Source organism: Adiantum capillus-veneris, chromosome 29, assembly GCF_014529385.1.
Source record: "Adiantum capillus-veneris isolate H3 chromosome 29, ASM1452938v2, whole genome shotgun sequence".
NCBI classification, from domain to species: domain Eukaryota; kingdom Viridiplantae; phylum Streptophyta; class Polypodiopsida; order Polypodiales; family Pteridaceae; genus Adiantum; species Adiantum capillus-veneris.
The window spans coordinates 33,907,502-33,979,590 of NC_140959.1; the positions used below are offsets into that span (position 1 = coordinate 33,907,502).

Here is a 72,089-nt window from a genome sequence, read left to right on the forward strand (position 1 = left end):
GCACCCTCCATTCTGATCGAGGGGGGGAGTATATGTCTCATGAAATTAATGCATTTCTGGCTAGTCGTGGGATAAAACACCAATGTACAGTGCCTTATACACCTCAGCAAAATGGTGTTGCTGAGAGGAAAAACAGGTCACTGACGGAAATGGCACGATGTATGGTCAAAAGTCAAGCTTTGCCGCATTCTTTTTGGCTTGAGGCCATTATGTGTGCCACTTATGTACTTAACAGGTGTCCTACGAAAGCTTTGCAGTCTATTACTCCATATGAATCATGGCATGATAGAAAGCCTTTTATTGAGCACATGCGTGTTTTTGGCTGTTTGGCATATGCTTTGGTGCCACAAAGTGCAGCGCAGAAAATTGTGTGATAAGGCTGTCAAATGTATTTTTGTTGGTTATAGTGCTGAAAGCAAAGGTTACAGGTTGTATCATCCGCAAACAAAACGTATTCTGGTTTCACGGGATGTAGTGTTTGTGGAAGATTCTGTTCAGCCCTTGTTGTCATGTACCAAAGACAGTAATGTAAGCTCACAGGACATTTATGACACTTTGTTGCCTCTTTTCAGTGGTGGAAATACGAATGTAAGTTCCAATGACGCAAATGTACAGCCTATGGGGGTTTCTGAAAATGTTCTAGATCAGCCTATTACTGATGCAGATGTACATGATGTACTTGATGAGGAAAGGGCTGAAAATGAGCAAGCTAGAGGTATGCCAAAATGGCTGGTGCACACTTTGCGTGACAGTAAATTGGATGCACCTTTGTCTTGTCGTACTTGTTCAGGCTCTCGCCATGCATCTTATGCATCAGATTGTTATGCTTTGGCTGTGTCTAGCTTACATGATGTTGAGGAGCCTCTGACTTTTGATGAAGCACAAAATTCAGAAAATTGGATGGCTGCCATGCAATCATAATATGATGCACTTATAGAAAATGACACATGGACTTTATGTGATTTGCCTCCTGGCAAAAAGGCCATTGGTACGAAGTGGGTTTACAAGTTGAAACGCAAGCCGGATGGTGAGATCGATCGCCATAAGGCTCGACTTGTTGCAAAGGGTTATGCACAGCAAAAAGGCATAGATTATGAAGAGACTTTTGCTCCCACTTGTCGTATGACTACTGTGCATTTTCTATGTGCATTGGCAGCTCATTTTGGTTGGGATGTACATCAATCAGACATTGTTACTGCTTTCTTGAATGGTGACATATTTGAGGAAGTTTATGTAACGCAGCCTCGCGGTTTTGTCATAAAAGGACAAGAGGACAAAGTGTGCAAATGTAACAAGGCTTTGTATGGGTTGAAGCAATCTCCTAGTGCTTGGTATGAGAAAGCTGACACTCATTTGGTCAAACAAGGCTTTCGTAACAGTCCAACAGAAATCACATTGTATGTAAAGCGTGAGGGTGATGTATTTGTCATCGTGGTTCTTTATGTTGATGATTTGCTAATCACTGGACCAAATGAGAGACATATTGCTGAATTCAAGGCTGATTTGAATGCTACTTTCAAGATGAAAGATTTGGGGCTGTTGCATCATTATTTGGGTATACAGTTTAAGCAGTGTGATGGTGGTATTGCCTTGTGTCAGAAAAGTTACATAGAGACATTGCTATGTAAGTTTGGACTTGCGGATTGCAAACCTATTTCCACTCCCATGGAAACAGGTTTGAAGTTGAGTCTACATGATGCTGGTGATCCTGCTGATGTCACTCTTTACCAAACTGCTGTTGGCTGTGTCAGTTATGTATGCAACACGAGGCCGGATATTCAGTTTGCAGTCTCACAGATCAGCAGATTTATGCATAGCCCAGGGTCTAAGCATTGGCAGGCTGTCAAGAGGATTTTCCGCTACCTTAGTGGCACTTTACATCTTGGCTTGTTTTATCCCAAGGGGGGATCATTGCCGCCAAACTTACATGCTTTTTCGGACTCAGATTGGGCTGGTTGTTTTGACACGTGAGTGTCCACAAGTGGTTTTTGTTTCATGCTTGGCAGTTCATGTATATCAAGGTTGAGCAAGAAGCAACCTACTGTGGCCACTTCGAGTTGTGAGGTTGAGTACAGGGCAGTCTTCACAGCTACGGTTGAGTGTGTGTGGCTCAGACGCCTTATGGCTGATTTGGATGTTGGACAGGACACTGCCAACACTATCTACACTGACAGTCAGAGCGCATTAGCAGTTGCGAGGAACCCAGTTTTTCATGCTCGCACAAAGCACATTGAGGTGCATTACCACTATGTCAGGGAGAGGCTCTCAGTAGGAGAGATCAGCTTGGCTTATGTGCCAACACAGGACAACCTTGCAAATATTTTCACAAAGGCATTGTCTCGTGAGAAGCTTGAAGCTTTGGGCTTACTCCCCTTTGTGGACTGATCCTGTCCTCAGGGCATGGCACTTCCCTTTACTCATGTGCCAGCTCTCGTTCACCGCATCACTCCAGGGGGGATTTGTTACCATATACATGTGGTAGTGATGTGTGTGAACACACTAGGACCGCCGGGGCATTTTTTCCCTCTTTAGGAGGTGTTTTCCCCCGTGCATTGTATATACGCCCATCACTCTAGGGCTATCTATCTTTCCATTGCACACGAAGTAACACACTCTCTATTGTGTGCCTTGAGCTTCCTTCGTCTTCTCCAAGCTGTGTATGTTTCTCTGCGACCCTAATTCCAACAGGAACATCCACACTTTGCATATACTTTATGATGCCTACTATACAGATATTCAACTATTGAGCTTTATTGGAATATATGATTCATATAGTATGTTTTGGTTAATGGAGTAAAAATTATAATTTGTAGATGGTGGTTGAGCACCCTCAAGAAAGTTTTACATAGTCCATACCTCGAGCATCCCAACAATACGTGGGTGGAGTCAAAGAAAGTGGAGAGTGGAATCTATCCCGACGAGTGGATAGACAATATTCATGGTAAGGATACATGGAAAGACTATCCATGGTTCTTGGACTATGTTGATGCCGAGTTCTCCAAAAACGAAGTGAAAGCATACAACGGTAAGATATCTCCTCCTCATGCAACCAATGTGGTATTCAATTTTATATAGTGTCCTCACTATTTTTTTGACTTGCAGCATTACAGAAGAAGGTTAAGGGGAAGGGCAAAGGCGAAAGTATCACCATCAATCACGCTCCCGATGCCCTTTCTCCTAGCACGTCCAAGGGACGTCCAAGCCCAAAAATAGTAGTTGCAGGACCATCAAGTGGAAAGAAGAGAGGACGAGTAGTCATTGAAGAATTGGAGGAGGTTTTAGAAGAGCAGCAGATTGAAAGGAGCGAACAACAATTCTGAGCAAGGTGATGCAACCCTCGGAATCATGTAGATCGAGTCTATCTCATGGTTTGAGATCCAGGGACTTGATGCATACCGCATCCATCACTATTGGGCAAAGCAAGGACAACCACCCACTTTCAACGAGGCCTTCCGAACCACTTGCTTACTTTCCACTATGTAAATAACACAACTAGAAGTCAATGCTTGATGTTTAAATGAAAGTGGTTCCCAACAATCGATCACCTTTTTCCGGCACACTCGGACACGGACATGGCAAAAATTGGGACTATTGAAGTGGTTCTCATATATCTTGCAGTCCTCATCGATGTGGATCATGTAATGAAAGTTGCTTATGGATCCAAAAAGCAGCCTTCAGTGAGTTTATGAAGCTTTAGTATCTAATTTCTATTTTGAAGTCATTGGATACTTCAATTTTCTTATGCATGGTCTTATGCATCACCACAAGACCCTCCAAGTGATCCGTCATTTGGTGGAGTCCCTCTCTCACATCGGAAAATGGATCCTTATCAGTGCCTTGGGAGGGTGCGACTTGTGTGGGAAGACCTACCAACACATTGCAAACTTAGCGTTGGCATTGGTGACATCCCCTGTTGAAATGTATTCTCTATCGAGGTCATCGCCAGTGTCTTCATCCTAGTTGCAAACTTCTTATTGTTGGATGGTGCAGTTGTGGTGGCGTGTCAAGCAAACCACTTGGCACTCGCTACAGAGGAGGCTTGCGTGTGCAATTTTTGCAATCTTCATATCCTCTTCCTTCGGATGTTTTTATACGCTGTTATCAATGACTTCACGGATTCAATAAGTTCTTAACCACCTCTCTACGAGTTTTATGATATATATTGTTGTGTTTTTGTTTTAAAGGTTAACCATGTTACAAGCTGAGACCTTGGTGCTAGCCATGCTTACACATAGATTTGACGGACTTCCACTTTCTCCATTGTACGATCGCCAGGCCGCAGATGTGGCAACCGACAATGATGGTTTTGATGTTGATAGTGATATGATCTGGTCACCATTTCGAGAGGTACCATCGATGCTAGACCACATTGAAGCACCCTTTTGGCATGGTGTGGAGAAGAACGGGTTAATTGCTTGGTAATTTGAGGAATGGTTGCAGTCCATGTCTATCGTTGTCATTGCATTGTCCAATAGTGTATGTGTTATTCTACAGGTGGCTATTGGGTACATTCACAAAGGTTGGCAACGCAATTTTGGATTGTCTTGCTGGATGTGATGGCTTGGCAACAAAGTGTGAGCATCTACAATGACATTACATAAGCATCGATCGAGACCACAATTTGTTTATGGCATGCATCAGTGACTTTTGAGTGGGCTAGGGTCAACTCTTCATTTAGGCAACGTTTCATGTTCAGCACTGTCATAGCCACCCACGTCGCCTTTACCACGTCCTTAGAAGTCCATGATGCCACCCTTGGGCAGACGACCATCTGTAGTACCAGGTTGGCCATACCACAGTCAATTGCTCTACATGCCACTATTTCTCTCACTACCCACTTGCACGACTGCCACCAGCACAACCGGCACCAAAACTGCAGCGACCAAGAACCTGAAACCCATGCCAAGAACCTGAAACCCATGTTGTATTGTTTATTTCATATGTACTCATTGTCTATGTAATGCCACCTTTCAGACTTGGTATTTGTTCTTCTCACTATATTTAAATTTTGCAAGGGATTGCTCTCTATTTTTTGATCAGTGAGATAAGTGCATTTGTGATGCTAAATAATCCTTGGTTTGAATGTAATTTAACCAAACATATTTAATCTTGAAGTGATATTTTATTCAATGTTTTATTTTATTCAAAAAACAGACGGAGGACATGGTGCAAATGGTCTTGAAAGTAAGGTCACCTAGGGTTTCTTATAAAAAGCCAAACATTCACAAGTATCATTTATTCGCAAGTTTCTCTGTGTTCTTTTTCACAAACTTCTCTTTCAATCTTCTCGCGTTCACACATTCACCATGCCAAGGGAAAACTGTAGACAATGCGACCAACATGGGCAACCCACTTAATGCAAGCATGGCTCCCAACGTCGTGGTCCACCACTCCCCCGTGTCGACCCCATCAACAATGTGCATGTTAATCACATTTTGAACAATATGTATGTAATGAATAATATACATGCAACACAAAGTGCACGCAACAACACACAGAGTTTCCATGCAGCAGTCGATGACACCACAAATTTCCTATTCAAACCATGTATGAGCTTGATGAAAATGCATAGCCGAACGAAGAGGATGTTGAGCAAGCTTCTGTGTTTACCCACAATGCAATAATACTTTTGAGGGAATATGGATATTGCACCACAAGAGTGTGGAGCCTTTGAGAGACATATAGAGGCTTGTGTAGAAGTGTGGATGATATACATTTCTTTCTGAGGACAAGCCAATGGAGCCAACAATATGGATAATGACAATCACACTGGCAATGACAAAAATGATGGCACTAGCGATGACGACAATTAGATTTTTCCATTGTAAGATATTTATAGAGCAATAATCCTGTGAACTCATTTGACAATATTGTAATGTTTTGTTTAACTCCATAGCTATGTTTTTGCAATTGTTGTTTTAATAAGTTTACTTACAAGTCTTTCAATATTAGTTTATATGGAATGTTTCACTAGTCTTTAAATGTTGTTCATCCATTGGTTTATCATGGCAAAGTTGGATTGGATTATTTTGGCTTGAAAACCCTTAAAATTTGCTTGTTGTGAATGATTTGGGTGTACCATTATCCTCTTGATGGGTAAAATTGTTGGTCAACATAATTTATGATATTTGAAAGAGTGTGTGTGTGTGTGTGTGTGTGTGTCATGATTTGGGTGTATTTTTGTGCTTGTGTATGAATGTGCATGAGAGAGATGGAGAAAGCGAGGCTTGTAAATAATGAATGTTTGATCAAGGTGTATTTGCCAAGGGAAAATGTGTGTGTGTGTGTGTGTGTGTGTGTGTGTGTGAGAGAGAGAGAGAGAGAGAGAGAGGACAAGGAGAGAGAAAAAAGAGCGGAGCCTCAAGTATCAAGGGTTAAAAGAGAAAAAGAATCTTTTTGGAATTTTCTCGCCAGATTCCAAAAAAGCACTCGCTAAGAAATGATCACCAAAAAAATACGTCCTATCTTAATAGATGAAATGAATTTCCTAGAAACTTAGCTATTGACCCAATTATAAAAAGACTAGGATTAAATAAACTTGTTGTAAACCACGAAGAGTGAAATTTAATCAACCTGGGAAGAGGCTATAGCATCCATCATATCCATTTTGCAATGAGAGTCAACAAAACCACCAAGTTCACTCTCTCTCTCACTTAAGTACAAGTGTAGGTGCAAACAAAAAACTAGTGAGAAAAGATGGGCCATACACAAGGCTAAGTGAGGATAAGAAACCCTCGCTTTAAGTATATTTAATAAGATCTAGAGGGACCGTGGACAGCAACATGCCTATAGAAGCATTGGTAAATCGGTGGGAGAGGAAAATGACCATTCCTCAAAGACCTAGAGTCGGGGGAGGATATTACCTATGCTAATGAGGTAGTAGCCATTGGATGAGCAGGGAGAAGTACCTAGAGCATGTCGCCATAGAGCAACAAGTATTGCTAATATCATCACATGCAGAGGTCATACAAGAGATGGTCCTAGAAAGGATGACCACAAAGAAATGTAGAGAGGAAGATAGAGGCGAAGTGGGTGTAGTTAACGCCATTCCAAAACCCAAAGCCCACAAAGTGGCATCAACCACAAGGAAGATAAGGGATAGGTTCCCACCACATTGGTTGCTTCCCCCACTATATTTTTGATAAACCATACACATAAAAGGGATTTCCCATAAGTAGGAACATGTTCCCACACAAAACAGATGGTTTGAATGCCTAGGTTCTAAAGTTATGCTCAGGTTCCCACACAAACCAAGGTGGGATTCAAAATCTAATCTAATCTGGCTAGAGTTGATAAAGAGAGGATGTGTTCCCTCATAGGGTACCTTAAGGGTCAAGTTTTCCCAAAATGGAATGTTTTCAATTAAATCCATTGTTCCCACCAATTATGAGAGAAATTTAGATGACGGATCCATTGCTTGACCCGTCAAAAGGTTATCAAAAAACAATATGGTTCGAGTCCTTTGAAAAGGTCAGGTATGGACTTTGGAAGGTAAGTATTGGCTCAAGTCAAGGAATTACTGTCACAAGCATAAGTGTGTGTGTGTGTGTGTGTGTGTGTGTGTGTGTGTGTGAGAGAGAGAGAGAGAGAGAGAGAGAGAGAGAGAGAGAAATAGATTTGTTGATGCACAACATGCATCCTTTTGATATAGGACTTCAAAGACGAGTTCCCCTTGGTCATGAGAGGCTTTCATTTTGGCTTTGTCAAGTTTACTTTCACACACGTGTTACACAAAATGGAAACACAAACAATAAATCTAGATGCAAAGCAACTCCTAGAACACACACAAGGAATCCAAACTGAAAAACCAAGTGTAACATAGGGTAGAGGGCTTCAGGATATCATGTGAGGTGGGTTTAGTGTCAGTTTAGCCAGGCCCAAAAACCTTGGATGCTCAAACCACAATTTGAACACCTCAACCGAATGATAGCACTTGAGGAAAAAACAAAGACCAATGCAAAGATAAGGACCCTATAATGCTTGAGGAACACATGTTCACTTTAAAAACTCATTATCAATGCACACTAGGCTGGAAAATTGACAACAAATTGGGTCACCCTTGCAACAATGTGTCTATAAGTGGGTCATAGATTGCATCACCCATAGAGCATCAACATCATGCCCAAAAACAAGTTCAAAAATCCACCTTAGGGCTTGCTTATTATGGAAAAATGAAAAAAATTATGAAATTTGAGAAAAGCCTATCTTGGAAGCAAACCATAGATCCAAACTTTTACCAAAATCCTAAAAGACTCTATAGATAGTGGCATACAGATTAGTACCTTTCTCATGTCAAAGTCTTAGAACAACACAAATTGCAACTTAAGCAATGCACAAATCACGGTTTGGAACCTTTCAATGAAATTGGACAAAACTTGTTAGGCATCATCTTCTACATGTACACAAAGCATGCTCATCTTTGCTACATTGTATAATCATCATCATGAGCATTAGAAACCATCACTTGTGGTAGAAAGAACATCTTCACTAGAAATTTGCAAATGGGTCATCAATCACCTTCTAAATCACATGAAATTGCACCTAGGAAATTACTGCAGATGCCTAACCAACCACAACTTTGTAGACTTCCAACGTAGCATTTGCTAAGTTATATTAGCACAATGGTGCAAGTTTCACCTCAAAAAGATCACTTGACAAAACTTTCTGGCGATTACACATCATCAAGGTCCTGACCATAAACTTTTTGGCCCGGATATCAACTTCTAGTGACACGCAATTTCTAGAAATGCCTATATTACACGAATGGTGATTTGGGTGGTGTAGGGACATATGCACTATAAGTGAACCTATCAAGCTTATAGCTCTTCATACATAAGGCTTATCATATCAAAGCACCAAATTTTTTTGCGTTCCCCGCACAATGATAGATGCTAGATTATTGCATCGAGATGATATGCCATCATGTATAGAGAGCCACCATATATACCATTGAGAGACATCCTAGAGAATAACCTAGGGGGAAAATGTGCATTCAAGACCACACACACACTTCACCGTGAATGAAAACTTAAAAGACCCCTTTTCTTTCATAAACATGTAACTTTTATACAAAAATCATTTTTTAACCCCTCTTGTATGAAATTATGTGACTCTTTGAAATATAAAAACCCCTTTGGGTGAACTTGCGTGATACACTTGTTAAGGTGAACCCCCTTGGTAGCTTAACCTCCACCAGAGAGATCCAGAACATTTAAACAACTAGTAGAGCAGCCATTACAAGAGTGAGTGTATCCTAGAGCAATTGATCATAAAAGGGGGAATTGATGGGGTCTAGGAGGGCAACTTTATTTGCTAAGGGATTAAATCATGATGTCTTCCTTCTATTGTCAGACTATGGTAGTCCCCTCGCTCCCTAATTACTAGGGGTCCGTTAAAAAATGTGCCGCCCTTTTCGTCCACTCTTTCCTCTTCTACTTTAGAGCTGTGTAACCTCCATCTATTTCCTGATCCTCAATGTTTCCTCCAAAGTTTCTTCTTGCAATTGAGCTCTAGTCTCTTATATCTCTCTATTTCTTTCATCAAATTATTCTTTACCTCAAAATTCTTTGATGAGTCTAAATCTCAAGCTTGGGCTCCTTCCTGTAGGTCATGAGGGCAACAACTTCCCGGGAGGTCACCCATCCCAGTACTGTTCCCGCGCATACGCGCTTAACTGTGAAGTTCCACAAATTGGTCTAGCCATCCAGACCCCAAAACCTTAAGGTGTTAGGGACCTCCGGTCTAACCAATTTATGCAAGCCTCATAGATAGACACCACTTTGTCACCACAAGTTGGGCTTACCCCAACAATCGCCCCCTTAAGCCAAACTTGGGACTTTCCTGTCCCCTTGAGTACCAACGTGTTCCGCCTTTTTCTAGGCTCAGAGGTTGAGAGCTTCAACGTGGCCGGGAGCTAGCTCAGAGGTTGAAGTCAACATCAACATGTCCCTTTCCATGGACTCAGAGGTTGGACTTTGAACCATGGCTCTGATACCAGTTGTAGGTCATGAGGGCAACAACTTCCCGGGAGGTCACCCATCCCAGTACTGCTCCCGCGCATACGCGCTTAACTGTGAAGTTCCACAAATTGGTCTAGCCATCCAGACCCCAAAACCTTAAGGTGTTAGGGACCTCCGGTCTAACCAATTTATGCAAGCCTCATAGATAGACACCACTTTGTCACCACAAGTTGGGCTTACCCCAACAATCGCCCCCTTAAGCCAAACTTGGGACTTTCCTGTCCCCTTGAGTACCAACGTGTTCCGCCTTTTTCTAGGCTCAGAGGTTGAGAGCTTCAACGTGGCCGGGAGCTAGCTCAGAGGTTGAAGTCAACATCAACATGTCCCTTTCCATGGACTCAGAGGTTGGACTTTGAACCATGGCTCTGATACCAGTTGTAGGTCATGAGGGCAACAACTTCCCGGGAGGTCACCCATCCCAGTATTGTTCCCGCGCATACGCGCTTAACTGTGACGTTCCACAAATTGGTCTAGCCATCCAGACCCCAAAACCTTAAGGTGTTAGGGACCTCCGGTCTAACCAATTTATGCAAGCCTCATAGATAGACACCACTTTGTCACCACAAGTTGGGCTTACCCCAACACTTCCATGGCTTTTCTTTCATTGAAAATAACGTCCTTGACAGCCTTCCATGCCCCTTCCTCTCTATTCATGTTTATGTCTTCCACCCTCACAACATGACACACGTTTGGACCTGATATATTTCTGCACATTGTTAAAAAACATTCCACCTCAATGAAAACAATTATCTTTGTCCCATTGCTTAGCAAGACCTTTCAAATTCATTCATGTGCTAACATTCTCATGTAGTTTGAAAATCGCCTAAGATGAATGCTACTTGCAAATGGATTCCAAAAACCTAGAAGATTGGGTTCTACAAGAACGACCTAATCCTTGGCGATAGGGAGATGAAAAGCCAAATGCTGCTAATTTGTACACAAATTTTCAGATTCTGCTATTTTTTAAGCAAATTTGGAAGGCCGGGAATGATCGGGTCTTTGAGAACGATCTCTCTTTTGCCTGCTTCTTGGAGATTATGCAAGAAAGTAAAGAACTGGTCACTTCATTTGGTAAAATCAAGGAACCCACTGAATGGAATTGGGTAGTCAATGCGATGTCGGTAAGCAAGGGATAGCTTAGGTCATTTCTGTGCATTTTGAAACCCCCCCTTCTATCCTCTTGATCCTATGGATGCCCTGGCTCAGATTATGAGCATGGCCAGTCTTGTAATTGTTTGATTTGCTTAATATAACATCACTCACTCTTGTGAGTTTTGAAAAAAAAAAAGTTGTATGTTACTTGTGTCCACCATGTTGGTGGAGAGCATGGGTAGGATGGGTTTTAATATTGGGAAAGAGGAAGGGGGGGGGGGGGGGGGGGGGACAAGGGAGGAGAGAGACTGAACATTTTGGAAAGGGAGAATAAAATTCTCTATGAAATATATTAGCAACATATGTCTTATAGTTATTGTAAATATAAGCCTTTGATGAATACCTAAGACACTAATTAGGTCTCCCCACTCTCAGAAAAATAAAAAATCTCTCAAAACATATTAAGTGCATAAGTGAAGAATGAGTTTAGGAAAGGAAAAGACATATGAAAGTGGAAAGTCAACAGACATATGAAGGTGAAAAGTCAAAAGACACGTGAAGGTGGAAAGTCAAAAGACCTCTTGTGTCTATATAAAGAGGTGTTTCTCTTCTCTTTTATATGCCCTTTAGCGTTTTCTTCTCTTCAAAGTGTCCTCTCTCTCTCTCTCTCTCTCTCTCTCTCTCTCTCACACACACACACACACACACACACACACACACACACACTGTTGCATCCTTCTTTTATAGCTAACATTGTTACTAATCTACATGCTTTGTCATTTCCCATGGCTACGTGCTATAGATTAGCGCATCATTTTTGTTGTTGTTGAGGGAATCTTTGAGTTAAGAATACTTTTTAATTTTTTTGAAGCCATTAAGAATACCATATTGCTTTTATAATAAATGTAAATATTGATGAAGGTGTATAATCTTATGCATAATGTCCTTTCTTATTGCACCAAAGATAGAACATGTAAAATAAGTTCCTATTAAGAGCTCCTTTTAGACTTTCATGCTCTGGAAGAGGGTCTGATTAGATCGTGTTGCTAAGCCGCCAAACTGTCAATGGTCTTACATCACATAATAGCCAGAGTTTCTTGGACTTGGGTATAAATTTTAGTGCACCTTTGCCACAACAAAATGTACATGCCACAACCTCTAGTCTAGGGGTGCTATCTTAGTTAAGGACAAGAGTTACATGCATGTAATGATGGTGTTGGCACATTGATTTGATGAACAATCTCCTTTCCATCTTGTCATACAAGAAAAAATGCGAAAGAGGTGAGCTTGTTTTACTTGCATTCTTAGTTGTTAAGCTATGTATTTTGTGCATTCAATTTTTGAACTCCAACTCTTAAGTAGAGCTCCAGATGTTAGAAAGTGGGCACCACCCTTGCTTCGAAGTCCGCTTCTTACTTCTTGATGGGAAGTGAACTGCGAGGGGTGGTGCCATGTGAACAAAGTGGGGTATCGCCATTTAGATTCTCATTTGAGGTCGAAGAGGGGATTGATGGGGTTGAAGGAGGTGCATTTGAGGAGGTTGAAGGGACACCCCCATACGATAGGTACATGACATATTGATTTTCATGTCATGAGATACAAAAAATATTTGCATCACCATATTTGCTAGATGTGATTGTTTTTGTGAATCGGTTTATGCACATTATGAGAGGCTTTGGAGAACCTTTCACAATCTACTTTTATATATAGCACAAAAGACATTTGGGTGTAGATATGTGTCTCAATATTTGACTTGATGAACTTGTAGATATACTTTACATCTTATATCTTAATTTTAAGCTAAAAATATCCTCTCGAGACCAAGATACAAGCAAAAGTTCTTATTTCCTAGTCTTGAGACTATTGTGGCTATTGTTTCAAGTGCAACTCACCAAAATTGCTCTAATTTTTGCTACACAACTCCAAATTGAGTGAAATAAAGCAAAGATAAGAGCTTGTAAACAATAGAACCCAAAATTGATAGGTTTCCTGATTCCAAACTTTTAGGGTATCCAAAACTAGTTTCTATAGACTAAAAGGTCACAAAGATCTGATTTTTGAGAGACCCGATGAGGGACAAAAAGAGATAAGTTGCACTGAGCCAAGGTGGTCTTGTCAAAGACTATCTTGAGAGTATTGAGTGAGCCTTGACCATGACAAATCATCCACCACCATGGCTTTTTACTCAGCTTCAAGATATATAAACTGCAAGAATTTTTTGCAACATCTTCGAATAATGGGATTTATAGAAAATGTGGAGAAGTGTCAAGCATACAACACCACACCTCAAGGCATGGCTCATGGATCTAAGACCTCTTATAGGAATACGGGAGGGGGCATCATCTTAAGTTCACATTTGAGAAGCCAATTGTCTCAAGGTGTAGATCTTGAGAAGCTAGATAAGGGCCCCCTTCTCTCCCTCTTGCCCCACAAATTGCTTGTATTTGTTGCAAGTGGCAAAGATAGGAAACTATGAGGAGGCTACCAATGTGCACTTGCCAAAGAGTGCCGTCTGTGCAAGATGGTGTGTTCAGTCCCTTTGAAGTTATGATTTATGTAAGAGCATGCTCATTGTCTCCTACTACTAATGCTCTATGAGATACATAGTGTTGCTCTATGAGATGGTCATGGCTTTCCTAGTATGATCCCCCACATATTTGCCATCTTTCTTCTTCCATGTATTTGCCATGTAGCATATTGGGTCCCATGTACACCAAGGAAGTGCCATGCAATGATGCCCATGTATGCATGAAATAGTGAAGTTTGAGTAATGTCCACATATCATTTGGCGAGAACTATGTGTACTCGGCGTGCACACTTGGAAGTGTAGAGCTTGCATGTGCAAGTGCCATGCATAAGGGATCCACAATAACTTTCTCTCAAGGAATGAGAAGGAGTTCATAACCAATTTCTCCCGTTTTTTTGGTCAAAATTTGAAGCTTCTACCAATTTTTATTCCTCATGTGACAATGTAGGGATCAAGTCCATTCAATTGCAGCAGAGCTTTACTTTGATTGAAACACTCGTTTGAAGTTTTGTCCAAAGTCATTTTTGAACTTTGATTGAAACACTCGTTTGAATTTTTGTCCAAAGTCAACATTTTTGAAAGGGCCAAGGCCCGCGTGTGGAGCGAGGTTATTACGTTAAGAGCATGAAAAAAACATGGAAAACCTACAACCGAAAAATTTTAGAGGTGAATTGAGTATATTTTAGGGTTTTACACTAAATTTCTCTAAATTTTGTAGATTTTCTCGCCTAATTCAAAGGTAATTTTCAACATTTGTAGGTGGGATTGCACAAGACCTAGGTTTTACTTGCGCATGGGTTTAGGGATATTTTAGCAGATGGAAAAGATAGTCAAGAGGAGAGCATTGAGATTTCTATGTCGCTTACAAGGGAATTTGAACTTGACAAACTTGTATTACAAGGTAGTGCTTGCATACCCCGATCCCTAATGTAAATTTCCCCAGCTGAAAATGGAAATTCCTGGACATTGATATTCAAGGTTTAAAAAAAGGGCATTTTGGTTATAAATCCCACGTCACAGTCCATGGTCGGGGGGTTGACGATCTAGGCCATCCATTCAGATACCTTTCCTTGCATAATCCACAAGCAAACATCATCAATGCTTGACAACTCAGGCCCAATAATCTTGGTTGTGTTTGTCGAATCAAAAGGGCTCTAAAATCACGCTTCTTTTGACATGTCAGCTCCTAGAATAGGCTGTGATTAATTTTGTTACTGACAAGTCAATGTTGGGAACCACCAATGGTGACCTGTGCGTGAAGGAAGATACTCCATGTCAACCATGGGAATAATCGATGGCGACGTTTGTATGAAAGAAGAAGGCCACGTCAGTTAGGTTAGCGGAGGGAATGGCGACGTGTGCATGAAAGGAGGAGGTCCACATTATCCATGTCAATGCAAGGGATATAATGATTACATAGTGTCCTCTGTGTACGCTTTAGTCTTTAGCAGCCAGCCCCCCTCCTCTGGACCTGTGACGGACGGGAATGGTCCTTGGGTGACCATTCCCCTGAAATCAGTCTCCCAAGGTTGGCTCTCGAACTTTGCCCGGGAATGGTCACCGAGGACCATTTCCTACTTCATAAATAAGAGTTGTTGGACTGGTTTCCCCTTTAAAAAACATGGCCAAGAAAATGGTCTTTTATTTTTGGAGGAGGGCAGAAGAGAACTTGGAACTTTCTATTCACAAAACCGCCCCCAAAAAAGAAGTGGTCAATAAATTTTAAAGAAACCCCGGGTACATATAAAGGTTATCAAAAGCAAGTCTTGCGTTTCCCGCCCCAAATTGGGTGATCGACTTTCGAAGGGAAATCTTTATCGTACAGAGCAAATCTGGCTGAATTACAAGGCGGAAATGTGCGCACTTCAGCTTTCACGTGAGCTGCTTTTCTCTTTTTTATTGGGCTCAAAAAAAAAAAAATCAGCTTTTTGATTTCCCCCAAGGCACCCACGGCGGCTTCAAAAAAGCCCATTTTTTTCTCCCTTCTTTAAAGCAAAATATATTCACTTTTCTCAGCGCTGATTGGACCCACATTTATTTTTAACAAGGAATCAGTCCTTACTAAATCTTAATATGCAATAAGGTCAATATATTATATTAAAATGATTATTTCCAAATTGCTAATGATTTTATGTGCCTTGAGCCTTGAAAGCTGAAAGTTCACACACCAGCTTTTGTACTTGTGAGCATTGTAATGTGTTGCTCATTGCATGTCCCCCTCCCCCAAAACCAAGTCCTTTCACACACCAAAATATTCCCACCCCCCCTTAGTCACACTTAGAGAGGCTCCTCACAAGAGCTGTTTCGGCCCCGCATGCACAAAACCGACTCATCTTCTTCGTTTTCTTGGCAAAGTTTCGGAAACAAAGCCACACACAAAGGGGGTACCAATTATAAGTCCTTCCTTAGGAGGGACCCACACACAGAGGGGGTGATCGTTATTACTTTGTCCTTCTTGGTTGCAGTAGATACATCTTCTTTACCCCCTTTCCCTTAAATATGTGGATTTGTATGATGAGAGAGAGAGAGAGAGAGAGAGAGGAGGAGGAGGAGGAGATAACTACTAATGTAGTGAAAACAATCCAATAGGTCTAGAGTTTATCTACTACAAACCTTGAACCAAGACTCTGTCCTTTCAAAACAAATCGATAGTCTAAGTGCAATGTGTGCACACAAATCTCTCTCTCTCTCTCTCTCTCTCTCTCTCTCTCTCTCTCTCTCTCTCTCTCTCTCCCCCTCCCCAAGTCAGCATCAAATTCTCAACCTTCAAGGGACTTTCAATCGAAGATGTTGACAACCATGTTAAAAGGCTTGTCTCCCTCTGCAAGAAGAGGGGACACAAAAGAGACGATCCTTATCGAAGAGTGGAGGTTTGGAGCGAGCTTTGGAATGAGATATTGCTTAACTGACCAAATCTAGAAAAAAGACTTGCTCTAAAAGCTCGCTTCAAAAAAGAGTTTCTGGAGCTACAAGCGCAAGCTTTTTTTCCCCTCCCTCCCTCTCCCTCTCTCTCTCTCTCTCTCTCCTCTCCCTCTATTGCATGTCTCTCACTCCCCTTCTATCTCATGTTACCTCTCCTTCAATCTCTCTCCTTATCTAACTCTCATGAGTCATCAAGTTAGTCGGCATATGCACCTTTCTTTTTTTATGATACCCAAAGTGGATTGTAATCAAAGATGTATCTATCTGATTTGTCCTATAGGCCAGCTTTGGCCTCAACAAGGTCGTTAATAGAACTTTCTTTCTTTCTCTCCCTTTCTCCTTCCCTCCCTCCATAATGCATAATGCTCCTCCTCTCTACCTCCTTTCCTCTAGCTCAAGATTCAAGGGCCTCAAGGCCCTAACTCTACAGAAGCATACCCTGTTTTCTTCTCTTCTTCATAAACTCGTAGCTCCATAGCTTCTCCTCAAGCTCTATCATGAGGCATTGCTCTCAAGCTCTCCATTCCCTCCCTCATAGCTCTCATTCCTTCCCCAAGTCTACATCTCCCAAGCTCTACATCTCTCAAGCTTAAGAACTGCACGCTTGTTTTTTTTTAACGTAAGTAACGTCATCGTGCGACAAAATATTTTAAAGCTCGATGAATACCAGACGTCTTCGTATGTGGACAAAACGTACGTGATCGTATGAGACACACCTAGATGTATATGTGTGTGTGTGTGTGTGTGTGTGCACATAAAACATCCAATCCCCAAGTTGTCATAGGCATGCAAAGACCGATGGTGGGGAAATCTAGACAATGTGCATATGAGTTGCAAGGTTCAAAATGCAACTCTCACCTCACACTACGTAGCACCAAAACAACAATAACACGAGTTCTTAGAAGACAACACACTGAAGCAACCACTTTATTTGAATGGAGAAGGACACCATACACAATAGGAGTTGGGCAGAAATTTTGACATGCACAAAATCTTCTAGCCCAGGCACACTCCTTTGTCCCGAACCTCTTTCAGAAACAACATAAACCTCTTTCTCACTCCAAAGCTCACTCAACAAGCTCGCTCCATTCCAATCCCCCTAATCGAATGATGCTCCCCTCCACCTTCCATATTCTAGCGACGTGTTTTGCAGTGAAGTTTTCTCAGGCAACTATAGCAAGAAGGCTCTCGACCAATTGGAAGGGCTAATGTTGGCACCTAGGGAGACCTTCTCCAAGTTCATAATGTGGGCTCGAGCACTTCTGGTAAAGCTTCCTTAGAAGCCGGGAGATGTAATGGTCAAGAAATGGGTGGAGAAGCCCATTCCCAAGGCATCACAATAGAAGCTCAGGTATTCATTACTTGCTGAGCCAAGGGTCGTTTTTTGGCTATTTGAGCCCACAAGCGGCCACGTGCACAAATAAAAAAGAAGCACGTCTCTTGGTCGTCCGTGCTGCTTTTGAGTGCCTGTGTTCCAACTTTGAAACAAACCAGAGCAACGTAGAACTCCTTGGCAGTGGAGGAGGAGGATATGCAAGGTAGGCCCATGTGCAAACAACATCTACATGAATTGGCTGCTCAAGAGTGCCCCACGTGTCACAACCACCAGCATCGTCCGTTTCTGCTACTTCAACAACCGCAAACATCCTGAAATTACACTATTGCTGCCACAACCCCTACTATTGCAATTTCTTGGCCCTACGGAATCTTGCCCAGTATTGTGATGCGGTCTTGGGTTTCGACACGGGCCCAAATTCGCTGGCTACCAAGCAACTCACTAGCACCTACAGCATCTCAAGTGCCAACCGCACTGTCGTCACCATCCACTTCATGGTCAACGCAGCTCTCACACTCTTTTGTGCTACCTATCTCTCACCAGCCTCATCGTCGGTGGCTCCGTACTCCCCATCCCTCTCACCTCGTTTGATCTCACCCCCGATGACAATTAGGATGGTGTTGGAATTAGGGTTGCAGAGAAACACACACAGCTTGGAGAAGACAAAGGAAGCTCAAGGCACACAATGGAGAGTGTGTTACTTAGTGTGCAATGGAAAGATGGATAGCCCTAGAGTGATGGGCGTATATACAATGCACGGGGGGAAAAACCTCCTAAAGAGGGAAAAAATGCCCCGGTGTTCCTAGTGTGTTCACGCACATCACTACCACATGTATATGGTAACAAATCCCCCCTGGAGTGATGCGGTGAACGAGAGCTGGCACATGAGTAAAGGGAAGTGCCATGCCCTGAGGACAGGATCAGTCCACAAAGGAGAGTAAGCCCAAAGCTTTGCGGAAAGCTTCAAGCTTCTCACGAGATAATGCCTTTGTGAAAAGATCTGCAAGGTTGTCCTGTGTTGGCACATAAGCCAAGCTGATTTCTCCTGCTGACAGCCTCTCCCTGACATAGTGGTAATGCACCTCAATGTACTTTGTGCGAGCATGAAAAACTGGGTTCGTCGCAACTGCCAATGCGCTCTGACTGTCAGTGTAGATAGTGTTGCCAGTGTCCTGTCCAACACCCAAATAAGCCATAAGGTGTCTGAGCCATACACACTCAACCGTAGCTGTGAAGACTGCGTTGTACTCACCCTCACAACTCGAAGTGGCCACAATAGGTTGCTTCTTGCTCAACCATGATATACATGAACTACCAAGCATGAAACAAAAACCACTTGTGGACACTCACATGTCAAAACAACCAGCCCAATCTGAGTCCGAAAAAGCATGTAAGTCTGGCGGCAATGATCCCCCCTTGGAATAAAACAAGCCAAGATGTAAAGTGCCACTAAGGTAGCGGAAAATCCTCTTGACAGCCTGCCAATGCTTAGACCCTGGGCTATGCATGAACATGCTGACCTGTGAGACTGCAAACTGAATATCCGGCCTCGTGTTGCATACATGAATGAGGCAGCCAACAACAGTTTGGTAAAGAGTGACATCAGCAGGATCACCAGCATCATGTAGACCCAAGTTCAAACCTGTTTGAATGGGAGTGGCAATAGGTTTGCAATCCTCAATTCCAAACTTACATAGCAATGTCTCTACGTAACTTTTCTGACACAAGGCAATACCACCATCACATTGCTTAAACTGTATACCCAAATAATGATGCAACAGCCCCAAATCTTTCATCTTGAAAGTAGCATTCAAATCAGCCTTAAATTGAGCAATATGTCTCTCATTTGGTCCAGTGATCAGCAAATCATCAACATAAAGAACCACGATAACAAATACATCACCCTCACGCTTTACATACAATGTGCTTTCTGTTGGACTGTTACGAAAGCCTTGTTTGACCAAATGAGTGTCAGCTTTCTCATACCAAGCACGAGGAGATTGCTTCAACCCATACAAAGCCTTGTTACATTTGCACACTTTGTCCTCTTGTCCTTTTATGACAAAACCGCGAGGCTGCGTTACATAAACTTCCTCAAATATGTCACCATTCAATGTGCATAACCCTTTGCAACAAGTCGAGCCTTATGGCGATCGATCTCACCATACGGCTTGCGTTTCAACTTGTAAACCCACTTCGTACCAATGGCCTTTTTGCCAGGAGGCAAATCACATAAAGTCCATGTGTCATTCTCTATAAGTGCATCATATTCTAATTGCATGGCAGCCATCCAATTTTCTGAATTCTGTGCTTCATCAGAAGATAGAGGCTCCTCAACATCATGTAAACTAGACACAGCCAAAGCATAACAATCTGATGCATAAGATGCATGGCGAGAGCCTGAACGAGTACGACTAGACAAAGGTGCATCCAATTTACTGTCACGCAAAGTGTGCACCAGCCATTTTGGCATACCTCTAGCCTGCTCATTTTCAGCCCTTTCCTCATCAAGTGCATCATGTACATCTGCATCAGTAATAGGCTGATCTAGAACATTTTCAGAAACCCCCATAGGCTGTACATTTGCGTCATTGGAACTTACATTCGTATTTCCACCACTGAAAAGAGGCAACAAAGTGTCATAAATGTCCTGTGAGCGTACATTACTGTCTTTGGTACATGACAACAAGGGCTGAACAGAATCTTCCACAAACACTACATCCCGTGAAACCAGAATACGTTTTGTTTGCGGATGATACAACTTGTAACCTTTGCTTTCAGCACTATAACCAACAAAAATACATTTGACAGCCTTATCATCCAATTTTCTGCGCTGCACTTGTGGCACCAAACCATATGCCAAACAGCCAAAAACACGCATGTGCTCAATAGAAGGCTTTCTATCATGCCATGCTTCATATGGAGTAATAGACTGCAAAGCTTTCGTAGGACACCTGTTAAGTACATAAGTGGCACACATGATGGTCTCAAGCCAAAAAGAAGGCGGTAAAGCTTGACTTTTGACCATACATCGTGCCATTTCCGTCAGTGACATGTTTTTCCTCTCAGCAACACCATTTTGCTGAGGTGTATAAGGCACTGTACATTGGTGTTTTATCCCACGACTAGCCAGAAATACATGAAATTCATGAGACATATACTCCCCCCCTCGATCGGAACGGAGGGTGCCCATAGTACATTTCGAGACATTTTCAGCCATAGCCAGAAATTGTTTGAAGCACATAAAAACTTCGGACTTCGCTTTAAGCGGAAATACCCATGCATGCCTGGAGTAATCATAAATGAAAGTCACGAAGTACAGGTAATTGCCCAAGGACGGAGTTTGCATGGGCCCACAAACATCACTATGCACAAGCTGCAACCTGTATGTAGCCCGAACTGAACCATCCTTTGGAAATTTAGAACGCTGCATCTTACCCAAAATACAGCCTTCACAAACATGTTTGACAGGTGCTTCAAGAGGCTGCAAAGAAGCAACCATTTTAGATTTTTGCAAACGCAGCAAACTGGCAAAATTCAGATGACCAAAACGTGCATGCCAAAGTTTTGCATCTGAAATAGCCCTTGAATCTGCAACAGCATTTGCAAAATTTTGTCCACACTTGTGATACAAAGTGAGCTTATACAGCCCACGGCACAAAAGGCCAGATGCAACAATTTCATCACCAAAACTGAGATCATGAACTGTACATCCGTCATCCACAAATTTGACTACAAGTCCAAGTCTAGCAAGTGCGGATACAGACAAGAGATTCTTCTTGATCCCAGGTACATAAAGTGCACTAACAAGTGTGAAGGAACTGCCATTAGCAGCAGTGAGCACAATCTTTCCAACTCCCTGAACTGGATAAGAGGCGTTGTTGGCACAAGTGACTGAATTCCCATGAGGGACAGACTCGAGAGAGGTAAACAATTCACGATGTGAGGTAATGTGCTTTGTAGCACCACTGTCAAAATACGACACATGTGAATCTGCAGCAACTGACAAGCATGCATCATGGACAGCAGGATTGTAAGTGCACTCTACGCTAAAAGCCCATTCTGGATCAACATCAGCAACACAGTCTCCTTTCATAGAAGACTCAACAATGGCTACATTTGTAGTGGAACCAGCATTTGCAGTGGAACCACCCTCTTTCTTCTTAGCCTCTTTGGCATTCAACTTAGGACACGACTTGATCAAGTGATCATTGGCTTTACAATAATGGCAACGCATCTTCTTTTTGCCCTTATCACCAGAATTGCCAGACGAAGTACTGCCAGCAGAAGCATTAGGAACAGAATTCTTGCCACTCGCAGCAGAACCATAAGAAGTGGCTGCATTACTGTTACCATCCTTTCTTTGAGAAGCAATAAAAGCCTGTTCAACTGTACACTGCCTAGTTCTGTTTTTTCTAGAAAGTGACTCTTGCAACAGCAATGTGCATAATGCATCAAACTTGACAACTTCAGGATTTCCTTGGGTCATCAGTCTCCAAGTACTAGCAAAAGTCTGGTAGGAATCTGGTAAGGCATCAAGAACAGTCTGCACAAGAGAACTGCCTGAAATGACTTCACCTTAAGAAATAAGCTGCTCATTGATATCCTTGACACTAGCAAGGAAAGTGTCCATATCATCTTTCTCATGCATAATCTTCGACTCCAGCTCTTTACGCAGCAAAGCAATTTTAGCCTCATTGCGGCTTGTATAAAGACCTGCTAGAATATCCCAAGCCTGTTTTGCAGATTTTGCTGAACGGATGTGAGGAACAATGGTGCGCTTCACAGACAACGCAATCAATGCATGAGCCTGCGCATCCTTAACATCCCAACGAGCTTGTTCTGTCGTAGGCAAAACAACTCTAACAGCTGCAATCCTTGCAGCAAGACCTGCAACATCCTCAACATTGCCTACATCCTCAGAACCAAGACGTACATCAATGCCCTGCACAATGTTCCAGACACCCTTTGACACAAGAACATGTTGCATCATATAAGCCCACATAGGGTAGTTGTCCCCATCCAATTTTTCCTCAAGAGCAAACATCTTGAACACATCTGTGTTGTTGTTGTCAGCCATGGTAAATGCTGCACCTGATGTGAAAACTGCCCGAAAATAGGAGAAACGGATCGGGAACAACCTGTGCTATATAGCACAAACCGTAGAAGACTATAAGGCACTTGTTATGCAGAAAACGGCACTGACAGAAATTCTGCACAAAATGACGAAATAGCCTGTGCAGTACTGTCTGTAGTGGAAACGGAGGCTGAAATGAGCCCAAATCAAAATTCTGAGCAGACCAAGCTCTTCGAGCTCCCCCAAAATTTTTGTTGACCTGCGCGATCGCTTGCCAAAGCTCACTGAAATCGGAGAAAAGTGAGCAGGCGTGTGCTGGAGCAGCTGGCGGCTAAGCCTAGGAGGACGTGACCTGCTCTGATACCAATTGTTGGAATTAGGGTTGCAGAGAAACACACACAGCTTGGAGAAGACGAAGGAAGCTCAAGGCACACAATGGAGAGTGTGTTACTTAGTGTGCAATGGAAAGATGGATAGCCCTAGAGTGATGGGTGTATATACAATGCACGGGGGAAAAAACCTCCTAAAGAGGGAAAAAATGCCCTGACGGTCCTAGTGTGTTCACACACATCACTACCACATGTATATGGTAACAGATGGCACGATCCTCTATGGCGGAGCACCCGTTTCCAAGTTCGAGGCCGACATCTTCTCCACTGTGAAACATGCTCGGAACGCTATCCTTGCCAAGAATTACACATTTGCACCCCACGCCAACATAACCACCCACTACCACACTACCCTTTGTCTGCAACTACCTGCTTAGTCCCACCTTGGAACTCCATTTCAAAATCGGCCGTCTACTTGTCCTCTCTGATGGCAATACACTCGTGGATATTGGCCAGAACACCACCTCCATCGCCTTCAAGCACGTCCCAGTAGGGACACCTACTATTACCAGTGCCGACTTGTAGGTAGTGGGGTTGTGACAATGGACATAGACAGTAGCTCCACGGCAAGAACAACTAGAGGGCTCCGAAGAGCTTCTCTCCCAATACGTAGATGACCCATGTCCAAGCCGTCATCATCCCTCACATTTGTAGGCCGGCATACTCGTCTCCAAATTTGTTGTAGGTTCGCATCTCAACACGAGTTCATAAATCCTCCAGGCATCTCAAGAAGTCGATGTTCTAGAGGATGTATTCACAACAGTGGAGGTTTCGATTGCACAAGCACGACTCCATGTCGACAACATTGCAATGTCGTTATTTGCATCCATTTTCCTATGCCTATACGTTTGCTTGGCGCAACACATAAATGCTACTAAAAGGGCCCGGCTTCCGTTTCTTATTATTTCTAGAGAGACCACCATACTTTTGTATTGCCCTTCTGCATGACGTGCACAGTATACCTAGCATTTTTAATCTGTGGCGCTTCATTGCAAGATAAAATGTTTAACTATTCTTATTGCTTTTCTATAGCTTAACTCAAAGATCGGAGTGTAGCTTCGACAATCGAAAAACACCTACACAACATTGGAGGTTAGTAAAGCATTTCATTTCTTATTGCAATCCATTGACGCTTTACCCATTTGCTTGTTTTATAATTTTGCACATTGCTTCCTTAATTTGGTTTACTTGCATGTTGTTTTCAGAACTAGACACTTGATGTCGATCAACATCTGTACATTTTAATTAGACACACAATTCGTTGCATACGATTGTTAGCCAACACATGTGGTGTATTCCAGTAGTGAATGCGCCTTATGCATCTTTAATGTCGTCTCTTGAAGTGCATTGATTGCGGGATACGCCCAACAGGGATGGGGCCAAGAAGCTTCAGGAAGCTCTGGGCTATTTTCAACAAATGCAAAGAGATGGTATTTCTCCAATTGCAATCACCTACACTTGCATTTTAAGACATGTTACGCAAGATACTGATATGAGAGAAGGAATTCACGAGGTTATTTTATGACAAGGGAAAAAGAGGTCGTGCTTGGAAATGCCTTGGTTGACATGTATGCCAAACACTTCAAAAAGCTCAAAAAAGTTCTTGACGAGCTTCCTGTCCGGAATTTCATCTCTTGGAACGCATTGATTGTGAAGCTCTAGGCTTGTTTTAGCGGGGCCAAGAAGCTATGAATTGTTTTCAGTGCTAGATGTTTGATGTCAATCTGCTTATGTCATGTTAAATTCTATAGCAATGCCCACCAAGCAAGACTACCCACATTGAGAAAGCACGACTCCACTTTAACAACACGCCTGGTAACTACAAGCATGTTGTTATGATGGGTGATCCTTCTCACCCCATGCTGGCTATAAAGAAGGAACTAGAGGCTTTGAAGTCCTGGAGAATTTCTTCCAACAGATCTCCCTCTATGATTGCATCCAAGTAGATGGAGCCTTCCATAGTGACTTGCTCAAGGCAATCCACTCTCTCTATCCCTCGAGCATATCAATGTCAAGAACCTCCCAACTATGTCCTACATGAGAACCTCTCCTCCAACACCCCTCACAAAATACAAGAGTTCAAGGCTCACTACAACAATTTATGGAAGTCCATAAATATCATTGCGACGAGGGCTCGAGCATTACCCTAATGCCTGAGTTCACAATGAAGGCCCTCGGTTTACTACCCACCATGAAGGCAACATTTAGTCACTATGGTGGACCAGCATACGGTGAAGCCCATTGGAGTGTGCAGCAGGGACCTCTAATGGTTCAAGACTTTGTGGTCAAATCTATATTTCATGAGTGCATCTTCCACAGGTGGTCACTTCCATCATCGTTTTCGTTCAATCACATGTGGAGTAATGTCACGGCAAGAACATGTGAGGCTTTGCCATCCCATCATTAATAGGGAAAACAATCCTAGCAACAACAAAACTGCTAAAATGTGAAGGCATCAACGTTCAAACCTAAAGATCCTCAACAAACTCAATCTACCAAAGGCTCACAAACATATAGACCCTACACTATACCACACTCCCTTTGCAATCAAAGGTGGTGTATCGTGTATGGCCACAATGGATAATTGTCTCCATCCAATTTTTGCGAATAACATTGTTCTCAACCATTTCGAACAAATACTTAATGCCTATATGTAGGACAAAGCACACAAATCAATGCATGCTATAAGCAAACCATAAGAGATTATTGCATGCTTTGCACAAAAGAAATTTGTCTAATTTGCATACACTGACAAAACTATGTAGAAATCACAATAACCGACAAAATTGCTTTTGCAATGCAAGCAATGCTTCCCAGGAAGCTGAGCTGTACATAGAATGATAGCCATATAAACAATGCACAGGGGAAAAAAATAACATAGTGAGGGAAAATAAGCATCTCTATGATCCTAAGTGTCAACAAAACACGGTAACACTACTACTAGGGGCATTATTGAATGTCTGAACAAAGAGATATATGCACATGAAGCATGGAGAGTCTAAACAAAGAGATATATGCACATGAAGCATGGAGAGTCTTTACCTTCTTTTCTTTGGCTTCACTATCACCTCCATGGATATATATGTGTGTGTGTGTGTGTGTGTGTGTGTGTGTGTGTGTGCCCGCAAAAATAGTAATACCTTTTCACTAAAATACCATTCTATCATGACTTGACCTTAAATGACGAGCATGGGCCATCACGCTAGCATTCAAGCTGTCAACTGCTATTGTGACAACAGGACAACCGACACTCCTTAAACCAAGCACACCTATGATCCACCCCACTAGTTTGGCTGAAGGAGGGAGACAAAGCATACCAAGGCTTGTTGGGCAAGTCGCTTCAAACTACACATATAATCATAATTACACACCATCTGCCATCAATAATTGTTTACTTGGAGATACATGTACGTCTTAGAAGGCCCCAAATTGATGGCAGGTCTCAATTGATCAGCCTTTGGGTTGTGAACCACACAATGTGGCTATTGGTCCAATCAGGGTTGATTTTTTATGGACACTTAAATACCTCAATTTCCTACACATTTTTTAAAATTTAGTGTTCTTTCAACAAGGCAGCTGAAAACTCACATTTTCAGCCGTTGAAATGAACGAAGTACCCAAAAAACGGGTAAAATGCTGGTCAAAACGCAACCCTGGGTAAAATGATACCTCACACTTGCACACCCCCTACTTAGCACATATGTCCAGCCAAGTAAGATGTCTTGAGAAGGAGAGCAAGAATTCCACTACAAAATATGCGGGATGGGATGCCAAACAGTCACCGGAGAAAAGAAAAAGGCAGCAGGCGCCACTCTAATAGTAAAAGAGAATAACATGGGCATCCAGGGTTACAGGAACATGGGCATCCAAGGTAAAGCTTATTTGAAGCAAGATTCAACCATGCATTGCAAAAAAGACTACTACTTGGGGAAGATCTAAAGTGGAGACCTAGTTTCTGACACAGCTCACTTGATCACTCAAATAAACTAGGAACATCCAAACATAAATAAAGAACAAACAGTAAACAGCTGCTCACAAAAGATTACTATCGACAAAAACATCAAAGCCAAACATTATAGATGAGATTTTACACACCCAAGTGCTGCCCATTGACTGGTACACGAATTGTCTTTACGTCCATGGAACCCACCTCAGCAGTTTCGGAAGTTGAAAAGCATGAGCAAAATACTTCATTGCCCACATGACCCATGTTATCACGAGTATTATCATTTAGGAAAGCTCCTCTCTTTGAACATATACCACATCTCTTCGAACATATACATCTCTCCTATATATTTAGACAATGATACCAGTAGGATAATAAGAGGAGGTCATGGATAGTAAGCCATGACAAGCTTCGTGCAGTGGCGAAGAGCATTGCAAAGAATATTTATTGTTAAGTGCTCTTAAGACATTTTTCTCTTGCGTACGCCTGTCTAGTAGCTTGAATGGTGTCACGATCTGTCATCCAAGACTGCTGTTCGGCATACACCAAGCTGTTGTGGCATGCAGCTCAAAATGGGTCTTTTACGACAAACTTGGCGTTGTTGGAAGCTCGAACATGCAGATTTCACGAAACTCCATGTTGACAGACCATATATGATATACCGTTCAGAAAGATTGGGTTCTTCTGAGAACCCGCATCTTGGTATTTTGCATGCATATTGCTTCCGGTAGACGAGTCTGTACAGCCTGAGTATAAACAGAATGGAGAGAAGTATTAAACAAAATGCTAACCCCATTTGGGCTCTCACGAGTGCAATTTTGCTTTCATTTCTGTTTTACCCATAATCTGAAGTGCATAGCTTGTTTGAATAAGTTACCATTAACAACGAATGTGAACTAGTCAATCATATCAATTGCTCATTAAGAAAGCAACCACAAGTACACTAATACAAATTGGAAAGAACAAAGACCACAATTTAGCAAAATAAAAGCTTACCGATAGCAATCGAATTCGCATTGTCTGATTGAAGACCTAACATGACATGATTTTACCCATAACTATTTTCAAACATCTTTATGTCGGGGAAAAAAAACTCTAAAAGCTTGAATTGATATGCAAGAGACCTTCAAGTAAAATCTCAAAAACAGACTTCTATAAGACAGCCTCAATTTCACATACTATGAAGAAACGTTAAGAAGTATTATCGAATAATCCATCGAGAATTCATCATATTTAGTACCCATGGTTCCTTATTTCAATCCGTCAAAGACTGAGCAATCCACTCCACCTACTGTGGAGCATGCTGAAGAAACCGAGGTCAACATGCTCACAGATCGTCTCCTCTTGCAAGGGTGTGAGAAAAGACTATTCAAGTCTATGAGAAAGAGCTATTGGCTGTAACTCATGCGCTTTCAAGCTACCTGCTAGGTGCTGATTTTGTTGTCCAAACAGATCATCAGACCTTACGATACTTCTTGGCATAGTCAAAGTTATCTAAAAAGCATATGCGATGGGTAAACATTTTGTCCATATTCCACTTTCAGTTTGTGCATGTGGAAGGCAAAAAGAATGTTGTGGCTGATGCTTTGTCAAGAACATAAGAGCTATAATATGCGTACTTTATTTAGAATACGGAATGTCACGTATTGAAACGTAGAGTACGTCTCATAACGTTTTCTAATCTAGCGTTTTTTTGCTTAAAACGTATTCTATTCTAATGTCTTTTGCTAGTTGATTAGGTGTGTTTTAGAGCTTCATGGTGCTTGTTTATGTATGCTATGATTAAACATTGAAGAGTCATTGAGGAGGTCCATGGCCCACTTCATTTGTCCTTATTAAAGTATCAAATCTAAAAAAGTCGACGTATTTTATTTTTGAGAATAATTCTCAAAAATACGTTTAGTACGCGTATTGTACAGCGCGTATTAAACGTCCCTCCCGTCCCGTACCGTGGCTGCTATGGTCAAGAAAGCCACAAATTTCAACTGTGTCAATTTTTATCATCATGAGCTTGACAATATGAAGGAACAATATGCTAATGATGAAGATTTTACAAGGATCTTTGAACAGTTATTAGATGGACAACACCATGAACACTATCTCCTCAGGGATGGTTATATGATGATGCATGGCAGTCTCTGTGTCACAAGGCCATTGCAACATAAGGTTATGGTAGAAAGTCATGTTCTCCCGTGGCAAGGCATCGTGGCATAGATGCAACAGTGAAAGCGGTCAAGACATTCTTTTATTGGCCCACTTTGAAGAAGCCTTTGTGCGAGCATGCGTAATTTGTCAAAATGTCAAGTTTGACAGGCAAAAGGCACACGGTTGTTACAACCGTTGCCTATACCAGATAAGCCATGGGAAAGTATTGCTATGGATTTTATCTTTGATCTTCCAAGAATGCAGACAAGAAATGATGGTATATGGATCATTATCTGCAAGTTTAGCAAGGGAATTGAAATGGTTAAGATCTACGTTTTACACTTCCACAAATCCTTTACTTCCTTCCTTGCATTAGTGATTCCCTTTAGCTTGAATGATGGTTTCTTTTACCTTTCCCTAAAGAGAGGGAATGAGAGAGTGCGGTAGAGATGTGTAGAGGGAGAGAAAAAGAGAGAGAAGAAAAGAATGACACCCGATGGGATCCCAACCAACCCTCTCAAGGGCCCCCCACACCGTTTTCGATGTGGTATTTGCTTTAGATTGCGTAAATGGAATGTACACACATGCAATACCTCAAGTGCAGACTCTAGTAGACTCGAAAGGGAAATGTCGCCGCTGCAACTCCTCAAGACGAGGCACCTCCGGGGCTGATTTAATGCACCTTTGGATCCTTCTCAATGTGGGATTGCTGATGGCCACCAAGAGGTAGATCTAGGGCTGAATTGCTCTCCCAATGTGAGAAAAATGAAGGGCTGAAAACGCAGATCTCGACGTTGCCGACGATGAACATCAATGTGAGCACTCCATGCCGGCGAGGGAATGGCCCAGGGGAGGCTTGATGGGCTCCCGAAGTACTAGAACCGCAACGGGAAGGGATCGAATGGAGATCCATGGCGTTTCCCGCAACGAAATCAAAAAACGCTGGCTGATCTGCTGAAAATCTGCAAGCGCTAGGCTGAATTGGCATTTTCGGGCAAAAATGCTAGGGCTTATTGCTGGTTGCAAAAAAGTTGGCAGATCTAAGCTAAAACGCTCATCTGATTGCTCTCCTTTTGCTAGCGCTAGACATTTGACTAAAAATGCTAGGCTGAATGCTCTCTTTATAGGCCCAGTGTTGACTTGACAATCTACTAACGGCTAGGTAGGGCAAAATGTCCACCAGACCCAACAAAATAAATCATAAAAATGATTTATTAATATATTGGACCAGGGGGTCAGTCAATCGTCTCTGGGTGAAACCGTTGCACATCTCCCGGGAATCCGATCGATGCAGGGAATGGCTCTTTGGATTACTATAACAAAAAACTATGCACGACATGCCAAATGCCCACCGTGGTGTAATAACATTTGCCAAAATGCATGTACAAACCATTTATGCAAGAGGGTTCCAAAACTGGAAAACCTAATCTAATGGACTCGTTCGGACGTGTAGGTCTTGCGAACAAGCTCACAAAATTGACGGTACTAATCCTCCTAGGGTTCTATACACTCCTATTAAGAGGAAGGGGAAAACTGGCTTTGGAAGTCGATGAAGTATGCCCATGTCACGGGGAACGGGCACCACGAGCCAACGGAAAAGAAGAGACTGAACAACTTTAAGCACTTCAAATAACAACTGAATTGAAAGAGAGAGAGTGCACGACACGCAAGACGGGGAGTGGCGGAGTTCCACCCCAAAAGAGCACTGGCCCCAAATGCTGGCACGTCTTTTGGTATTTCTTTGTAATGCTTGAGCTCAATACAACGTCGTTACTCTGTCCTCTACACTCCCATACGGAGACGTGCCAAAGAATGAGCCCTTAACTCATATTTAAAGGCCCTTGGCCATGAAAAACAGTTACATAAAAAGCCTTCAAACTCAAAAGCATCTGATCCCAAAAACTACCGTGAAAAGTTGCTAGTGCATTTCACGAAAATCCGTACAGCTGCCATGTCATCAACATAAATTGCAAGCGTTCATACAACTGCCACGTCAACATGTCAGCACAAAACCCGAAAATCCGTACACGTCATCAACTGCTACGCAGTAGTGTGTGTGGGGGGTCCTACTTTAATTAACCCCTTTAGGTGGGCCCCATCGGATGGGGTCCCACAGGTTGGTAAAACTTCTTTTGCTACTACTTCTAGGGTTTAGGCTCCTCGACCGCGATCTGCAAGTTAGCTCCGTTCTTCAGTGGCTTGACACATCATCAGTTTGTGACATCCCCCTTCTTGAAAGGGGGTAATCATCCGCGATTACCGTCAATCTGCAAAACAACTAGTTAGCTCAAAAAAAAATTGAGGGTCATTCCGAGGGACAATTAGTTTTCTCGTTCCAAATCGGAGCTCTTGATTTCCCGGGTCGTTTGCTTCCCAAAAGAATCTCATCCAATAAGGAGTCTCATTCCAGATCGGAGCTCTTGATATCCTCGATCATTGGTTTCCCAGAAAAATCTCATCCAATAAAGAATATTCAGTGGTTGGCACATCACAACGCAACACAATTCTCACATATGCATGTTACAAGACATAGAAACATAAAGCCGCTGATGAACACTTCCCCCACAAATAACCATCCAGGTCCGGGCCATGAGCTGTTCAACGACTCTCTCATCACTCCTCTTGCATAACCTAAAAAGGTTCGGGCCGAGAGATATAGAGGCAAGGCCTTTTACAACCAATCGCCCCCCCAACCATAACTTGCGTTGCTTGGAGGCTCAACAAATAACCAAACACTCCCCAGACATTTCGTCTGCGTCGTTTGGTTGTTTTGTAGCATACAACAAACGCTCCCCAGACATCCCGTCTACGTCGTTCTAAGGTTTTCAAGCATACAACGAAATGCTCCCCAGACATCCCGTCTGCGTCGTTCTGAGGTTCAAACAATACCAAAAGAGCATTTCTCACTACTCCACCCCGGAGTAAATCACCAAGCATTGAAACCAGTATTACAGTTCAAATCGGAACCAAGACAGATTTAAAACAGATACCATCCATTTCAAGCAAATTCCAAACAGGATCACCAAACAATTTTCCAAACAAATTCACAAACTTAAAAGCAATCTCGACATCAGTCGAGCTCAAAAAAACGACTAACTTTCCATCCTGAAACCTGCATCAAATATTAGAGTTAGGTTTCTTCCATAAGGTACCGGAGGATTGGAGGCAGGAGATACAAGCAAGACGGCGTAAACAGATTAGTATGGCCTTTCCTCTTCTCAAAGGATCTTCATAGCGCAGACTTCTCAGTCCGGCTTTCCTACTTCTACAGGATGATTACGGTGCATACAGCTTGGTCTCACCACACCTCTTCTCAAAGGCCCTTCACAGTGCAAACTGTTGAATCTGGCTTTCCCCTCATCTTGGATTACCCTACCTACTGATAGGACACCATATGGTGGTCCGTGCAGTCTCTCGGTGACTGCTACAGCTTACGGTAGCTTCTACAATGCAGATTTAGATTGGCTTTCCTTGTTTCGGAGGACGTTTACGGCGTAGATTGCTACATCTAGCCTTCTTGGAGTTTTTCACAGCTTAGCCACCTGATCACACTGGGTTACAAGAGGTTCATGCATTGACACAGTTACTAGGCTTCCCCTTTTTCTCCAAATGGTTGGACTCCAAACACCACAGATCCTATTGGGCAGTACACTTGCAGGTCTATTGGTACTTCTTTTACGACAAGGAGTTGTTTTTCACACTCAGTTTGGGACATTCATGCAGTATCTTCACCCTGTATCGGCGGAGTACAGTAGTTTACTACACTGCTCATGACGGCACTTTACCACGGAGATTTCGTGGCGGTTGGGACACCCCAGACTGCTGCTACACTCATGGAGTCTTGTCCTTCAGTGGACATGGCAACAGACATCTTCATCATTTGCCTCACATTTTCGGCTTCACGCGGTTTGTTCAGCATCCGGTGTTGAGAGGGGGTGTTAGATTTACACTACTCTGCAGCTTCACAGGTCTAGGGCATGCATGTACCGCTAGTGTGCCTCCGAGCTGGCTACCCTTTGCATATGCATTTTCTCTGCATTGTCCGACCGCCCACTCCGGGCCGACGCCCTCTCATATTTCATTTATTTCTTGTTGGGTCGTGGGGGATTTTTCCAGGCTTTGCCCTACCTCCCCTATTTATGGGGGCAGAGGGTACCCACTTCCATTATCTGATCATTGTACGCGTCTTCTCCTCTGGAAGTCAATGGGGGGCTGATCGCCCCCTCTTCACCATACCTTGCGTTTGTGCTCTCTCTCTCTCTCTCTCTCTCTCTCTCTCTCTCTCTCTCTCTCTCTCTCTCTCTCTCTCTCTCTCTCTCTCTCTCTCTCTCTCACGCTTCCGCACACGCGCACTCACTGCGGTGGTATAAAACGAGCCTTGAGCTTGTCTTGGAAGTCGATCCAACTGAAAGAGAGGGGTACGCCATCCGCAGCATGCTCAAGATTCTCTAGCCACTGTGACTCCAACCAAGCTTGATACCAATTAATGGCATCACCCGCTAGATACATGGCAACAGTCAAAATTTTACTGTTGTTGGTTTTCTTATTAGTCGCAAAGTAAGCATTAAATTGATACAAACAAGAATGAACCACACAGTATCCATCTTACCATCGTACTTACTGAACGTCAATTTCTCAATGGCCGGATTGTTGGAGTTGTCATAGTGCTACATGATCACTCGCTGGCCTTGTTGAGTGGCTCGCTCTTTGGGGCGAGTACCTGTAGGATGAACTCCTTCATGCGTTGGTTCCGCTGCGCCTCTCACTCTAACTCCATAGCCGCTTGCTTTTCTTCGATCGCTATACGTTGAGCTTCGTGTGCTTGCTCATGCTCGAGCTCCATAGCTGCTCTCCCTTGTTCATCCGCTATGCGTTGAGCTTCGCGTGCTTGCTCACGCTCGAGCTCCATAGCTACCCTCCGTTCTTCACGTTCTTTGTCCATAGGCACACTAAGCCTCTTGTTGTAAGTCTCCATAGGGTTTGGTGCAATCCATGGCGTAGATGGGGATGGGGGAGGATCGGGGAACAATCCTCCTGGTGTAGCGACTTCTTCTCCTCCAATTCCACTCTCATCACCTTCACGCGAAGCATCCATTCCGCTTTTGGTGATGACCATGCATTGAGTACTTGGGGTACAAAGGACTTCATTTATAGGTGCCAGATGCTGGGTCAAGCAGCAGCCAGAGAGATTGTATAGTTTCTCCATTATACACCTCATTAGCTCTCACATGATTGTACCCCTCTCCATGGCATGGTCTCTCTGCACAGTCTGCTCATGCACAAAGCATACTTGCGCACTGCCTGCTCGAGACCTTGTAGGACCACGCAACGCGAAGCCTCACACGAGGTGCTAGAGAATGGACCAGCCGGCTGACCTCGGAGACGACAATATCTATAAAACCCCGCCTAAAACAAAGGCGACATTTAGACGGAGGTTTCGAGAGAGCACACTATCACTAGGTTTGGTGAGAGCAGAGAAACTTTCCAAAGTCACGAATGACTTAATGTATGAAAAAGTACAGGTGATGATTGAGGCGGAGCTGAGCCTTTTGAGGGGTGACATTGAAAAAGAGATGTATGCAAATGCAGAGACTTACAAAAAAGCTATGTATGCAGAAATGAGGAAAGAGTTGGACAAAGAAATGCTTGGTAAGCGTGATGAGATGTACACATCATTGAAGGCCGAAATGCAGACTATAGTGAGGGCAAAAGTGAATGTAATGAAATGCACGACGCAAAGGAGATTAGAGAATGCACTTGCTGCTTTTGAATCCTGGAAATAAAAAAAGGAAGAACGCATGAATGAAAAGGATGCACTAATCAAAGCACTTAAGGGAGAACTCGCAGCTTGTAAAAAGACCCCCACAAAGGAAGGTGAAAATCAGCCCTCTATGATATAGGAGCTCGAAAGCATTAAGGAACAGGTGAAAACTCTACGGGAAGAGGAAGAGCAGAAGACACGAACAACCTCTTCATAGGCGGAGCACCTATTCAAAAGACAAGAGAAGGCTGACAAAACTGAAAAGTGGATCGAGGATGCAAAGAACGGAAAAGATAAGAGGCATGAAGTCACACCAACATCCACTATCATCATTATGACAATTGAGGAGGAGCAAAGGAGGAAGACCAAAGCCCTTCATGTACGTGTTATCGGTCTCAAAGACATTGGAAAAGTAGACGAAGAAGTGCAAGAACACTTGAAGCGCATGGGTGTTTTTGAACCCACACCACACAGTGGTGCTTGGACAGTTGGCGAGAAGGGAAGTGATGCGAAAGGAAGCCCCAAGGAAAGAGCACTCGTTATACGTTTCCCTATGTTGGAAGCTAGGAAGGAATTCCTAAAGAAGAAACCAACACTCGAGCAAACTGGGATATTTTTGGGTGATGACCTCACCCTAGCACAAGTAGCACACATGCAAGAGCTAATGCCAGAGATGGGCAGCAAGGGAGAAAGGGAAAATTGCTTTCTACAGAGGAGGGAGAGTAGTGGTGTTGGAAAATCGCATCGCATGACGGTGCGGGACCTATGGGACCAACCTTAAAATAGCAGCATGGAATTGCAATGGCTCAATGAAGCTAAATGTAGGCGCATTTGAGGACAGCTTTTGGCGGCACATTCCTAGAGTGGCGCGATACCATTGAGAGACTACTCGTAGGCAGGATGTGAGATCTGTTAGATTTACACAACTCTGCTGCTAGGGCACTTCCTTGTACGGCGAGTGTCTCCGGGCTCATAGTCTAGGTCCTACCTTGTCCGGCCACCCAAGTTTGGGGCCAGCCGCCCACCTTGGTCACTCCTATATATGGAGTGAGGGGGGCACCCATTTCATATAGTCTTCCACACAATTGGTGGTTGTATTGAGTCTTCTGCTCATGGTAGTCACGGGGGGCTAATCGCCCCCTCTTCCACCATACCTTGTGTTTGTGTACTGTATCTCTCCTCTCTCAAGCTTCCGTACATGCGCCCTCTCACATGGTATCAACAGCGAACTTTTTCATGGTCTTGAGACCAGGCATCATCTACCGGCATGAGGTTCTCCTAAGGGCTGATCTACCTGCGTTTTCTGTCATTCAAAATGGTGATCACCATATTTACAGCCAGCACTGCCTCTACAGGCCATTTCCTCGCGGAAAACCCCCTCCATCCACCTGCATTTTTTGCTGCCCTTAGCATTTTTGGTGGAGCTGTCCTGCAAGAAAACACCAGCGTTTTCAGCAAGTGCAGGGCAGGAGCATCAACGTTTTTGCACCAGAAGCAAAGGAAGACGTTTTCAGCTTTTGGCGCGACAAAACTGCATTTTACGCCAGCATTTGCGTTTTGGGAAGATCTGTGTTTCCAGGTTAAGAGGGGGAGCGATGGGCTTCACACCCATCATGGACCTTGCCTTCCTACCCGGCTCAGCATCCGTGCTTTGCCCGCACTGATCCTCTTTTCATTTACAACAGTTTTAAGCCAATAAACACTGTTGTTTTCTCTGTTTTCAGCCCACCAAGGGTTGTGACATTGATTCCCCACCCTCCCCAGACCCCTACACCGCTCCAGACCATGTCAGGAGCGTACAAGCACGCTAAAATTCGCTGGACAGCAGCGTTTTCATCACCTCGCAGTTGCGTTTTTGGGTGAACAGCAGCCACATGGCTTGTGTTTTTCACAGAGGATGAAGTTACCTCCTACCTCCCCAGACCCTTGCAACACTCCGGACCATGCCAGGAGCGTACAAGCACACTAAAATTCACTGGACAGCAGCGTTTTCATCACCTCGCAGTTGCGTTTTTGGGTGGACAGCAGCAACATGGCTTGTGTTTTTCAGAGGATGAAGTTACCTCCTACCAGGACACCTTCCGGTGGTGGTCCATGCAGTCTCTCAGTGACTACTACATCGACTTGATCATCTATGGGCGTACGATCCTTGGTGGGAGATCCATTCATTCCGGCCAGCATTCGGCGGTTGCGCACTCTAGAGGGGGTGGTGACGTGGTTTGCTATGGACACACCTATGCACTCACCACAGGAGTTCACACAAGATATGGCCATGCTCATGGCATATGGGATTCCAACATTCCCAAAGAAAACACGACCATCTTGGGTGGACAGACACTTACCACTTGACCTCGACACGTCAGATCATTTGCTTACACAGGAGCATCTACATGGACTTAGGGAGAGGATCTTGGATCTCTTCTTGGACAGGTTCATTGATTAGATCTACAGACTGGAGTGGGACTTCGGTGCTTTGGACTCTCTTGGAGAGTTTACCCGCGAGATGCGGGAGATTAGGCATCATCACGCACCAGCTTGGCTTGGATGGTAGTGTAGTTGCTCTTCTACACTCCTGTCGTTTGGATTGCTACCTTCAAGAGTTGCTTACACTCACCCTCGGTAACCTTACAACAGACTTATCCCCCAACCTGAGCAGTAGGCCACTCCCAACTCATTCACATTGAGAGCCACACTGAGATGCGATTTGGTGGCGTTGTTGGCACGGATTCTGTATTGGTTGACAATGGAGGATTGGAGGCAGGAGATACAGGCAAGACGACGCAGACAAGTCTGGCCTTTCCTCTTCTCAGAGGTTCTTCACAGCGCAGACTTCTCAATCTGGCTTCCCTCCTCCATACAGGATGTTACGGTGCAGACAGCTTGGTCTGACCACACCTCTTCGCAGAGGCCCTTCACAGGGCAAACTATTGAGACTGGCTTTAACCTCATCTTGGATTACCCTACCTACTAATAGAACACCATCCGGTGGTGGTCTGTGCGGTCTCTCGGTGATTGCTGCAACTTACGGTAGCTTCTACAATGCACACTGTTTAGTCTCGCTTTCCTTGATTCAGAGGACGTTAATGGTGCAGATTGTTGCATCTGGCCTTCCTGGAGTTTTACACAGCTTAGCCACTTGGCTAGATTGGGTTACAAGTTCATGCATTGACAGGCTTCCGATCATTCTCATGACGGTTCCTGGGCTTCCCCATTTTCTCCAGACGGTTTGACTACAGACACCACAAATCCTATTGGGTAGGACACTTGCAAGTCTATTGGCATTTTTTTACGACAAGGAGTTGTTTTTACACTCAGTTCGGAACCTTCACGCAGTACCTTCACACTGTATCGGCAGAGTACAACAGTTTGCTGCACTGCTCGTGACGGCATCTTTCCACGGAGATTTCTTGGCGATCGGAACACCCGAAACTGCAGCTACACTCGCGGAGTTCGCCGGAGTATTGTCCTTCAGTGGACATTGCAGTAGACCTCTTCATCATTTGCCTCACATCTTCAGCTTCATACGGTTCAGCATTAGGTGCTGAGAGGGGGTGTTAGATTTACCCACTCTGCTGCTTCACACATGTCTAGGGCACTTCCTTGTACGGCTAGTGTCCCCTGGCTGGCCACCCATAGTCTAGGTTGTACCTTGTTCGGCCGCCCACTTGAGTTGAGCGCCCACCTTGGGCGCTCCTATATATGGAGTCAAGGGGGTACCCATTTCATATAGTCTTCCACACATCTGATTGTTGTATTGGGTCTTCTGCTCATGGTAGTCATGGGGAGCTGATCGCCCCCCCCCCCCCCCCCCCCTCTCTCTCTCTCTCTCTCTCTCTCTCTCTCTCTCTCTCTCTCTCTCTCTCTCATACGCGCTCACAAGATCGACACATAGAGGACGGGGGTCGGGAGGTGTGGCAGTCCTATTTAGAGAGGAGCTTCAACCCCTCCATCGTATTGTTCGGAGAGATGAGCATGCCAGATATATATGGGTCAGGGTGAGAGCGGAGACAGAAGGCCACTCTACATTGCAATATGCTATTTTGCCCCCAGCACATCTCGTTATACATCGTCCAAGGGGCAGTCATCCTACATGATATTGGATAAGGACTTATGGGAGTTCTCTAGGGATGAAGATGTCATTCTTTTGGGAGACTTTAATGCCAGGACGGGCCAGTCTCAGATAGATTTCTACGATACCTCAAAGGAAATGTTGAGAGAATTGGATGTCAATGATATGGGATTGACCACGTGTTCGCAGGATGAAGAGCACACTGGATATAGGGGATATCTGACAGATTTGGGGATAGCATAGGTATTACGGACTAGCCATCTTGAATGGCCTCTAGAGATTTCCAGCGTCGAGTCGGTTCACTTATTTTCCTCATAGACATGGGGCTAGCACAGTGGATTATCAGGACTTTATAGTCGGGCCCAAGCCTATTGGGGTAGCAATAGATCATGCCCTTCTCACGTTTACAGACTCCTTCCAGTTAGCACAGCTCGACTAGCTCAAACATCTACGCACACGATACGCTTTTACTTCGGAGACTGATTCTATCTACATAGATGGTATTTACAGACGCTTATGTACAGAGGATCCGGGGAGAGCTCACATACATATTGACACAGACACTATAGGATGCAGCAGCAGAGGCATACCCACACACTGAGCCTGGGCAACGACGATGTTCTGGGACATACCCCACAATGGCTGGTATGACAAGGAGTGCAAAGAGACTAGAGCTCGACTTCAAAGGGAGGTAGTTTCAAGGAGTCATTACTCATAGGCAGTCACGGATTGCTTCTGGCGTTTGGTACGACGGAAGAAGAGGGCGTTTCTAGCTCAACTAGAGCATGATTTATATCAATTATTTTCGAGCCACATGGCGACTCTTCCATGAGCACTCTCCCCCACCAGTCATCACTTCTACGGAGGTATGGGGTCGGTATGCATCATCTCTCTACACAGTCTCGGGACAGCCACGTCTTCCAGATCTGCTAGACATGCCCACACACATGCTTTCTTTACCGCCGAGGTGGTAAAGAAAGCCACTGACAGGATGAAAACTAGGAGAGCATATGATCACGATGGCTTGGTAGCAAAGCATTTTATACATGCCAAAGATCTGCTTGCAAAGCTTCTAGCAATGATGTTCAAACATGCCATGTGCGAGGGCCTACCTGATACTTGAAGTTTGTCCAGTATCGTACCTATCTTCAAGTCAGGGACCCTATGGAGCCTGGGAATTACTGCACTATCATGATTGCACACATTGGCACGGTTGTACGCATCCATCCTAGAGCAGTTGAGTAGATGGTAGAGAGAGAAGAGGGTGTACGGACAGCAAGACAAGCGGATTTCAAGGAAGATTTCTCTACTCTTGATCATATTCTGACACTCATACCATTATTGAGGAGGGGAGATCATGTAACAGACTTAGTACACCCCAAGTCAAGAATCTGGTATGACACACGAGAGAGAATCGCTTAAAATGCTTCAAACATTTACTTGAGTCGACACGGCCCGACGTAGTTCCGTGCCCAGAGAGATTGACCCCAAAGATTGGCACCCCTTTCGGTATTTCATTTATATTACTTCTTGAGCAAAGTACAATTGCCTGCGGGTCCTCTCTGCTCGTAGGCTCGTCAACACAAATGAGCCAAAGAGTGGCCCGGGGTCTTATTAGGAGGCCCTTGGCCATGGAAAAGCGGTTACATGAAAAGCTTTCAAACTCAAAAGCAATAGCTCCCAAAAGTCGAGCAACTAATGGATGGACAACGTCATGAACACTATCTTCTCAAAGATGCATGGCAGATTGTGTGTCACAAAGCCATTGCGACGCAAAGTTATGGAAGAGTCATGTCCCACCGTATGCACAGCATCGTGGTATCGATGCTTCAGTTAAAGCGGTTGAGACATTCTTCTTCTGGCCTACACTAAGAAGAGATGTGGATGCCTTTGTGCGAGAATGCCTAATATGCCAAAAGGTCAAGTTTGATAGGCAAAAGGCACAAGGGTTATTGCAACCACTACCTATTCCAGAGAAACCATGGGAAAGTATTGCTATGGATTTTATCTTTGATCTTCCGAGAACGCAGACAAGAAACGATGGTATTTGGACCATCATTTGCAGATTCAGCAAGCAGGCTCATTTCATTCCTGTCAGGAAGAAGATAAAGCCAGATTGGCACGCTTGTTTATGTGACAAGTTTGTTCTGGAGAGGCTTGTTTGAGAATATGGGCACAACGCTCAAATTCTCTTCGTCATTTCATCCTCAATCAGATGGGCAGTCAGAAGAGGCAAATTCTACTGTCCTAGATCTGCTGAAGTGCTATGTGTCAGAGCATAAAGGAAAGTGGGAGTAATACTTGCCATTGGTGGAGTATGCATACAATAATACAGTGCATTCATCAACTGGCAAGGCACCTTTTGAGATAGTTGAAGGTAGCAAGAAAGTTCCTCCCATACTACATACAAAGGACAAGATATTTGAAGCAGATAAGTATGTTCAGGACATGGATGAAATGTACAAGAAGGTCAAAGTGGCCTTAGAAAAGACTCAAGCAAAGCAAAAGAAAACAACTGATCGTCACCGTCGTGAAGTGATGTTTTCACTTGGTGATTGGGTGCTTCTACGCTTTGAAAAGGCAAGGTTAAAGAAGATGAAGGGCAAGGAAAGACTGTTTCCAAAGCTCAGCATGCGTTACTATGGGCCTTTTCAAGTATGCGACATAATCAATGATGTTGTATATAGGCTGAAATTGCTTGAGAGTTGGAAGATTCACAATGCGTTTCATGTCAGTCTTCTCAGACCCTATGTGGGTGATGTGCCAGAAGATATGCCAGCTGAAGATCAGCCGGAAGTCGAGGAACTTGACGAGATCTTGGTCCCGAAACAGATTTTGGCACATAAAGAAAGAAAAGTGAAAGGCAAGGTTGCTAGGCGTTACTTGGTGAAGTTCAGAAACTATCCACCAATGGATGCTAAGTGGATGGAAGAAGGTGAACTTGCAGAGTCACCAACTGTGTTATCACTTTACCTTGAAGCCTTCGATTTGCAACCTACCTTGACCCCTTGAGTTTCAAAGTTACATGGATTGTCAGTGTGACAATGGCTTCTGAAAGAAATGATGTACATGGTATTTAAAGTGAGCTCAAATCAAGTACATGTTACATGAATGTTAGAGTTGTACAGATTGTCAGTTTGGCAATTGCTCTTACGGAATGTCCAAAAGTGTGGTTAGTGCTATAGGAAGTGAGTATTTCTTGTCAGTTTGTCAAGGATACAGTAATTGCTTCTATTTAAGGGTACATGTGTAACTGCATTCTTAAACTGTCGGTTTGAGTATGCTCGAAAGTGTTACTGGATCCAACGTGTACTAAAAGACAGTGGCAAAATGTGTAGCTACCATTTTGTCATTGGAAAGTTAATGACTCAAAGCAATGGCAGAGTGCGAAGCTACCACTATGTCATTGGGACAGGGTTCACACGCAGGCAATACATGTGTCGACGAGGTGTTGAATACACCAGGGTTGACAATGAGCATGTATGTGTCGTACATGTGTCGACAGGTGTTGAATACACCAAAGTTGACTCTGAGCATGTACGACATAGATGCAAACGAGGACGTTTGAGATTTCAAGAGGGGGGTATGTCACCAGCGTGTGACTACTATCTATCCTTTTTGTTGATTTCTTTCTTATTATTTATTCATTTTCACTTTTTGGAAACACCCATCGGGAAATCTAACTGCCCTGCATTGCATAGCTAGTGTGGAACTGTTCAGAGGGAGTCCAGGCCTGAGGGGAAGAGAGCACTAAGGTTGGACAAGGACTATGGTTAGCCAAAGTGGGATCATTGACTAGCCAAAGTGGAATCCTTTGCTACAGAAACTACATTTCAATTCTGGGTGTGGCTGCAGTGTACAAAGAGGGTCAGATGACCTAGAAAGGTACAATGGCAGCATCTCCTAAAATTTAGGGAACTACTATTTTGGGACCTGAAAATGTGTTCGCGTCATTACCTCCGGAATGACAAGGGGAACATTTTATTACTCTGCCGTGAAGTCAACTGGGCAACCGGTCAGGATATTTTTAAGCGGCGAACCCGAAACGGGAAAATGCTTGTAAATGCGCCAAGTGGCACATTTCTGTGCACTTGCCTCTTCAAGAAGAAAGGGCGCTGAATTTTAAGCTGGGAGAGGCCTTCACTTGCATTCTATCACAAGTTAAGAGCTATGGAGTGCTTCCTTTCCCTCTTATGTACAGTGCGGTGCCAGGAGTGATGCCCTGCACGCTACGCACTGCCCTCTCTCTCCCCTATGGCTGTATGTTATGCCCCTCTAGTGGGCTTTTCAATTGACCAATGTACAGTTGTGTGGGTTCATGCGCGATTGCCGAGGCAAGAGCCTCTTGCACAGATACTGGATTAGCTAGCGGCTAATCCCTCGCAAGTACAGGTGATTCAGAGAGGTTTCACGTGCGAAATCTCATCCGATTCAAAGGGCAAGTAGCCCTACAGGTGCGGGAGCTCGAGGACTTGCTATGGATGCGACTGGCACGCAAAACGGAGCCCGAAACAGTGAATTACAGCCTGCTGTGTATTTTTGCAGGTTTAGGGTTTTGGCCCTAAATGGACCATAATACCAAGCGCAGGGGTGTGACCATCCAAGCGCAGGGGTCCTCCTTGGCATGGCACTTCGCGTATCTGCAACTAGGAGTAGATGTAATACTGCAACATAGTCACAATCGTGACATTCCCTCCCATTTAAAATGAGAGCCCGTGTCAAAGAAATGACTTCAGATGTTGATAGAACTCTGGAAACGCATTGAATCTTCGAAAATCTTCAGTCTTTGAGTTATCTGAAGTCTTTGTCTTGAACCTTTGCTTCTTGTGAAACCTTTTTGCTTTGACTGCTAAATCCCATGTCATTGCATTATTCAAAGACTTTTTAGAGGAATCTGGTTTAATCAGGTTGACTGCAACAAGAGGATTTTCAAAATCCTTCATGCGATGTAAGATTTCTGGTTCAAAATCTTCTAGTAATTGCGAAATATTTGGGGAAGAGGAAATCTTCTCAAGGTACTCTTCAGATGGGGTAACTTCAACTTTAGTAATCTCTGGAGAGGATTTTGGCTTGAGACTGTAATCATCTTCCAATAATGAATCCCAAAATTCTTCAGAATCATCTTCTGGAATTGTCACTTCATGACTTGCAATTGGCATATCATCATCCAGTAAAGAATCAAAGAAAGCATAGTCATCTTCAGACTTGGAATTTGCAACTTTATCTTTATCTTTGTCTTCATCAATTGATTCATGAGATGTTAATGAATTCAAAAATTCATCAATAATAATATCTGCATCTGCATCGGAAATCATATTCTCTTCATAATCCACTGTATCATGTTGTTTGCAATTGACTAGTATACGTGAGGCTTGAATCACTCTTTCCGCATGAGAAAGCCAGTGTAAAGTCAATTCACGTCCATCTTTGAACAAATTGATAGTATGTCCTCGAAAGCTAATTGCTGGATCATATTGAAATAACCAATGCTGACCAAGAATCATGTCGTAATAAGATAACGGCATGACTTCAAAATCCAGTTGATCTGCATAAGTTTGAATCTTGAACTGCAATTGTCGAGCTGTCTGATCACAAGTCAAAATTGATCCATCTGCTAGTTCCACATCATATAAGTGAGATGTCTTTTGAGTTGATAAGCCAAGCTGTTGAACTATCTGAGTGCTGACGAAATTATTCGAGCATCCGTTGTCCACCAAAATATTGATATAACGACCATTGAGTCTTCCAAGAAGGCTCAAAACTTGCTTTGAGAGAGGCTCCAAAACTGAAGAATTGCACTGAGCATGCTTCATAAGAATACTCGTATCCTCTGAGACACGAATCGTATTGACCACAGATTTTCCTTTATCCTTAGCAGAATCTGGTTGTTCAGAATTTGATGATGTTTCCGCGTTGGAATTTCTTTTCAAATTAGACGGATTTGGTCTCTTTGGACATTGATACCATCTATGGTCACCATTGCAAATTGTACATAATCCTTCCTTCTTTGAAGTCGAAGGTCCATTTGACGAAGAGCCTTGCTGAGTATTGGAATGCCCATCTTGAGAAAAATCACGTCCTTTACCACGATCAAGTGGAGGAACATGTGAAGAAGATCTGCTTTCAGATTGTCGATCTTGATAATAGAACCTTGAAGTTGAATAAGGTTGCGTTGCTTGCTGTCTGAACTGAGACTGATGTTGCTGACTTTGGCTATAGTTGTCTCTGCGATCGCGCTGTGAAAAGTGAGCACTGTTTGAAGATCTATTACCAGGGAGAAAATTCCGTGTAGGGCGTCCATTATCACCAAGACGCTCCACATAGGCAATTGCAGTATCCAAAGTGGTAGGGTTGTATTTGTGCACATCGTCCTTCAGGTTGGATTCGAGTCCGTCGATAAAGCTGTGAAGTTTATCAGAGGGACTAAGGGTCTCTATCTCCAGAGTTAGTCTTTGGAACTCTGTGATGTACGCGGCCAAGGAACCTGTCTGGCTCAGGCGGCGAAGAGAGGACCGGGCATGAAAATCCGCATTGGCAGGTTCGAACGCCTTGCAAATAGCACGCCGAAATTTATCCCAAGAAGGTGTGTTTACCATCAACAACCCGTCGTTGCCACCAAAGAAATGTTGTGTCCTTGAGCAGAGAACTAGCAAGGGCAACTTTTTTACTCTCAACCAAGTCTGTGTTCGATAAGTAAATCTCCATTTTGAATAGCCATTGGTCCAGCACGTGCTTGTCGCGGCGACAAGTGTATGGTTCCGGCAATTTAACATCAAGCTTCTTCTTCTGTGCAGCATTAAAAATTTTATAAAGTAATTGAAGTTCGCGATTGTCTACCTCATCAGTTGGATCTAGTTCTTTTGGTTCGTCCACTGAAGCTTCGAAAGAATGTGTTGAAGATGCTGCATTAGTAGTTCGAGAAACAATAGGTCGACTTCGAGAAGTGTTTTTCGTGTGCATCTCATCCAAGCGAGTGTGAAGTGATGCGAGGCTTGCGGAAAGTGTGGCCATTTGCTCCTTAATAAGAGTAAGGGCATCGTCAGATTGACCACCTCCGTCCTGAGAATTTGGCATGGTTACGCCTCAAAGGGAATTCTCAAATAGGTGTAAGTTAGGACAACCTCTGGAATTGGTTTTTGTGCCGGTGAGTCGAAAATAATGATAATTTCGGGTTCGGGAACAAGTTCTCGGAAGAGGCTCTTCTGGGAGTACGTCAAAGTAGCTCAAGTATGGCACTGGCACGTGAAACTCGTTGTCATCGGCATCCATGCAACTGTGAGCACGAAGAGGAGCACCTAATAGTTTTGGGGCCTTTTAAGTGACTAAATGTGTTCACATGGGCTTTTAAAAATTTGAGTTAATTTTGGGGGAGGCCAGTCAAGTGTGGCCGGCCACTTGATGTTTTAATAAATTTGGGGGATTTTAATGTAGGTACTGGCTGGGTTTGTTTTTACGTAAGGAAATTTCAGCCAGCATATTAGTATTTAGCGTATTATTAAGGAATGCGATCTTTGGGAAGGGGTGGCTTCCTTGTGCCCTCTCGCGAAGAGGATATGCAGCAGCCAACAAAGGGAATTCAGCCCCTTGCCGAGTGAATGGGCACACAGGCGAAGCGACACACTCGTATGCGAAAAGGTGCGAGCAAGGTGAAGAGGTACCGTCCGTTCACATGAAGAGATGCGCGCACAATCTCGAAGGGACACCACCCGACGAGGAGGCCAAGTACGTGGCACTCCCGCACACCCACATTTGCATCCCTGTCCTTTGTTCTATATGTATGTAATTGGAACAGAATAGATTTAAGTTACCTCATGCTTGTATGCACATGCGTACCATCTTTCTTCTGCTTCCATGTAACTCCGGGAAGGGGTGGAGTGTAGCGGCTAGGGTGAGAGGCTCACAACCTTCGGGTCCCGGGAAAAATTTGCTCTGATACCACTGTAAGGATTCTAGTCGCTAATCCTTAATTAAGTACTTAAACTCATGATTAAGACTTAAGAAACTTGAATTGTACTCAAGACAAGACTTAGAAGACTCTGTGTTTGATTGATTGAATGTGTGATACAAGGGCTCCTTATATAGGAGACGAAGAGACATAATGAAAAGACGCGTCTCTTGGTGAAGAGACACGACTTTAGACGTAAAGACACATGCTTTCGGCGAAGAGCTGCAACCATTGGGCGAAGAGTCGCACCCGTAGAGCGAAGGGGTGTGACCAATCGTCGAAGGAGTGTGGCTTTTGGCAAAGAGGCACGTCTCTTGGGCAAAGGGGTGTGACCATCCAAGCGCAGGGGTCCTCCTTGGCATGGCACTTCGCGTATCTGCAACTAGGAGTAGATGTAATACTGCAACATAATCACAATCGTGACAAAGTGAGCTTGCTTGCTAAATCTGTCCACAATGGTCAAGATCGCATCATTTCCAATCTGAGTCTTTGGGAGATCCATAATAAAATCCATGGCAATACTCTCCCAAGGTTGATCAAGCACAGGTAGAGGTTGAAGTACCCCAGGCGTCTTATGCCGATCATACTTTACTTTTTGGCAAACCAAGCATTCCCTGACATATTGATCAATGTCTGCTTTAAGGCTTGGCCAAAAGAAATATATTTCCAATGCTAAAGTCGTAGGGAGAATTCCCTGATGATCTGCATAAGGTGAAGCATGTGCCTCTTCCATAATTTTCTTTCTCAATGGTTCTGCCACGCAAATTGCTTGTGGGTGGTAGAGGTAACCATCCCAAATAGAATAGGGATATTCATCCTCTCCGTTTTGTAACTTACTCCAAATGAAGGAGCAGTCGGGGTCGCTTGGATACAAATCCGGCAGTGATTCCAAATCTTGGTGATAGACAGAAGTAACTGCATTCACCCTAGGCCGTCTAGACAATGCGTCTGCAGCCACATTCTTACTCCCAGCCGTATGAGGATCTGGAAGTGAAACATGGACAAAAAGTTGGCCCATCTCATCTGCTTCTCGGATAATTTCCATTGCGTAAGGAAAAACCGCTAACTCTGGTGATCAGTTTTGATGACAAAATCCACTCCTAGAAGATCATGCTTCCAGGTAGACAAGGCGTGAATCACAGCCATGAGTTCTTTCTCATAGATCGAGGCATGCAATTTTGCATCCTTAAGCCGTCTACTTTCATAAGCAACTGCATGGGCTTCTTGGTTAAGCACTACACCGATGCAATCACCTGAAGAATCGTAGTGAACCTCGAATGGTTTCTTTAAGTCTGGCACTATCCAAATAGGTCCATGGCTTAATAGGTACTTTAGCCTATCAAAAGCACCTTGTTGTATCGATCCCCACTTGAAAGGGATCTTCTTCCTTGTTAGGTCATGCAGTGGTCCTGCTACTTGAGCAAAGCCTCGAATAAACCTCCGATAGTAGGAACACAATCCCAAAAAGCTACGTACGTCATGTACCGTAGTGGAAGTTGGCCAAGTTTGCACGACTTGGATCTTTGCGGGATCCATTGTCACTTGATTGTGTGAGACTATATGGCCAAGATAGTGTATCTCAGTGAGGAAGAACTCACTCTTCTTTGCATTCACATGCAACTCATGCTTTCGCAATTCCTGAAACACTATAACCAGTGCTTCCGATGTTCCTCTCGGTCTTTGAAAAGACGAGTATGTCATCAAAGAATACTCCTATGAAAGCTTGGTGTGGGCTGAAAATTCGATCCATCATTCGATTGAATGTGGCAGGAGCATCGGTGAAGCCGAAAGGCAAAGGTTGTGCGAAAGGCAATCTTATGGACATCCTCGTGGGCTATGCGTATCTGAAGATACCCGCGCTTGCACCCTGCAACTTATCAAGAATATCATCAATCCGAGGGATCGGAAAGCGATTCTTGATAGTGATCTTGTTTAGAGATCGGTAATCTATGCACATTCGAAACGTGTCGTCTTTCTTTTGCACCAGTAGAACTAGAGAGCAATAAGGCGAAGTACTTGGTCGTACTAGACCTTTTTCCAGAAGCTCGTTGACTTGCTTCAAAATTTCCTCTTGCTAAGGAAGACTAACCCGATAAGGGGGTTGGTTTGGAGGGAGAGCTACTCGGTACAAGATCAAAGCTATGATCTTCCGAACATTCCGAAGGTAGCTTGTCCAGTAGAGTATCCGTGAAACAATCTTTATACTTTTCAAGAAATTGAAAACATTTAATTTCCAAACTAGAGAGCGAACCCTCATTAGTTTTATCTCTTACGTTGTGAAAATCAAGTAAGCAAAAACGCACTTCTTTATTTCCTTCTTAATGGAGATATGGCTTATAATGGGGAATAGCCAATCCCCTGCATCAGCAAAAAATATGATGTTCTTGCCCTCATGCTCAAAAGAGAGGGTCTTTTCTACATAATCTGGAACCAGTGCCATGGCATACCCAAGACGATATCACATCCCTCGATGGGTGCCATCAAGAAGCATTCGCGGTCCTTGTACTCGCCAATCCGAACATTGAGCTGTCCGTGCACGGAAGTTGCATTAGTGGTCAACCCCTCGAATCCTGAAGTGACTGGAGTTCCAAGCTGAGCCGCCCAAGCGTTCCGCAGTTTCCAGTGATATGAAGTTGTCCCTCTGTCGATCCAGGTCGTGTCATAGAGGATCGACACCCGCTGGTTATTCACGGATCCCCAAACCTTTAAGGAGCTGACGCTTCCCTTTCTCGGTTTCTGTATTCCCTTGCACATTAGGAATGGAATTCAAGCTCCATGGAGCGGGTTCCTTCTTCGATTATGTTCCTTCTTCGAAGATACTTGTTCCTACCGTTGTTGTCGAATAGGGCAATCGATCTTCATGTGTCCTTTCTCACCACAGTAGAAGCACCTTCCTTGTTCTTTGAAGGTATGTACTTGATTCGGTGTGAGATACTTGAGTCGTTTTCCGATACCCTTTGGCCTCTTAGGCTGATCTGGGTCCTCTGGGGGACACTTTTTTGCCTTGGTTGCCATGGTCATCATAAACCGCTCTTTGCCTTGCACGATACGTGCTATGTTCCATCTGTCTTGGGGGTACCAATGGAATGTAGATCCTCGGCAATGATTGCCAACTCCATCATCCGCTGAAGGCTATCGTGTGGATACACCTTCATACTCTTCCGAAGCGGTGGTTGAAGGCCTACTTCAAACTTCCGCATCTTTTCCTCGTCGGAAATCTTTATGAAAAGCGTAACTTTCAGAAGAACCGACCAAAAACTTGTCCACATAAGCTGTGACTTTCTCATGTTCCTTCTAGGCAAGCCAGTCCCATTCCTTCCAAATGTCCTCGAAATCAGGCGGAAGGAATTGTTCGTAAAATTCAGCTTTGAATTTTCAATTGAGCCCACGTTCTGGCTTGTGTACCTTCCAGAATTTTGACTAACCACCAGCTGCTTGCTGTCTCCTTGAGATGCATCCCACATGACGCAACTTGGATTTTCCGGTGAAGTTCCCATTGGCAAAAGCAACTTCAAAACGGATAATGAAAGACAGTGCCTTGGAGATATCTCTCCGTCCTGTGTAGTTGTCAAACTTCACATTCTTGTCACCAGATTTGAAAATCCTCATCTTGCGGTGACGTCTGCGGTTATCCCTCTTGAATTGGGACTTCTCTTTAGTATATTATGTAGGGTAGTAGTAGGAGTTTTCTTCTTGGGAGAAGATTTAGATACTGTATGAGAAGTATAGTCAAGAGAGTATGATGGACAAGAGATAGAGACATCCTTGCTTTCGTTAAGGACAGAGCGCTCCTTTTCCTAGCCCTGGCTCTTGATCCAGAGATCCCTCGTGCATTTCGGCACCTCTCTCCGCACCATCCTCCTGCAGGTTGCTTCCATTGGCAGGATTTTCCTGACGCCCATCGGCATCCGTCCCTTGCGGCTTCTTCATTCCCTCCAAAGCCTCTTGGACAGCCGGCAATGAAATACGTTGTTGCAATTCTGCGAGTTGAGCTCGCAATTGCTGAAGTTCGTCTTCCGTGGTCCTTCCCGGAATCGTCCTCGTTTGCAGAGAAAGAGAGAATTCCGAGATCTGAAACCACTGTCACAAACGAGAGCGCACACGAATAATCAACAGGCTGAAAATAAATAATCTTTCAACTGAATAGAGTTGAGAAAGAAGTTCGACACAGTATTTGGGACCAGAAGATGGGTTGGCCCTCCCCTTAAAGAGAATCTTTATTAGGGAGAATCTTTCTACAAGCACAAGAACAAAAGAACACCCCTCCGTTCTAATTCTTAGACTCGATAGTCGTTCCTTCCCGTGAGGGAAATCCGAGAGACGAGCTCTCAATCCTTTTTCCGTTTGTACTCGGAGTCAAGGCTCCGCAGACAATTTCTAAATCCCGTTCCCGGAATTCCCAAGCGTAGGCTGAGGCCTTACCGCTTCTCCTTCGCGGTGAAGTGCCTGCAAACTCATACAAACATAGGACAACAATTCGTATGGTGAATCCACAATTGATACCTGTCGCTCTTGGCACGGAAAAGCAACCTCCGTGCTCCGTAGTCTCGCGATCACTTGCGTCTTCTTCCCAGTAGAGTCCCCTTCCCAACTAGGGCCGGCATAAATATGTCACAGAGAGGGGTTGAGTGTTCCTTTTATAGGTTCCGAGGACCGGCAAGAATAGCCGATCCGAACCGGCCAAAGATGAGAGAGAGAGAGAGAGAGAGAGATGGTTGGCAGCAAATTTAAGAGAGAGGAGAGAGAGTGAGGCTGGCACTGGGACCTAGAGAGAGAAGAGAGAAACAGCATTGGTTGTTTTTGCTGCGTACAAAGATCGCTGGTGCTTTTCTTATAAGCTCTTGCTTTATTTTTAATGGGCTGCCCACTTATTAAGTGGGCGGCCGGTCACTTTTAATATAAAAAAATGTGAACCTGAACAAAACTCAATGAGCTGAAAATTGATGCTACACAGCCACATTCCAAGCGTCCCCGGGTACAATTCTCGGGCACAAATGCAATGCAAACACAGATTCCTCACAGGAGAGGATCTGCTCTTCCCGAAAAACACTTAAAAATATTCTACTAGACCAACAAAATACTGCCTTTCCGATGCTCCCATCACCCCATCACGTGACGCATCAAGAATATTCGTTTCCCGGTCTCTCCTACCGAACTAACGGTACAACCCCTTCCCAATGTTTAATGTCACCCATCATATGACACATCAGAGTTGTCCGTTCCTAATGGCTTTTAATAATTCCAGTAGATCTACAATTCCTAACCTTACGGTTGAAGTGCACACATTTAAATATCCTAATTTCAATGAAAAGAAATTACTCAAAAAATTAAGAAAATTCAAAATAGTCCATTTAGCAACACAACAATACAAGAGTTGGGCATGAAGATAGCTTTCTATAGAGAGAATCTTCTCCATCTTCTCCAACGAAGAGAGGATAGATATGTGATCAAACCGGCCTACATGGACACTCATTTATCATATGGGATACGATGTGCTATTGGTCAGATGCGCACATCATCGCATCAGCTAGAGATTGAGACTGACAGATTTAGGAGAATACCAGCAAAAGCCAAGTATGTGAGTTGTGTCATATAGAGCCAGAGACAAGAGTTACATCATGGTTGTCATTGTCGAGTACACTATGAGATACGAGGCCGCTTTCACTGTCTATTCAGAGAGGGCTTTGGACTGTTGGCTAGAGTCATGAGATATCATGATCAGAGATGCCTCGGGTTGTTTTTGCTAGAGCTGCGCAAACACACAAAGAATCTCTTGAGGAGACCAGGTAGTGGGAGACATTCACAGAGGGAGATCACTGACTTCTTTAGAGTAGGGACTCAATAGCCACATGAGCATGCTTCACAACAGACTTCAGAGCCCACTTATACCAGAGGTATATTAGTGGACAGAGCCACTAAGCTCGAGAGAGCTAGACACCCACGTCTACGAGAGGGACCACGACATCGATGGAGGCTCCATCCAAGGATCAAGCCTATTCTAGCACAATATGGGAGACACCCAATACGACTATTTACAAAGGTGGACATTGACGAAGCTCTTCAGCGACCAATGTAATACTTTCTCGGACAATGCCCGATGCCGGGCATCCTCGGGCATTGATGATGATGATGATTTCAGTCTGACGACTCTCTCTCTCTCTCTCTCTCTCTCTCTCTCTCTATACAAAAATTGACCGGCACTATTCCCACACAAGAAGGGAAAAGCGACAGAATCCATGCAATCCACGAGGAGAGGAGGAGAGAACAATCTGACAAGACAAGCAATCACATTGGACAGGTAAATAACAGAATATGTAGAAAAAGGGAAAGAGAGGGGGGTTGGAAGGAGAGAGATGCCGGGGGGGGGGTCACCACAGCTGCCCCAACTGCCCCAAGAACAGCCCCTGCTTAGGGGGACATACAAAATATGAAGGGGCAAATGGTCACCCCCAAATGATGGAGGGTACCCCACATGCATGGTAGCCAGCCCTCAATCAAAGGCTGACACAACAACAACCAGGAGATGCAGTCCCACTAACAACTAAACTTCAATCTCTTACAACGAGAGAAAAAACACAGATGCAATTTCCTAGTTTTAAAAACAAGCTATGAACTAAAATCCACAACATGTGAACATTAAAGAAATAATTTGAACACATAATTCAAAACTTGACATCACACAACCTTAACTTCACTGATTGTTCAGACAGGTTAACATCCCACAAAGCATCTCTTTCAGGGATTCCTACAAGTGCTTCAATGAAACAAAAAATGCCTAAGATCATAGAGCATGGTTTTTAAATTTTTCAATGAAATGTGACTGATGTTGTAGATGATCCACACGAAACTCAATATGTATTAATCACCTGTTGTTGCTTAAGTCTTGCATTTTCCTCCTTCAGCATGGTTACCTCAGCTTCCAACTCAACTGTGTATGCCTGTTAAAAAAAACTTTAGCATGCTACTCCATAAAAAGAATAATCAATGAAGAAGCCTACAATATTTCAAGTACCTGTTTTCTGGCTCTAGATCTCGCAGCAGACTCCCTATTTTTTATCATCCTCTTCTGCCTTCTCTCCATTGTCTTTTCAACAGCAACTTCTGATGGAAATCGCTTCCTGCTCTGCATAGAATAATCTGAGAATGAAGGTGAGAGAGCTAAGCTACTTGCAAAACCTTCAGGGGCCATGACTGCTGTATCAGCAAGCCCATCATAAATGGGGTTGCCTGTAGGTAGTATAAGTGAAGGGGGCTGAAAGCTTCTCTTTGCTGCTGCAATAGCCTCTGCTTGTTGCAACATTTGCTGGTGTTGATGGGGACGATGGTGAAAGTTAATCCAATCATGTTGAAGGTTTGGTGTAAGGGCATCCATAGTAGAGGAGAAGCCATTAGCAATGCTTGCAGTTGATGCAGTCGGGTAAAAATTGCTGCTTTCAGCTGTGTGAGAACCTGCATCTGGATCATCTCTCACAACGCCAGTGCGAACCAGAAAATCTTCAAGAGTCATTTCACCCAAAGTCACTTGTCTATGATGAGGATACTGATGCTGAGCTTGTCTCTGGTGTGGTTCATGGTGTTTATGTTGGTGATCTGGCTGCTTCGCCTCTGCTACGTTTGTAGTTGATTGCTTTTGAATGTTTCTCCAAACATCTTCCACTGTTCTGCTACTTAAAGCGGAGGGTATGGAGAGACTATTTTGTCTGTTAACTGCATTATTTTCTGTGGCAGACGGTGTCAAGGCTCCAACTCCAGCCTTGCTATCTTCTGCGGTCCAAAGATTCTTCATAAATTCATCCATATTCATGCTTTCAAAGGTTTTTCCAGGCTCAATCACTGAAGAAGGCTGCCTAGATAGTATGGTGCCTGCATCACCGTTACCAGGTGAAGAAAGCACCAATTGAGAAACCATGGAACCTTGGTGAAGCTTTAGTCCAATATCACCTTGTAAGCGTAAACAAAGCAGATGAAGAAATCTGCTAAATCTGCCTACAGGCTTTAGCATAGCCCAGCCTCTACACACGTGTCTTGGCAAAAAGCCAGTAAACCTCTAATATGGCATGCAAGAAACCACAAAAGCTTATACTGTTGATGTTTTTTGCTAGCCCTGGGGTACACACAGAAGCTGCAGATATCTGTTACATGCAAGAAAAGATAAAATGCATCAGAAGATAGAGGAGCAGCATGAGAGAGAAAGAGAGCATTTGCAAGCGACACAGAGAGAAGAGAGATTAGGCAGCAGTGATACCTTCGCAGGAATAATCCTCGTCTTCACCCTCCATAGCAGAGTCTGCCGTGGGAAATGCACGAGAATGGAAGCTCGCAGGCCGCCATAGCCGCGCTCAGCTGTTGTTGTCTTGTTGTATTTGGAAAGTTTGAACTTGGCAAGCACGAGTTACAATGGACATTGGACGCTGCCAGAAATGGAAGATTTGGAACTTTATTAGAGAGACACACACTCTTTCTATGAGAGCCACATACGGGCCATACCGGGCTCCAACTGCAAATTGCTCAAAGGAGGACCCCTTAAGCTATAATCCCAAATCATGGCAATGCTTCTATCCCTCTAAAGACTTTTAAAAACCCACTACTAACCAGATAGTACCTTGCTCTTGCCTTGCGCTCTCCTACTCGCAGAGAGAGACATGTTTGATTCACACCTTGCGTCGAGGGCGAGGGCGAGAGAGAGAGAGAGAGAGAGAGAGAGAGAAGTCGGTTTGGACATGATAGGCAACGTGTCGCCTTCCAATGTGTCGGTGGGTGGTTTCGAAGTTCGTGGAAGTCCCCAAACCGACTTCCAATCTCTGCATCTCTCTCTCTCTCTCTCTCTCTCTCTCTCTCTCTCTCTCTCTCTCTCACCTGCACAGATTCTCACTGGGATCCATAACGCATGCATTTAGCAAAAACTTATCCAAACCTGTATATTCATGACTATAGTTGTCAATGCTTATGGCAGATGTTATGTTCATAGCACACATGGAAGAGGAGGGAATAAGAGATGTAAATGGCTCTACAAAAAGAAACTAAATACTTCCCAGTGTAATTACTTGAAAGCCTTGCTAAAGCATTTGGATCATAATAGAATGTGAAAATGAATCATATTTAGATACAAACAATGAAACATTTTGCTATATGTATAAACAACCATCCATTAATGTTGTTTAACAGTACTTGTAACCCTAACAAGTCTTACTAGGTATCCGACAATTTACAGCCATTAAAATTATTCATGATACTACGTGCTCAAAATGGTTTAATAAATGGATTTGACCAACACTTAGGGACTCTATCACACACATAATTGAAGAAACAAGCGTCAGTGTCAGTCCGAGAGACTCATGTTCTCCACATGTGGAATTTGTATCATATAATTATGTCAAGAAATATGACATCCATCAAGTATGACATGTACTTGTGTGTAGAGGTAATTGGAACGCTCGGCAACATGAGTGAGAGGGACCCTCATGAACCTTGCTCCACAACGGTTAACCAAAACTCCATGAGTTTCTAGACCATATTACACACCTCGTGACTAACAACATGTGCCGAACAAAACCCTACCATGTAGGCCTATAAATGCTAATAGGGAGGGAACCCTTGATTGCATCATAATGAACAATTAAGAGAGAAAGTAATAGGTTGCAAAAATGGTGCCTGGTACACTACTTTCCCAAAATCCTTTTCTCATACATGACCTTGTCATGTGTATGAAGAGTTAAGTGGATGAAAGCATTGCAGTGTATGCATCCCACTTATAAATCTCAATCAAAGTATACTCAGAAAGAAAAGAAAACCAAATTATATGCTTACTATGAGATAAAAATGTCAAGGAATCCAATACTTACTTTAAATTCATCAGAATTTTAGCTTATAAAAGGAGAGAATTTTCCTTAAAAGAGTTCTTTAGAAGAGACTAGAGGTTGTGCCAAGCTAATTTCTTTACACATTTACACATTAGAATATCAAAACCATGCACATAATTCAAAAAGAATACCACAATTAAGATTAACAACTTGATGAGGATCATATTTTCTTGAAGCCGGTCCCCTTCCAAAAGGTGAAGGGATTTTTGGGAGAATGAAAGCTAAAGCCTTTCGATCTTTCCTCACACACATAACCATCAACCTTTCACCATCTCTCCCAAAACCCAAGTACATACAATCTAACAAAGACACCACACACACACACACACACACACATAGAATAGACTATATAGTGAAAGCATTTAAGAGAGGAGATGTAGACATGGTTTCTGCATGCACAGCTTAGCATAAGAGTAAGAGAGGAGAATTTTGCACAAGAATCGCCTAAAATCCTAGCCCCCAATTCCATTGCACCTCTTGGTGGAGTTGAGTATTTAATTTTATTATGAAACCTATTTTAGGTGCCAAGTATTTGAGGTCCCTCTTTACATTTTAGTCCATGACTGGTGGCTATCACTTCTTGCATGACCCTTTATATCTCACTAGATATATACAATGAAACCTTATGGGCAAAATAACTAAACATTGTGCAAATAAAAATGCCCCAGAGATATTGTTTGGTGCCTTCTCCTCAATTCCCAGAATCCCAATCCACACAACATCAATCTCACTATTAGTAACAATAAAAAGGCATCACTATAATTAACCATTACATGCCAGCTATCTCAATCGTAATGCTAACCACATACAACAGGAGGGTGCTCAAACTCGTAACATCTCTCCCACCACTAGGGATAGCAATTGTCCTCAATTGCTCAATAGAGAATCAACTAGACCGTGATTGATGAAATGTGTGGAGAAGATCTTGAAAGTTTCGAAAAAAAAAGTTCAAGCATCCATTTAGTATCTTCTCCGGTGGCCATTAAAAGTCAAAAGATAATGGTTGTAAAATGTGATAATGCATGTGGTGGTGGTCTCATGATCAACTATTTGGTTAGGAATGAGTTGCTCTTCTTGATTTACAAGTGTAAGTTGATCCTCATATATGTGACATGTACATAGCGGTCCTCGAAAGAGTCATAAGAGACTAACGTGAAATGCATTGTGAATGTGCCTGGGAGAAGGAAAATTAACTATTAAAGCACATTACAAGGTTATGTATCCTATGTAGGTGTGTTTGGGTATTACACAATAAACCAAAACATAGGGACCATCCAAGCATGAGCTAAGGTCATAGTAGTGGCGCATAGAGTGATCAAAATTAGGTAGCTATTTGCATACCTCTTCGATTACGCAAAATACTTTGTGTTAAGTACTTGGGTTGGTGTGAAGCATTGTATTCCTCACAGCAGTTGACATGTCGTGTCTATCTTCGCCTCCTAGATACTGTAATATTATCCCCTTCAACTAGGAGGTGTTGTTTCATGCATCACAAGCATACCATAAACTTTGCAAAAAGCATTAACTATCCCAAGGCCTCAAACACCTTCGAATGTGGAGAGAGCTAGCGGGGAATGAGAGTAGGGAAGAGGAAGAAGAATCATCCATAGAAGAAAGAAATATTTCCTCACTTATCATCACTCTTCTTGCTTAGCATAGTATAATAGCATAGTAATGAAGATGAAGAGCTTAAGCATTGAAGCATGGCTCTTGGTTGGATTTACATTCCATAGCCAAGAGTGTTGGTGTAGGCTCGAGAATGAGATGGATCTCTTGTACTTTGCACTTTGCACTTGGTGAAGGATATGGAGCTCTTGCACTTTGCACTCCACACAATGAGAGAATGTGTGTGTGTGTGTGTGTGTTGGGGGGGGGCAGGAGGGGGTGGAGAGTATATACCCTCTCTCTCTCTCTCTCTCTCTCTCTCTCTCTCTCTCTCTCTCTCTCTCTCTCTCTCTCTCTCTCTCGTATTATTTGATTATTTATTTGGACATGTGTCCTCTTTTTCCTCTTTGAGAAAAAGAACTTAATTATTTATTTTTATGCATCTAAATTCTCATTGGACCCCTTTAAAGCCTATCCAATAGGATTCAAGCACATCATGAGGGCCACATGTTGAAATGTGTCTTTTATGTTTCTCAAGTCATTTGGTTTAAATTGAACACTTCAAGCACTTAGTCAATTAAGCATGGAAACCGTTTATGCCTCTTGAGAGTTTATCTTTGAATTGAACACTTCAAGAACTTTAGTCATTTAAGCATGAGAATCACCTCAAGCTTGGGCAAGGTTCCCACAAACACTTTAAGCACTTTAGTTAGCAAGCCGACAAGCACCTCATGCTTGGGTAGGATTTCCACCTCAAGGTCAGCCCTAGCTTGCATAAGGTCAAAGGACTTTTTAACACTAACTTTTGGAGGTCTTTAATGAAGCTAACCCAAAGGTCTTTAAACTCCATTAGGTAGCATCGCTCTTTAACATACCATCTCTCATTTGGATGCCTTTAACCTTGGCCCCGTGTTGAGACAGATCCATAAGCACATTTCTATATTCTAACCCTTGTTCCCATTTATTCTCCCACATTAAATGATCAGTTTAATATGAGAAAATCATTTGGATTGATTAGATATTAGATTTTATGACATTACCTCTCTCTTCAAATCATAGTCTTCCTCGACTATGAGGTAGAAGAGATAAAGTCTTAGTCATTAGTTTACGTTTCTTAGCGGGTAGAGGATCCCTTTTCACCCTACAACATCATTCCAAAATGGATGATTAGTCCACTTGGTGCTTGGGAGATGTAGTTGTCGCAAGCCATATCATACTCCCAAAGTAGAGTGACAAATTCTACTTGGTGTTTGAGTGACGTCGTCATCACAAACATGATTCTAAGCATGCATACTATTTAAATTTGTGCACAAAAGAGGATTAGTCTTATAAGATAAAATATTGTTCATTTAGAAAGCATTTACATTTGCTTACTCTAATGCAACACTGTAAGCATTGACAAGGTTCATACTATCCTTAAGTGTAAAAGTGCATCGGTCACTTGATTGTGCTTACCCCCAGCAATGTGAGCAATATGAAAATAAAATACGAAATAAATTTTGCCCACCTCATTTGTTTGTCAAAAAGCTTGGTTTGCATCATGAAGTACTTGAGACTTTGGTGGTCTGTTCGTAAAATAAATGGAGTCCTCAATAAATAGTGCTTCTATGTGTCTAGGGCATGTAGAATAGCTAAAAGCTCTTTCTCATAAATGCCCAAGACTCGTTCATCCGTATTGAGCCTTCAACTCTCATATGATATGGCATGCCGTTCTTGAAGCAAGACTGCTTCAAGGAAATCACCACAAGCATCACATTGGACCTCACATGGCTTTGAGAGACCCGAAAGCACGAGGATTGGTTGAGAGGTAAGCTTCTCTTTGAGCTTGTCAAAAGAATTTTTCTCCTTAGCAGTCCATGAATACTTAATGTTCTTCTTTGTTAAGTCATGTAATGGTCCTGCTATTTGAGAAAATTTTTCTATGAAGCATCTATAGTATGCACACATACCAATAAAGCTTCTTAGTTCATGTAGATTCCTTGGATTAGGCCATGCTTTTATTACCTCTAACTTTGATGGATCCATACGGATATCATCTTGAGAAATAATTTGACCTAAGTATTGAATCTCTTGAAGGAAAAATTCGCATTTCTTTTGGTTGAGAAAAAGCTTGTTCTCCCTCAATGCTTGAAAAATCAATTGGAGACGTTACTTGTGTTCCTCCAAGGACTTGGAGTAGATGATGATATCATCAAAGAACAATCCAGTGAACTTGCGATAGGGTCTAAATATTTTCTCCATCAAACGATTGAATGTGGCAGGTGCATTGGTCAAGCCAAAAGGCATGACTAGATATTCATAAAGACCAAACGTTGTACGAAACGCGATCTTTAGGATATCTTCATCCATTATCCGTATTTGATGATAGCCACTTTTAAGGTCAATCCTATTGAAGTAGGTAGAGCCTTGTAGCTTATCAAAGAAATCTTCTACCCAAGGCACGGGAAATATATTTTTGATAGTGATATGGTTTAGTGCTCAATAATCCATGTGGGACGGGTTTCTAACCTCACTCCTATTTTATTGCAGACATAGCGAGAAGCACGAACATAATTGTCAATCCATGGGACGAAGCTGACTCGACTAGTGCATAGAGGCTACAAGAGGTTGTCAATCTCTTGGAAAACAACACACAACTCGCATCTAACTCAAGCTACACTCAAATGATCGAAATCACCAAAAGCTAGTCATTAATCGACAAACAAATCATAACCGTTACAACAACAAACGACATCCAAACGTTAAGAAACTTCTAAAGGACATGTTTATAAGACCTAAGCTCAGATGCTTATGGTCTCAAATCTCACATTAGGTCAAGTGCAAATATCGCGATTATTAACAGTAGTGAGTTTTTGACCTAGTCGTTTTAGACCTAGAAGACATCTAAATGCTTAGCAATGATTCCCCAATACCCCGCCTATACTTATTATGATTTTCTAGCTTAAATTCCTACTTATGATGAAATTAGGCCGCAGGTTGACGACGCCAAAGGCTACAGATTACCATGAAATGTTTACGTCAATGCGTAGAGCTCTTACCTACGGTTGCAATGTAACATATGGCACTGTAATGTGACAACCGAGGAGGGAGTAGGAAGCACGAGAAGGAGAGAAGTGAGGGCCGTTAGCTCACGCTGTGTTCTATTATCCAAAAACTTTTAAAATACTTACAAAAATAAGCTTTTATACCTTGGCCAAGGTTTTTTTAGTCAAAACTAATAATCCGGGAGCTCTAACTAAAGATAGGTTGATACAATCTGGAAGCCTGTAGCCCTGGCTCATTAATTACATTGTTTATCTGGAAAGTAGGAGTTACAAAATTCTCGATTTATCAAAATAATAAGCGTTTTTACAATAAAATCTTCGAAAAATGTTATTCGAGTTAGCTTGCTGTTACATTCCCCCCCTCCTCGACTGTGTCGTCCCTTGACACAGCTTCATGGATTGAAGTAGTATTCGGGTTGACGGCTGGCGAGGCGGTCTTTAAGCGCATGTAGGGCTTTTTCATATCTGATTCATCTTTCTTTGTCAGGGACTTGCAAAAACTGCATGGTGACTCTGTTTTTAAGTTCCATGGTTGAATAGCCAACAAACTTTGATGTGAGGTTGATGATCACTGGCCCAAATATCTTCATACGCCATGTGAAGAATCATGTATAGAATGCCTCTTCAAATGCCAACATATTGCTTGATGGCAGAAACATACATCTGACATAGAAGCTGTAGAGGACGGACTTCTTATAAAGGCTGTCCACTCACATCATAGCATAGACCTTTGTTGCCTTCTAGAAAAGACATCCATGGTGCACCGGCTTGTTCAGACTCATGAAATGTTTGAATGCATGTAAGTAGCATTCTGCAGATTTTACAAAGCATTGCACATGAGAGGTCAGGGAGGCTCTTGAAGAAGTTCATGGCGCCCCATTAGGGTTTTCACCATGTATTCTTCCATGGTTGGTCCCTGCTTTGGAGCTGGCAGTCTTGGGTAATTTAGCCATGTTGGCCTCTTCTTCTTCAATGTATCGTGTGCCTGACATTTCTTTCTCCATTTGGGGTGGATATCATCTGAGCCATGTGCCTGCATATCCTTGTAAAGTCTTTCCTTAACCTGCAGTAGCTCCACCTTTATCAATAGGTAGGGCAGCGATTGCTGATGACATTGAGCATTGATTTGGTTGGGAGTGAGCTGAGTTACATTTACTGAGTGGAGAACTCTCAACTCCCAATCCATTGCTACTTTCCATTCAACATCTGCTTTTTGGACAATCTGCATCTTCCTCAGCTTTAGAAAGCTGATTTGCTCGGCTTCAGTGATTGGTACTTGAAACTCTGATTCTCCTGCTAGCCCTTCTGACGGCTGTGTTTCCATATCAGCAAAAGAGACTCATGGTATACCTATGGTTGGTTGTTCAGAGGTTCCTGCCTCCTCCTAAGTTTTTGTATGTCCCTCTCTTAGCAGCTGATTGGCTCTCTTCGATTCTTCTATTTCCTTGAGCAATTGCTCTTCTCTTTGTACCCGCATCAATGCAAGGTCTTGTCTTTGTGTTTGTTCCAACTTGAGCTCAAGTTCAAGGTATTTGTTCCTCTTGTCTAAAGTCTTATAGACTTCATCTGTTCCCTTGATTGAGGCTGCAGCGCGGTTTTCTCTTATCTGTCTTAGAAATGCTGCTTGATCATTGATTCGTTGCTCGAAGTACTGCAAGGAGGCATTAGCTACATCTAGCTGCACTTGGATCTTTTGTATTGACAAAGTAGTAGTTAAAAGTTCATTGGTTACTTCTGTCAGTTGTTGATCTTTGCTTTTGCATGCATCAGATAACTTTGTCAGCTAGCTCTTCCATTTCTTTCTGTTGTTTCTCCCTGGCAATCTGGTGTTGTTCTGCTTCATTTTTCAGCTCTTAATTCTGCCTTTGAAGATCTTCAATGATGTTCATTCTGTCATCTAGCTCTCCTTGTAGAGCATCAATGACTTGTTCCAGCTCTTTAGCCTTGGCATTGTGGCTAAGTGATGTCGTTCTCATCTTGTCTATCATCAACTGCATTTGCTTTGCATACTCATTACATGCATGATGACTTCATCATTGATGTCCCAGTATTCATGATCTAATGGGGTTGTTTAGAAGTTTCTGTCTTTTCGGTTTGTGGCTCGTTTGTTGGTGCAACGGTTTCTGCTTGTGGCCGTAGAGGTGGTTCTACTGCTTCTTCTTGAGGCTTTGTGGATGTAATTGCTTATTCTTCTTGAGGCTTCGTGGATGCCTCATCTGTTTCTGCTTGAGCTATTGTAGAGAAAGGTCCTGCTTCAACTGTTTCTGCTTGAGCTGTTGTTTAGGAAGGTCTTGCTTCAACTGTTTCAACTTCCTTGGGTTGTTACGAACTAGCTTCTTCCTGTTGCTTTGGTTCATTTTCCTTTGCTACGTCACCTTCATTAGATTTATCTGTTGGTGAAGGCCTTGGAATCGGCATGGGCTGATCTTCTTGTTTCGTAGTTGGTGAAGAGGGTCTTGGAGACATCTCTCCTGGATGAGGATGTGACTCGCTTTGTTGTGCAGCTTCCGCTTGTCTTTGCTGCTCACCCGCTTCTTCCGTTGATTTTCTTTAAGCTTCTAGAGCTTCTTTAATCTTTAAAGCTTCAGCTTCCGCATACATCCACTCGAGTAAATCTTTTGGATCCTTTGGAACCTTCTTTGTAGGGTTCTTGGTTCTTGGTCCCTTTACCTCCCTTGGACTCCATTTATCGGGGTCTTCACCTGCAGCTTGGCGGCTCTTTTTGTATGTTTACTTTTCTCTTTCAAATCTAGCCCTTTTTTGTTGCGGTTCCTCTTGGTGAGCTGCCACTTCTTTCTTTTTCATTGCTTCCCTCCTTGCCTTGGTTTCTTTGTTTTCAAAGCTTTAAATGCTGTGGGCTGCATAGGAACTTTTTGCAGATTCCTTATATTATTTATATACTCTTTTTGTTGATCTAGTGGTCCGCGGAGAAGGTTGATGGCTTAATGTTCTTGTCTGACTCTGGGCATTCATTTTTCCAGTGATTATCTGCTCCACAATTATGGTAGTTTCTAGTTCTTGGCTTAATCATGGGTCTTACCATTGGAGGTCTAACACCTTGATGAGCTACATAGGACATCGGTGCAAGCTCTGGTGTAGCATCAAATAAAAAACAAAATGTACAATATATATGAGTACCCAAAAGTACCAAACCAGTACCAAAATAGCCCATTGGTGGTGGATGTGAATTATACCACTCTCCTTCTACCATTATTGTAGATGTACTAGGCTCAACATAGGGTGTAACAGACACTAGTGCTTGTTCATCAATGATTCCCTATGAATGCATGTACTTTACAGGCACTGCATTATGTCCACGATATGGAGGTTGTTGACCCAACACGGGTTGAGGTCTTTCTATACCCATCAGTGGTCTTTGAGTCGGGGTCATATTAGGCTGATATCTGTACATGGGTTGTCCTTGTGGCCTCATAGGCACATATTGAATATTTCCATCATACTTTGGTCGGTAATAGCACTCATTGGTCTCATGGTTGGTCCATTTACCTTCGATTGCACACCATTTCTACGGTCTAATTGGTTGTCCCTGTTGAGATATCCATTGCCCTGGTCCCCTCTTAGGTGCTTTTTGCATGTTATTCATCATTTCATTCATCCTTTTGAGCATGTCTTCTATGGTTGTAAGCGGTGCTGCAGCAGGAGGTGTTCCCACTTCTGTTAGTTTGGTGGATGTTGTTTTCTCACTTTGATTATCCTTAGGAACATCTTCTTCATTGAAAATATCACAATTGTCTCCCAAGTCAATGGCATCCGATACACACTCTTCTAGGGTCATATGTTTCTTGCCGTATAATATAGCATGAAGTTCTTTGTTTAACAGTCCCTCTAGAAACAATGATACTAATCTTCCTTCTGCAGGTATTCCTAGTTCTGGGCATCTTGCAATGTATTGCTTTATTCTAGTTGCACAATCCCTAACAGACTCACCTTGTTTCTGTTTGAAGCTATAGATTTGAGATACCGTATTATGTTTGATCCCCGTTTTGGAACATGCAGCTACAAATCCTTGAGCTAATGTATTTAAATCCATGATTGACCTCGGTGGAATGTTTTGGAACCATGTCAGTGCTTTTCCTTCTAATGTCATTCCAATCCCCTCAAATTGAGCATGGAAATCAAATATGCGTTCTGCTCTTAGCACTTGCTTAAAGCTTGCTAAGTGGTCATATGGATCCCCAGATCCACTGTATTTTTTGACCCATTTTTGAAAATCAGCTGGTCTGACACATTTATTTGGCTCAACTCCTGGTCTCATGGTAGTTGGTCCTGTCCTGAGTCCTTCAAACCAATCCGTTGAAAATAGTGACTCATGTAGCCCTAGACTAGCTTTAGTGTCATGCGGTTTTCTTTGCGATGAGGTAGATTCGGGTTTTTTAACATTGCTTCCAAAAGATCTCTCACGGACTTCCTCCCTTGGAATAGTCTCTGGTCCTTGGCACAATATCCAATCTCTTATGGAGTGCCCTTGGTATTTGGTTTGTTCCACCTTCTCAAGACTCATGATAACAAAGTTATTGTTATAAAAATCCCTAAATAGGTAGGTTGTAGATCTGTTGAACCCTTGTCTTTGATTTTGAAGACATAGATGATCTTCATGGGTGTTAACTGCCCTGATTTGGCATGAGAGGTCCATAGAAGATCCTTGACGTTTCTATCCTCCCAACAATAGACTCCGATCCTAGGATTATCCGTGCTAAGACATTCCAAAGGCTTCCAATCAACTTGATAGTATCCCTCAAATTCTAAAGTCGGCGGTCCTTCTTTTGCTGCCATATTCGGAATGAGTGTATTCACCTCTAATCCCCATTTGTCTATCACATCAGGGTTTTCAAATTTTAAATACTAAGTCTCGTTTCTATCCATATACATTTTTCGTTGGTTATTTGCCCTTATTTCCTCTTCAAACTCTATGTCATGGTCATCAATGCGAATAGAATACTCTTCATTAGGATCCAGGTAAACCTAAGCTCCATGGTCATTCATCTTATCAAATGTGAGTATGTGTTTATATCGCTTTGTCTTTCCGGTTCCTAAATGAGTCGAATAGGAAGACATTTCAGATGTTGATTTTGAAAAAGTGTCCGATACTTCTTCAAAGATAGTGTCCAAGCCCTGATTCACACTCTCTCCGATGGATACTCTTCTAGCGGTCTCTCCAAATATGCCTTGGTTTGCTAGTATACAACCAGATCTAAGGTTCATATAGACTTGTAAAGCCCTAGATAGAGTACTTACCGTCGGACTGACTTGTTATCAGTTTCTTCCACTTGACTTGAATGCAACTCCTGTCAAGCTTTCAATTCCTTGTCTGCAACCTGATTCCTGTATCAGTTTTAATCAAGCTAGCTATTCTTTCACAAAGACTGTATAATTTTTGCTAATTATTGTGACTGGTCTATGTGTATCACTTCAATTTGAGCTAAGTGAGTCAGCAATTGAGACTTTCAGATTCTACTTTTGCAAAAAGCTAAAGGACTAATCTGCAACCTAGAAACTGAGTGAACATGTACTAATTTGAATCCGATTGAACCCAAAATTGACCGGTGGCCTTGTATTATGTTGTTCTAACACTGTACAAGCTCAAAAGTTCAAAATTTTGTCTCTGTGTCTTAAAAGTAAATAATCACGATTATTTACTTTTCTTAGTTTTTACACTTTTTAGGCTTGTGTTTCCAGATATTCAACTTGTTATGGTCCTTGGACAAGTTTCACTGAGTTTAAACAAAATTTGTCCAAGTTACCTGTTTTGTGTCCGCAGACTTAGTTTTCGAGAATCTGGCTTAAGTTTCACTTTTCTGATCCAAATTTTACCAAATTTGATTTGTGGACTCTACTTGATATGCTTGTCCTTGAGGTATGCTCAAATGTGCAAAAAATATCTAATTTTATAGCAGATGTAAATAATAGTGATTATTTACTCATGGTATTTTTGTACAACTTTTTGCCACAATATTGACATAGAATGGTTAAGCAGATCAACTTAAGCTCCCTAGCCAAGTTTCATCAAGTTTGGATAATCCCTGTTTATTTGGTCAACAGTTTTGTATCTACAGACTGACTTTACAAAATTTTTCACTTCAATGATCCAAATCTTACCAAATTTGATTTGTGGGCTTAATATAACATGCTAAAACTAGTGGTATGCTGGGTTGGTCAAAAAATTTGAGAAATGGGACAAAAGTAAATAATCGTGATTATTTACTTCTGGCAAATTTTTGTATCTTTTTGGTCAACAGAGCATGTACACTTGTTTAACACTTCAATATAGGCCTCTAAGTCAAGTTTTGCTAAGTTTGATCAAGGTTTTCTCAAGTCACACTTAAGTTCTCGACAATCAGGACAGATTTCAGTTTTTATAAAGTTTTTGGTCAGTTTGGTGATCCAAATTCTATGGGCCTTTACAAAGATGTTTGTACACATGCATAGAGTCTCTGGCATCAACCTTGGTCACTTTTGAGCTAAAAGTAAATAATCGTGATTATTTACTTTTGGCCCAAAATGAACACTTTTTTCAACTTTTTCAGTGGACATTCTTTTTATGATCTATTTTAAGCCTCTGAGTCAAGTCAAAACTTAATTTGGCCTAAAATATCAAGACAAAGTAAATAATCTGAGTTTTTGCAAACTCTTGAAAATTATAATCTCCAACTAGATTCAATGGTTGACAGTCTTTTGGTGATGTTTCAAGCCATAGGCCTAAAATTCTGCAACTTCACATAAACAACTCACAATTGATTCTTCTAGAGAAAGAAACGTTCTGAGATCTCACCTCGGATTCTACTTATCCTACTCCTAGATTCTACTGCAATGGGGTTGTGAAAAGTGTCCACAAACACTCGTTTTCTTGTTTTTTATGGTTTTCTGAGCCTTGAAATTAAGACTTGTCTCGCCCATCAATCATTCTCAAAATCCTAATCTAATCCTACAATCCTAAAAGGTACTTAGCAAGTACAAACTACTTCCAAGCTACCTCTGCACAGCAAAAGACGACAATCTTAAGCTATGCGGTTTCAAAAAGAAAGTTTTGACTCTAGATGATCCTAGAGGAAGTTAAAGGACGACTACACAAGACACTCATGTTTTCCCTAGTTTAGGTCTCTTCGATCCCTGACAATGGCGCCAAATGTGGGACGGGTTTCTAACCTCACTCCTATTTTATTATAGACATAGCGAGAACCACATACATAATTGTCAATCCATGGGACGAAGCTGACTCGACTAGTGCATAGAGGTTACAAGAGGTTGTCAATCTCTTGGAAAACAACAAACAACAACTCGCATCTAACTCAAGCTACACTTAAATGACCGAAATCACCAAAAGCTAGTCGGTAATCGACAAACAAATCATAATCGTTACAATATCAAACGACATCCAAACGTTATGAAACTTTCAGGACATGTTTATAAGACCTAAGCACACATGGACTCAAATCTCACTTTAGATCAAGTACAAAAATCACGATTATTAACAACAGTGAATCTTCGTTTTCAACCCAGAATGCATCTAAATGCTTAGCAATGATGCCCCAATACCCCGCCTATACTTATTTTATGATTTTCTAGCTTAAATGCTTACTTATGATGAAATTAGGGTGGGCCCATGATGCCAAAAGCTACGGATTACCATGAAATGTTTACATCAACGTGTAGATCTCTTACATGCGATTGCAATGCAACAAACGACATTGCAATGTGACAACCGGGGAGGGTGTAGGAAGCGTGAGAAGGAGAGAAGTGAGCGCCGTTAGCTCACAATGTGTTCTATTATCCAAAAACTTTTAAAATACTTACAAAAATTGGCTTTTATATCTTAGACAAGGTTTCTTTAGTCAAAACTAATAATCTGGGAGCTCTAATTATAGATGAGTTGATACTGGAAGCTTGTAGCCTCGGCTTATCAATTACACTGTTTATTTGAAAAGTGGGAGTTACAAAATTCTCGATTTCATCAAAATAATAAGTGTTTTTACAATAAAAGCTCCAAAAAATGTTATCCGAGTTAGCTTGCTACTAACAATCCACACACATACGGTATGTACCATCTTCCTTTTGCACTACAAGGACTGGAGAACAAAAGGGAGAGGAGCTAGGCCTCACCATCCCTTTGTCTACCAATTCTTGTACTTGTCTCATGATCTCCTCTCGTTGAGCTTGGGAAACTCGATAAGGAGGCTTTTTAGAGGCGGTGAGCTTCCTGGTAGGAGCTTAATTCGATGGTCATCATCCCCCTCGTTTTGGAGGTAAGTCTATAAGGATATCGTCGACAAAAACATCTTGGAATCCATTTAGAAAAGTAAACAAGTCTAACTCTTCTTGATTTCTACCATTTTTATTTGACAAATCATTAGCGTCATTAGTGGATTCTTTGACAAAAATCATGTACGCAAAAATTGAGCTTTTCATTGACTTATCAAAAGCTAGTGAATTCACAAGTAGTATAGTACGATTAGACTCATTAGCATCTATATACATGTTCTTTTCCCTGTAGGTGAGGTAGATTCTCCTTCAGGGAACTTCATGTTTGCAGCATGCGATCAAACCATGGCGCCCCTAGGATAGCATCCTCATGTTGGAGAGGAGAGATGAAAAAGTCTTCTTTGTCGACATAGCTTTGGACATGAAGCCTCAACTTCCCAATCAAGGGAGTAACGGAGGCTTGCTGTCCCTTGAAAGTTGTGTCAGCTGTTACAATATCTCCCATCTCAAAAGCTCGAATGCCCAACTTCGTGGCCAACTCCGTTGACATGAAGTTGTGAGTAGAGCCAGGGTCAAACAAGATGAAGGCAGCATGCTCCCTTGCCTTTCCCCAAGCATAGGAGACCTATGATCCTTTGCAATGAGCATCCTCTTTTGGAGCTTCGATGGTGGAAGCCCTAGGAGTCTCATTGCGAGCATTTTTTTTGGGGCAAGAAGGATAGCCATGTCCTTGCTCCCCACACTTAAAACACTTATGGTCCTTGAAAAAAGCTTCAAGCTCTTCATGAAAGAGTTTGTTTTTACCTTTGTAAACTCCCTTCTCCTTGGACCTATTGTTGTTGTTGTTGTTGTTGTAGAAAGTGCCTTGGGAAGAATTTTGGGTGTTGGTTTTCCCCTTTGCATGATTTTTGTCTTTGTTTTCCATGGGTTTGACATTCCATCTAGCCCCTTGTTGGAAATTGATGTGGGAAGCAACTATGGTCTAGTGGATTACTTCGGTGATAGAACCAGGCCGTTGGGAGTTGACATACTCGACCAGTTCTTCAGGTAAATCCCGCACAAAATTGTTGCTTTTTCTCGACGAAGTCTATCTTTTGGAAGACAGTAGCCTTGAGATGTAAATCCCAAAACTTGTCTATATATTTGTGAATAGACTCACGTGAGAGAAGCTTCAAACTGCACCATTTGGTAAGTACTATGTCCTTTGCATCGCTTGCAAGGAATTGCTTCATGATGAAAACTCGTAGAGTTTTCCATGTCTTTGGGGCTTCACCATTGCCACAAAGGCTAGCCCACCATTGACGAGCCGATTTCTGGAAGTGCATAGCTACATAGAGTAGCTTGGAGGACTCTGTGAAGCCCTCGTCTCCAAAGGCCGCATCAAATTGTTGGATGAAGGCCAATACTTTATCGGTGGCACCAAAGGTGCCATCATGGTGAGAAAAGAGATACTCTTTTCTCTCTCTTTGAACTTCTTGAGCTTTTGTGAGCTTTGCCATGTAGGGTATGATTTGTGATGTCCTCCCCTCTTGTATTCTCTAGGAGAATAGTCATAGCTTTCCTCGAGACAGGGGGAAGGTGAAGAAGAAGGAGAAGAGGATGACCTCTTTCTTAACCTTTTCTTCCTTTGTTTCCTCTCTTCCCTTTCAGAGTGACGAGGAGAAGGACTGTGTATTGACCGTTTCCTTGTGGGAGGAGCTGACGATCATCTAGACCATCGTCTTCGTGGAGCCACATCTTCAGAGGAACTTAGGGATTCATTGCTTTCTTGCTCTTTGGATTCCTCCTCTCGTATTGGAAAGAGTCTTCTTTTGGGGGTCTCATGAAGAGGCCTCCTAAGATCTCTCTGCTCTTGGAGAGGAAGGGAAATCCCATAAGCACTAAGTTGTTGAGTAACTTTGGCTTGCAAAGTAGGGTTGTCCATAGCTTGATGCAACCTAGTAACAAGATAATTGATAAACATAGGGGCATCATAATTAGCACCTTCATGTGCAAAATCAAAGTTATCAATGTTCATTCTACTCTCTTGGTTATTGTTAGCCATGCTAATCATACTTAGGTGTTTACTTAGTGTATTCTTTGGCAATTCAAAACCTTAGTTGCTACTCCTCTTAGCCTTTGAGAATAAGCACTTA

The 72,089-nt window shown here is 42.8% G+C and overlaps 1 protein-coding gene across 1 annotated transcript; it reads right to left on the reverse strand.

The window, feature by feature from the left end:
- Nucleotides 1-27,391: 27,391 nt before the first annotated feature.
- LOC147419016 (ABSCISIC ACID-INSENSITIVE 5-like protein 2) lies at nucleotides 27,392-55,703 on the reverse strand. The gene is made up of 6 exons (XM_086506190.1): nucleotides 55,474-55,703; nucleotides 55,312-55,360; nucleotides 55,170-55,240; nucleotides 54,241-55,091; nucleotides 54,095-54,166; nucleotides 27,392-28,054 (listed from the first exon to the last, which is right to left on the reverse strand). Exons 1-6 carry the CDS (start codon nucleotides 55,505-55,507, stop codon nucleotides 27,974-27,976), a joined length of 1,158 nt encoding a protein of 385 aa, XP_086362316.1. The 5' UTR covers nucleotides 55,508-55,703; the 3' UTR covers nucleotides 27,392-27,973.
- Nucleotides 55,704-72,089: the final 16,386 nt, after the last annotated feature.

What these genes read in the sequence shown, in the direction of transcription:
- LOC147419016 (XM_086506190.1), bottom strand. Translation starts at nt 55,507, where the DNA reads ATGGAGGGTGAAGACGAGGATTATTCCTGCGAAG. An exon ending in GATCTAGAGCCAGAAAACAG is followed by an intron (nt 54,167 to 54,240) that starts GTACTTGAAATA and finishes TTTTTTTAACAG; the next exon opens with GCATACACAGTTGAGTTGGA. An exon ending in CAAGACTTAAGCAACAACAG is followed by an intron (nt 28,055 to 54,094) that starts GTGATTAATACA and finishes GTTTATACTCAG; the next exon opens with GCTGTACAGACTCGTCTACC.